Consider the following 72,089-nt stretch of genomic DNA (forward strand, 5'->3'; position numbering starts at 1 on the left):
CATGAGCTATTCACTAATTCACTGCCAGACGATAGCTAGATAATGTGTCCACTCCAGTGCCAGAGTTTTTGTCTGTATCAATTCGGGCCGTCGGGACTCCAATGTAGCGTCCCAGAAAATGCACAAGATGGCGCACAAGCTCCATTGGAAATGGGCTGATTTGTCTGCTGGGAATTTGTGTCAACTAGTATCAAATAGTACTCTTGGTACAACACACGATTCACCATCGTGTTATTGATGTATTTTCCTTCTAATTTCGCCATCAACACGGATCAACACGAAGTTTTCAGACCAAACAAAGTACCCAAAATGCATTGTGTGTTGTTTTCTCGGTCAGGGGCGTTCCTGTAGTGACGTCACGTACGTTGTTTTTTCATTGTATAGTGTCCTTGGGTGTGATGAAAGGCGCTTGGAAATTAAATGTATTATTATTATTATTATTATTATTATTATTATTATTATTATTATTATTATTATTATTATTGCAATATTATTTAACAGTCACATCATCTAGCTTCTATTGCAGTTCTGGCCCATTTTTATCTAGTTCTATCTATCTCGTTATTATATTGGATTGGATGTACTTTTATTCGTCTCGCTGTGGAGAAATTTACATTTCACAGCAGTAAAGTTATGAAGGAAGAGGAAAGGAAAGAAAGAAGCAGAAAAACAAAATACAGGAGCTGCTGGAAAGGCATCCACTCTCGCGACATCATTTTCAAGTAAAAAAAAACAAAAAGAAAACTAGCTGGCTATCTAGTTATCTAGCTACCTAGCCAGCTAGCTGGATATCTGACTAGCGAGCTGGCTATCTATCTAGCTATCTGGCCATCTAGCTAGCTACCAATTAGCTACCTATCTATCTATCTATCTATCTATCTAGTTATCTAGCTACCTAGCCAGCTAGCTGGATATCTGACTAGCGAGCTGGCTATCTATCTAGCTATCTGGCCATCTAGCTAGCTACCAATTAGCTACCTACCTATCTATCTAGTTATCTAGCTACCTAGCCAGCTAGCTGGATATCTGACTAGCGAGCTGGCTATCTATCTATCTATCTATCTATCTATCTATCTATCTATCTATCTATCTATCTATCTATCTATCTATCTATCTATCTATCTATCCATCCATATCTCTCTCTCTTGATCTATCTATCTATCTATCTATCTATCTATCATCTAGCTAGCTTTCTATCTATTTAAGTTATTTCGGGTTGAGTGAACGCTGGCGCTGCTCACCCACAGAAAAACTTATCCTGTGACTGTAAAGTGATTATTATTATTATTATTATTATTATTATTATAACTGGCCAATTTTGTCGGTTAAAGTCGGGGTACCCCATATTATTGTTTGTTTGTTTGTTCAGTAACCAAGTTTTCCTTGGTACGCACATGGCAAAACTAGTTGACACAAAACAGACACTTGCCGATTTGCATCCTGGAGTGCAATACAGTAATTTTACCAACAGAAGGTGGTGTTGTCCTGTGCCGAGTCTGCTTTTATGAATGATTGCACAATAAATCTAGGAAAGCTGGCTGCTGGCACCGATCTGCACTTCCCAACCCCCAAGTGTATTTTAACAGAAAATGAGCAAATGCAACGAAAAAAAAAAAAAAAGAATAAACACATTGTGGACACTTTGGGCTTATAAATTCAAACAGAAAACCATTGTAAAGTTCATGATGGTAAAATTAAATATAATAAAAAAAATGTACTTTATTATTTCTTTGTTTTCCCCACCGTTGCATGTGAAGACAGAAAAGTGTCCCGTTTGCTACGCAGTTAATTAGTAAGCAACTAACATTTTGTCTTGAGTGATACCAATGGGAAATACCTGTACTCTTCGATTAAGCTAACGTTCATGTCTTCATGAATTAAAAAGACAATGTTTAGTCTTAAACGACAACCGACGTCACTTTTTTGTTTCTTAACTGACATCAGAAAAACGTTTTATAGCATCTAAAATACCCAAAACACACAGGCGGATATTTTTATTCAAATGCAAAACACCAATAAAAATGACTTAAAGTGTCCAAAATCTGCAAAAAAATTTAGCTGCGAATTGGGCGTTTTCAGAAAGTCCTGCCCCCAGTTCATGACGTCACGCCAAGACGTCTTGCATTGCTCGAGAATCAAAACAATGGCTTCAGATTCGGAGAATATGCAAATTTCACCATTGCGGGACGAATAAAGGTATTCTGATTCTGATTCTGATTCTTGTTCCGCATCCAGTTAAGAATATAATTCAAATAGTTCTGAAGAGGAAAGTATAAATGTTTGCAATCGATTAAAGAAGGTCTTCCGGGTCATTTTGAGGGATCAAGACCGATGTGTAGTGTCACAGAAAATGCAGAAGATGGCGCCAGAGCTCCATTGGAAATTGGTTGACTTTTCACCTTGGAATTTTTGTCAGCGAATATCTAATAGTTGTCTCGGTGTAACATACAACGATTCACCATTGCGTTTTTTATGTGTTTTCCTTCTAATTTCACCATCAACACAAAGTTTTCAGACCAAACAAAGTACCGCAAAATGCAAGGTGATGCAAGTTATGTCCTTTCTCACTCAGGGGCGTTCCTGTGACGTGACGACTCGTCACCAACTCAAAAACAAGACTTCCGGAATATTCAGCGCGAGTCTTAAAATGTAAAATATAGGTGGAATCTTTTCAAAATACGCTCAGTAGAAGTCATTTTAAGCCATTTTACAAATTATGGACACAGCTTGTCCAGAGACGTTGGTTGTTCTTTAAATTCAACTTAAACATGGGCTCTATCAACATCATCTTCAATTTAACATAAATAAATGTTTTTTTTGTAAACATGCAACACACTTTTAATTCATCTCATGACTATGATTCAGGGAAACATGTTGTAAAAGGAAAGAAAACAACACATTTTCTAATAAGTTAACAAACCTGTGTTTTTGATCATTTGAGATGATTAAATCAGCCGTGAACTTAACCTACCTTAACATGTAGTCTGGTTTTCCAGTCTGCTGGAAGGGAATTTTTCTCGATGAGTAATTATTAATAATAAACATCATCATCATCATTAGAGCTATGTTATTGTTCCGTTTATTTACGCCATGTGAACTACTAGCAGTAGTGAATAACATGATGGCTAACCTGAGTCAAACTGTTACTTCGTTTGGGACATTGGGCGCTTCTAAGACGGTAAATGCGAAGCAAATGTACGAATTAGACCATGGTTCATATGTAGTTTATAAGATATAATAAAGACATCAAGTTGAAAATAAACATACCAATCATCGCGATTAAATTGAAGCTCCGTTTTCGTCTTTCAAATGTTGGCGGTGCTCACTCTAACTACCATGAATACTGAAATTAACATTTGATCTGACCAATGACAAACCTTTTGACACCGTGAGCTGACCAATGAAAAGCCTTCTAACATCGTTCTTGGGCGAAAACCCCGCCCACATAATTGACAATGATTCGCGACCATAACTCACGAGTTAAATAAATAAAATAAACATTTAAAAATTGCAACCACAATTTAGGATATGAAAAAAATCTTTACAGTTTCATGAGAACATGTTGTTTCAGCACTTTTTTAATCGGAAATGACCACGTAGTTTGACGATCCATGTTTTTACATTTCGAATCCACTCCATTTTTTTGCAAATCGATTTTATTTATTGCAAAAATATGTTACGTTAAATAAAAAAAAACATATATATTTTTTTTATAAAACACAAAAATGTCCTTTCTTTGTTTTCATAATTATTTTCAGTCAAACGAGTGTGACAATACACATGGCTGTCTGGAAATATACTTAAACGTACAGTTTGGCTAACTTTGTGAAGCCATACATAAAGACCATGAAACGCAATTCCGCAGAGGAGTGCTAATGCAGCTTTGTGAACAGGAAATATTGAATCCATCCAGAGTCAGAGGTCAAAAACCAAACTGCTGACTGTGTGACAAGAGGCCATTGGAGGAAATTACTGCAGATCGCCTGTCAGTCAAACCCATCATTATTTCCGCCTTGACATTATTTGGTGTCATTTTTCTTTTGATGGTGTTGCATGAGATTAAACGGTTCAGTTTGGGGAAGAGTGCGTGAGTCAGTTGTATATTACGATCACCTTGTTCAACAGAAGGTGGGCGAATAGTCGGGGGAGTATACACGGCGTCAAAGTGAACGTGGAAGAGGGAAGAGGCCAGAGGAGTCTCTCTCTCTCCTCTTTCCTCTTTCTATCTCTCTCTTTGTCTCGCTCTCTCTCTCACTATTTTCTCTTTCTGTCTCGCTCTCGCTCTCTCTCTCTCTCTCTCTCTCGCTATTTTCTCTCTCTCTCTCTTTGTCTCGTTCTCTCTCTCACTGTTTTCTCTTTCTGTCTCTCTCTTTGTCTCGCTCTCTCACTATTTTCTCTCTCTGTCTCTCTCTCCGTCTGTCTATCTCTTCTACCCCTTCCGACCTCCTTCCAAAGTTTCTCTCTCTCTCTCTCTCTCTCTCTCTCTCTCTCTCTCTCTCTCTCTCTCTCTCTCTCTCTCTCTCTCTCTCTCTCTCTCTCTCTCTTCTACCCCTTCCTCTCTCCTCCCACCCTTACTCTCTCTATCTGTTCTGTCTATCTCTCCCTCTGTTTGTGTCTCCCCCCCTCTCTCCCTCTCTTGCTCTCTCTCCCTGGCTGTTGTTGCCTCTCCATATTATAAAGCTTTGCGCCCTTCCTGCGCGGGAGCCTTCTGGATGTACGCGCGTAGCAGTCGGACTCGCTTTGCACGCCCCCTTTCAAAACAAAAAAAAAACGCACGCATTCCCTCACCTCAAGTCGTCCTAACATTTCCTCTACAACGGGCTCCAATAGCTCCTTCATTTTTGGGTGATATTTTTGTTTTGTTTTGGGGTCTCCTCCTTTTTTGGATACTAATTTTGACGCGTTGGAGATGTGCACACAAGATGATGACAACCCTTTTCCTGCCCGTAGAAGTAAAATAAAATAGGCTTTCGCGCATTCAAGCTTGTCCCCTGTCGTTCCATATGAAGAAGCCAAAAGTAAGTGTGGATTTTTATTTTTTGTTATTAGTATTATTATTGCATGCATGCATGGGTGCAGCTTGTTATGACCTGGATTTATTGTTGTTGCGTGTGGCATTTCTTTTGCACGTACGGCTGACTTTTAATGGCGTCCCGCGAGGACCGACCTGTGCGTTAACTAATTGAGCATTGAGCAGCATTTTTATATTAAAATGCCGCTTTTAGGAAGTTATCTTGGATGGTTTGTGTGTCGTTGGGTCCATTGAAAAGTGTCAGAATACTCTGGGTTATTATTTATTTATTATTTTATTTTATTTATTTATTATAATTAACACGTCTTCCATGTTTTTGTCAACAAATCAGCACGGTTCATGAACCTAATATATGTAATCTTGTAAAATTATTTGGTCATTGAACGCACCATTGTTAATCGTCATCTTGAAAGGCGCTTTATAAAACAAATCTAAAAATATTTTTATGAACACTGTATAATTTTTAACAAATTATTGTCAGCTATTAACATCCTGGGGATATTTTATTTGAGACGGTGTGGTGCTTTAAGGATCATTTGGCACGCAATAAAAAAAAAAAAGAATCAGGAACATGGCAGCTTTTTTTTGTAAACGTGAAAGACATCTCAGAGTTGATAAACCTGATGGTTGAATTTATGCAATGATGTAATCATTGAGAAAGCAACGCTGCTTAATGGAAGCGGTGTTGGCTCCCTTGAAAGCAATGCTGTACTGACTGAACACAATTTAAGGATAGATAGCTAGATAGCTAGATAGATAGATAGATAGATAGATAGATAGATAGATAGATAGATAGATGGATGGATGGATGGATGGATGGATGGATGGATGGATGGATGGATGGATGGATGGATGGATGGATGGATGGATGGATGGATGGATGGATGGATGGATGGATAGATAGATAGATAGATAGATAGATAGATAGGTCCGTCGGTCGGTCCGTCGATCGATAGATAGATAGATAGATAGATAGATAGATAGATAGATAGATAGATAGATAGATAGATAGATAGATAGATAGATAGATAGATAGATAGATAGATAGATAGATAGATAGATAGATAGATATACATTGTTTTTTTCATAATTGTTCATAATTTATGGTCATGTGCAAGTGACACCAAATGTGGGCAAATTCTGACGCGGTCTGTGAATGCACCATTGCTTCCGTTCTCGAGCATCACTGGATAGGTAAAAGTAAAACCAAACCAAGTACATTTGAAATGTGAGATGGCCCCCATCAGTTGCCTTATACAAAATCTGCCACTTCAAAGAACAAGAACCCCATATTGACCGTGTGAACTTTTGAAACAAATGCGCCCTGAAATCAATTACGATTGTCAAATACATAACAGCACCAGTCTTCAATGTTTCATGTGTTTTAAGTAGTTATTTTTCACATGATTTTAAATTAGGACCAACAAACTGCGGTCTGATTCCCCGCACTTTGATGTGGATGTGGTACGGAAACCGAGACTAATAAGGGCAAATCCAAATCCAAAATCTTATTGGCGCAGAGAACAATTACCTTGACACATTGTCATTCTGGTGTCTGACGCTGCAGATGTTCAAAGGCAACGTTAGATATACACAATTCTCTTCGCTTCACAATACGTATGGGGGTGTGTGTGTTTCAACTTGTGTGAAACGGCGCATCAGTGAATGGTGGCAACTCGTGTGTATGTGCGTCATTTCTTGATCAGAGTTTCACGAAATAAAATCCAATGGCTGTTGCACTTACAAATCCAGAGTTGCTAGCTCGCTAATTGCTAACGTGTGTTTCACGTCCCTTACAAATCACTCACTGATGTGCGACTCTGTATAATCAAGTCTCGGTGAAAGAAAAAATAAATGCTTTGCTGGACGAAACTTACTCAATCATGCCATATTCTTTGCTGTTGCTTTTCTCATAGTCTTACCACAATCTCACACATTGATTCGCTCGCTAACGGCCAATTTTGAATGTCTCACACATTCACAAGATTGATGGATAGATAGAGAGAAAAAGAGGGGGAGAGACAGACAGACAGACAGATAGACAGACAGACGGATCGCTTAGCTTGGTAGCATGCTAGCTTGATAGATAGATAGATAGATAGATAGATAGATAGATAGATAGATAGATAGATAGATAGATAGATAGATAGATAGATAGATAGATAGATAGATAGATAGATAGATAGATAGATAGGTAGGTATCTATAGATAGATAGATAGATAGATAGATAGATAGATAGATAGATAGATAGATAGATAGATAGATAGATAGATAGATAGATAGATAGATAGATAGATAGATAGATAGATAGATAGATAGATCCGTCGGTCGGTCGGTCGGTCCGTCGATAGATAGATAGATAGATAGATAGATAGATAGATAGATAGATAGATAGATAGATAGATAGATAGATAGATAGATAGATAGATAGATAGATAGATAGATAGATAGATAGATCAAGAGAGAGAGAGATATGGATGGATGGATAGATAGATAGATAGATAGATAGATAGATAGATAGATAGATAGATAGATAGATAGATAGATAGATAGATAGATAGATAGATAGATAGATAGATAGATAGATAGATAGATAGATAGATAGATAGATAGATAGCGGTTCACGAAAAATCCTAAATCAACATTGTTGCTTCAAAAACCTGTCCGATGGGTCATATGTAACCAAGTCGAAAATAAGTGTGCAAATCCATATTTGAACACTCGCTAAAATCTGTGTTTACAGTCAGCCCTAAAATTTGCATTTGAAAAGAAACCTCAATCATTTGAATCCAATACCCCTTCAGCCTGAATGCATCCAAATACTTTGTGTTTTTAACTGTTGTGATTGGAGCAAGCCTTCCGCTGGGTGGTTTGTCAAGATCAAATGCTTTTTATGAGAAAATTACCATGACTAGAAGGAATTTTGACTCCACGATTGGAGCAGTCAGACTGAAGTTGGGGGGGGTGAACATTTTCTAACGTTGCTCCAAGCCACGGGCGAGGTAATCTTAGACTTACAAATACAGTCATACCTCGGCTTGTGAACTTAACTGGTTCCCAGACAGAGTGTGTAAGGTGAAAAGTGTGTATCCCAAAAATTAATTTCCCATAGGAAACCATTAAAATGAGAATAATCCGTTCTCAGGTCCCCGTAAAACATATTTTTCTACTTTCTAATCTTCTAAGCCTTAAAACTACACAAAATATACCTTATTTTATGTATAATAAATATGCTATGGTATTATAATTAAAGAAATAAACTGTACTGTATAATAAAGTCTTTTTATTTACCTTTATGATGGTTGTTGATGGCTTGATGGAATGGACTGGCCGGTTTCCTCAGCATTAAACACTTGGTGAGGAACGTAGCCTTCTTCGTTCACCATCTTGAGGAATGATCCCTTGTAGGTACTTTCTCTGCGATAATTTTACCTAGTTCCTCATTAATTGTGTTCTGTTTCGCTGGGTTGATAGCTTTTTGCATCAAGTATCCAGATGGCTTGTGCGGGTTGTTTGTGGAGCCTGATTAATGGGATATTTTAACCTTGCAGTCTACAGCCTTTGAACTATCAAAGTTGAAACTCTCTCACTGTGGTCTGCCTGTCTCTTTAATGTTTAAAGCACCTCCCCTCACTGCTGCGTTCTTGACCATTCACATGGCTTTAACCGAAGACTGGGGGCGGGGAATCGAGGACAATAACAGTCGGCTACCATTTTGTTGTTTGGAGATCGGGCTCGTTCGCGAACGACAGATCACTCATTGTGGCAGCTCCGTGTGTATCCCGAAAAATAGATCGTATGCCAGGGTAAGATTTTCATAAATTTAACATTCGTAAACCGAACAATTCGTAAGCCAAGGGGTTTGTAAAGCGAGATATCACTGTCACCTGCAAAGTAGAACAGAGGAAAAAACGCATTGCCTTGTCTGTCAATGGGGACTTAGTGCTATACAAATACAGCAAAGCCTAAACTGTCAAGCGTGTAGTGACAGTTGGGAAATTCCTCCTGTGGCTTGACAGTGAATATGTACAGAATAAAATAAAAACGATCTGAGGCAATAAATACAACAATCTATAACATTAGGTACAATATACCCTCTTGTTCATTGCACACCGAAACAGAATGTCAAAAACCTATTATACTTGGAGGATTGTTAACGCAGGGCCTACCTACCCTTGAGGCACATTTTTAGTGGAAAAACCGGTGTAGGTTTTTACGAGCGTTCACACCAGGACACCGTTTGCCTGTAGGGAAACGTGTCAATCAACGGGCCCTTCCTCATCCAATGAACTGAAAAACTGCAGTGACAAGATGTCAAAAGGAATTGGAAGAGGTCCAATCTCATCTTGATGAGTGGGGCTCAACGGACGTAAGAAGCTGTAATGGCTTTCACTTAATGAACTCAATGGCCCGTAGTTGGACTAAATTGACTTAAAACAAATAGACGAGGGTTCCACGTCCTACAACGTGGAGTAGCATGCATTTCTCAATTTTGCACATACATCATTGCTGATATTAAAGGACAACCGAGGCCTCCGGACAAGTTGTGTCCATAATTTGTAAAATCACTTCAAATGACTGCTATTTGATACTAGTTGACACAAATTCCCAGGAGCTTGGGCGCCATCTTGTGCATTTTTTGGGACGCTACATTGCAGTCCAGACGCCTCAAAATGACATGGAAGGACTTCTTTAATCGATTGCAAACATTTATGCTTTCCTCTTCAGAACTATTTGAATCATATTCATAACTGGATGAGTAACAAGAATCTGAAGCCATTGTTTTGATTCTAGAGCAAGGCAAGACGTCTTCGCGTGACGTCACGAACAAGGGGGCGGTACCTTCTGAAACTAGGCATCTCCGAGGTCATTTTGAAGTAGTTTTGGGACACTAATTCATTTTTATTGGTGTTTTGCATTTGACTAAAAATATCACCCTTCGTGTTTTGGGTATTTTAGATGCTATAAAACGTTTTTCTGATGTCAGTTAGGAAACAAAAAAATGGTGTCGGTTGTCCTTTAAGGCAAGAGAAACAGGCAAAAACAAAAAAATTGATCAACACAAATGTTTCTGCCTCAGAACAATCATTCATTGTTTAAAAAAAAATCATATTTGACATATCCGGAATCCATATGTGGCCAGTTCTGTGATGACAATATGGATGTTTGTCGCTAACAGACACACTCTACACACACAACCAAGAAAAACAGGAAGACCCCAAGGCTTTGGCCCACTTTAAACTAAAAAAAAGATTTAAAAAAAAGTTCTATGTAATCACCGCAAAGCGGAGCAGCCGACTTTGGATATGACACGCGGGAATGTATACAATGAAGTCAGCCAGAAGCGATAACAAATCAGCTTTGGTGCTTTTTTTTCTGTAAACTAGCATAGAAGAAACTCAAGTCTTGTGATAGTACATCATCACTGTTTTAGGAAACTAAAGCATCTTCAATGAAATTGTCGTGACAGATCAAACTTGTCTCGGTGCACGTTAAAGCTTCTCTAGCTTAGGTAGCTACAGTAGCATAGCATAGCTAGCTATCAACACAATGTCTTCTTTTATTTACCTCAACTGCGCTAAAGCTTCTCCAGCTTAGGTAGCTAGCATAGCATCGTTATATTTCAACACAATTTCTTTCATTTATCGCAACTGTGTTAAAGCTTCTCTAGCTTAGGTAGCTAGCATAGCATCACTAGATATCAACACAATTTTTTCTTTCATTTACCTCGACTGCGTTAAAGCTTCTCTAGATGAGGTAGCTAGCATAGCATCGCTATAAATCAACACAATTTCTTCTGTCATTTACGTCAACTGCGTTAAAGCTTCTTGAGCTAAGGTAGCTACCATAGCATCGCTAGATAAACACAATTTGTTCTTTCATTTACCTTGACTGCGCTAAAGCTTCTCTAGCTTAGATAGCTAGCATAGCATCATTATATATCAACACAATTTCTTCTTTCATTTGTCTCAACTGCGTTAAAGCTTCTCTATCTGAGGTAGATAGCATAGCATCGGTAGATATCAACACAATTTGCTCTTTAATTTACCTCAACTGCGTTAAAGCCTTTCTAGCTTAGGTAGCTAGCATAGTATTCTAGATATCAATACAATTTCTTCTTTCATTTATCTCGAATGCGTTAAAGCTTCTCTAGCTTAGATAGATACCATAGCATCGCTAGATAAACACAATTTGTTCTTTCATTTACCTTGACTGCGCTAAAGCTTCTCTAGCTTAGATAGCTAGCATAGCATCATTATATATCAACACAATTTCTTCTTTCATTTGTCTCAACTGCGTTAAAGCTTCTCTATCTGAGGTAGATAGCATAGCATCGCTAGATATCAACACAATTTGCTCTTTAATTTACGTCAACTGCGTTAAAGCCTTTCTAGCTTAGGTAGCTAGCATAGTATTCTAGATATCAATACAATTTCTTCTTTCATTTATCTCGAATGCGTTAAAGCTTCTCGAGCTTAGATAGATACCATAGCATCGCTAGCTATCAACACAATTTCTTCTTTCATTTATATCAACTGCATTAAAGCTTCTCTAGCTTAGGTAGCTACGATAGCATCGCTATATATCAACACCATTTCTTCTTTAATTTACCTCAACTGACTTTTAGCAGTGTCTGAAAGTCATGACAAAAAGTTAGCGGACACCAGGGCAGACAACTCTGAAAAGTTGCCTGCCCAGCCATAAAGTTGCCTGCCCCATTTTTCGCAACTTGAAACACAATAATACAACTAATCGCAAAAAAAAAAAAAAAAACATTGTTGCAAAGTAAAAATGATGTTTTTTTTTTTAAATTAAGGAAGTACCTCCCACAAACGCTCCCTTGCTTAATTTATGGTAAATATCCGTTTGCTGAAGATTTTGCTCCAGTTGTCGTTTGTCATCATGATGCACAATGCAATGTTTACGTTGCGTTGTCTGCTAAAAGCCACGTGGACACCTCTTTCTAAGCACCAATGTTTGTTTGGCAATTTTGCATACTTGGCACGGCAGCCAATCAGAAGCCTGTTTCGTGCTTCGGCCTATACCGTGACTGTAAAGTGTACTTGAAAGTTTTGAAAGGCGCTTAGAAAGAGGAGTCCACGTGGCTTGTAGCAATTTGCTTGTAGCTTTTGCTTTATTGAATAAAATAAATGTTTGATTTGAAAAAAAAAAAAATCATTTATTTATTTTTTTATTTTTTATTTTTCGTAAAGAAGTTGTCGGCCACCCAGGCTGAGACGTTTTGAAACGCCCAACGCAAAAGTTGTACGCCCCGGGCCTCCAGGCAGAATTTATTTCAAACACTGCTTTTAGCAAGAGAAAACTTGTTACACCACAAACTGGTCGCGGGCCAATTGTCAACCATCGCAGATGTACATGAAGCAATGTTCACAGTTAAAGCTAACGTTTGGAGTGATTCCGACCCATAACTTTATATAACGTTATATATACTTTCTGTTCTTCTACTTCTCCTTTTTATAATATAACACTTCAAATGACTTCTACTGAGCACATTTTACAAAGATTCCACCGCATACAGCTATATTTTACGTTTTAAGACTCACGCTGAATATTCAGGAAGTCTTGTTTTTGAGTTGGTGACGAGTCCGTACATGATGTCACTAAAGGAACGCCCCTGACCGAAAAAGCGACGCACAATGCATTTTGGGTACTATGTATGGTCTGAAAACATCATGTTCAAATTAGAAGGAAAACACATAAATAACGCAATGGTGAATCGTGTGTTGCACCAAGACTACTATTTGATAGTAGTTGACACAAATTCCCCGCAGACAAATCAGCCCATTTCCAACAAAGCTTGGGCGCCATCTTGTGCATTTTCAGGGATGCTACATTGGAGGCCTGACGGCTCGAATTGATCCAGAAGGACTTCTTTAATCGATTGCAAAAATGTATGCTTTCCTCTTCAGAACTATGTGAATCATATTCATAACTGGATAAGTAACAATAAAGCATCTTCTCCGAATCTGAAGCCATTGTTTTGATCCTAGAGCAAGGCAAGACGTCCTGGCGTGACGTCACGAACAAGGGGGCGGGAACTTCTGAAACTCGCCATTTCCGGTGTCATTTTGAAGTAGTTTGGGACACTTGAACTCATTTTTATTGGTGTTTTGCATTTGACAAAAAATATCAGCCTGCGTGTTTTGGGTATTTTAGATGCTATAAAATGTTTTTCTGATCTCTGTTAAGAAACAAAAAATGTTGTCCTTTAACGATGAGCTCAAAACACGATCACTGATATTTTATCTTTAAAGAAGAAAAACTGCAATAACACAACATTTCTGTTAATTCGTCTCCCCTTTTGTGCTGCGTTCAAGCTGTTTTAATGTATAATTGATGGCCTCAAACAAAAAAATCCTCCAGTCGACAATTGAAAAGTTGTGTGCTTTATTCTTGGAAGAGGCAAACTAACACAACTTCCTTATAAGTGATAACAGAGCACTTCAACCATTTGAAGGAAGACAGCAACCACATGAAAGCCACGTTTTGTTTCATCAATCCATCTATTTTCTAATCCGTTTAACCTCACGAGGATTGCGGTTGTGCTGGAGTCTCTCCCGCATTAGAAGGTAGACACCCCCAACTCGTTGCCAGCCAATCGCAGGGCTCCACAGGAAGTTTGGAATTGGAATGTTGTTTTGTGTCATTTAAAGGACAACCAACGTCTCTGGACAAGTTGTGTCCATAATGTGTAAAATGACTTCAAATGACTTCTACTGAGCGTATTTTACAAAGATTCCACCGCATATGGCTATATTTTACGTTTTAAGTCTCGCGCTGAATATTCAGGAAGTCTTGTTTTTGAGTTGGTGACGAGTCCGTACGTGACGTCACTAAAGGAATGCCCCCTGACTGAAAAAAAGACACATTGTAGCAGTCCTTCCATCACGTCAATGTATTTTGCTGTACTTGTTTGGTCTGGCGACCTCGTGTTGCACCCAAAAGCCGCCAGAAGAGGGCGTCCAAGCTCCATATAAGGAATTTATCAGCCTGTGGAAACGGAGGTGGCGACAGGAGGTCACCATTTTGTGCCTCTTTTCAGTGAGACATTTCCCCTCAATGTTGCCTCAAAATGGCACAGAATATATTCTTTAATCGATTGCAAACATGTATGCTTTCCTCTTCAGAACTATTTGAATCATATTCATAACTGGATGTGTAACAAGAAAGCATATTCTCCCAATCTGAAGCCATTGTTTTGATTCTCAAGCAATGCAAGACGTCTTGACGTGATGTCACGAACTGGGGCGGGACTTTCTGAAAATGCCCAATTCACAGTTCATTTTTTTGCAGATTTTGGACACTTTAAGTCAATTTTATTGGTGTTTTGCATTTGAATAAAAATATCATACTGCGTGTTTTGGGTATTTTAGATGCGATAAAACGTTTTTATGATGTCAGTTAAGAAACAAATAAGTGACGTCGGTTGTCCTTTAACTCCCAATTGCTCAAAATACCACCAAAAAGCACAATGCAATACCAGCAGCATGTTCTACTACACATGAGACCTTCATGGTAAAAAAAAAGTGGGCTGAGATCCAAATTTATAACCTCAAACCAAGCACAAAAGTCCATTAACACATTCACTGCCATTCACAAATTTATTTAGGAATTGAAAATATGACATTTAAACAACTCGACTACTGAACTGCTGATCACACATTGACACATTGATCAAGTTGAAATCAGAGGGAAAAGCACCCAAAAAGAAAACAAACGGTGTCTGTTTCTGCAGGCTATACAATACGAAGTCAGCGATTAGTGGGCCATCGTGCTTAGAACGACCCTTGTGACGTTCGACTAAATGAAATATTTTTAAAGGACAACCGACATCATTTTTTTGTTTCCTAACTGACATCAGAAAAACGTTTTATAGCAGGAGTGTCAAAGTCATTTTTTGCCGCGGGCCACATTGTAGTTATGGTTTCCTCTCGAGGGCCGTTATGAATTTGGGAAACCCATTAGAATATTTAAATCCCTTCAAATATTACATATAGAGCACACAGCAAATTAATGAATAACTCGTTTTCAAATCTCAAGTCAAGAATAATGACTTTTATTGTGGTTGACATCCAAAAATATGAAATTTTGGCTCAGATTTTAGCAATCATCATGGAATTTAACAAGTTTGATTTGCTTTCGTGGGCCGAAAAAAATGATGTGGCGGGCCGGATCTGGCCCGCGGGCCTTGACTTTGACACCTCTGTTTTATAGCATCTAAAATACCCAAAACACGCAGTCTGATATTTTTAGTCAAATGCAAAACACCAATCAAAATCTGTTAAAGTGTCCCAAAACTACTTCAAAATGACCCCGGAAATGACAATTTTCAGAAGGTCCCGCCCCCTTGTTCGTGACATCACACCAGGACGTCTTGCCTTGCTCAAGAATCAAAACAATGGCTTCAGATTCAGAGAAGATGCTTTCTTGTTACCCATCCAGTTATGAATATGATTCAAATAGTTCTGAAGAGGAAAGCATACATGTTTGCAATCCATTACATCTAGCACGCTTGTTCCTAAAACACGGCAGGCCCATTGGGAAAACTGACCGTTTCAGTCAGCTTGTGATGACGAACGTGTTTTTCAAGTAACTACAAAGAGTCTCTGAACAATGAGAAAAGATGACAAAGGTTATTTATATTTAGAGCCCCTGATATTTATCCGAAAGAGAAACTTCCTGTATTTCACAGCGTAGCGGTCAGGTTTCTATGCCTCAGTGATTAGCGCGTAAACATTGCCGGGGTTCTCTTGTTAGAATTGTCAAGTAGTACAATGTTTTTGTTAGCATTGAATGATAAAGGTTATCCCTCAAATAGCGATTAGCCGTCGAGTGTGTTATCGGCTTACATTTGCCTTAAATAGACACGTCCTTTTTATGTCGCTAACAAACAACCGCTTGTCTTTTTTTTCTTATTTTGGTCAATATAATGCTAACATGTCACAAAGAGCTAGCTACACTTAACATTAGCGTAAATTGTTTTTGTGTTTTTGTCTAAGGATTCTTTTGTTTGTTTTTGTCAATTTAATGCTAACCTGTCACAAAGAGTAAGCTACACTTAAAGGACAACCGACATCACTTTTTTGTGTCCTAACTGACATCAGAAAAACGTTTTATAGCATCTAAAATACCCAATGTATGATATTTTTATTCGAATGCAAAACACCAATAAAAATGACTTAAAGTGTCCAAAATCGAAAAAAATTGAGCTGCGAATTGGGCATTTTCAGCAAGTCCCGCCCCCAGTTCGTGACATCACGCTAAGACGTCTTGCATTGCTGGAATCAAAACAATGGCTTCAGATTCGGACAATATGCTTTCTTGTTATACATCCAGTTATGAATATGATTCAAATAGTTCTGAAGAGGAAAGCATACATGTTTGCAATCAATTAAATAAGTCCTTCCGTGTCATTTTGAGGCAATGGGCGGGGGAAATGTCGCACCCAACAAAACTGGCAGAAGATGGCGACAAAGCTCCGTGTGTAATAATAATACATGGGCTCAATTTGTCACAACACACAAGGATTCACCATCGCGTTATTTCTGTGTCTTCCTTCTAATTTCACCATCAACACGGATCAACACGAAGTTTTCAGACCAAACAAAGTACCGCAAAATGCATTGAGGTGATGCAAGGAATGTCCTTTCTCAGTCAGGGGCGTTCCTTCAGTGACGTAGGGTGAGGACTTGTCACCAACTCTTTTGAGTTGAGTTGGTGGTGGTCTAGTTGCCACGGTGTAGTTGCTATCTAGCTAGCTGGCTGGCTATCTAGCTAGCTATCTATTAGCAGGCTATCTATCTAACTTGCTGCTATCTATTAGCCAGCTAGCTGTCTTTCTATCTATTTGAGTTTTTCCGGGTTGAACACGCTGGCGCGTGTGGCTCCCGATGCTCACCCAGAGAAAAAAAACTAAAGTGTGACTGTAAAGTGACCTTGAGAGTTTTGAAAGGTGCTTATAAATGAAATAGATGATGATAATGATGATGATGAAATGATTATTATTATCTATTCGCTAGCTATTAGCTAGCTAGCTTGCTATCTATTTGAGCTACTCGCTCGCGCATGTGTCTGCCACTGTTCACCCACAGAAAAAAAACAGAAAAATTGTGACTGGAAAGTGACCTTGAGAGTTTTGAAAGACGCTTAGAAATTAAATGGATTATTATTATAAAAGTTTTCTTCAGCCGTCATCTGTACTTATTTGAAGGTGTCGGACGTTGCTCTCCTCATCCGAAAAGCTTCATCAGCGAACTTGCTAAGCTACCAGCACAATTTTAGTTCGCTGACGAAGCTTTTTGGATGAGGAGCGAAACATCCGACACCTTCAAAGAAGTACAGATGACGGCTGAAGAAACATTTTCACCGACACTCAAAAACGCTTCAAATAATAAAGAAGATGTCATCCAGGTTCCTGTCAAATTAGTAAGAAGACTCCCACCGGCCTCCTGTCTGTCTTTCTGGCGTCTGTTCTGATTCATCCGTATTAGATCGAACGCTTTAAGTGCTGGTCAGCAGACGGGCAGAGCTTACAGGCTAAATCGATTAGCACATGAAGGACAGCTAGCGAGAGTCCATCGATGGAGGCGATGGGTGGGGGGAGCATGCTTCCTGTTTTTCTGCCTGCTTCGGTATTTCGTCTTTTTATTTTACCGCTCAGTGGTTTGATTTTTATCATGTTTGGTGATAATGATGTGCAGATCATAAAAAGACTTAAAAGGTGGTCAGGAGGTTTCTTATCTTTACAATTTGAGTGCTAACTGCGAGCGGGAGAACTGATTTAATGGCATTTTACAGAGTTTAAAGGACAACCGACGCCTCCGGACAAGTTCTGTCCATAATTTGTAAAATCATTTCAAATGACTTCTACTGAGCGTATTTTACAAATATCCAACAGCATATAGCTATATTTTACGTTTTAAGACACGTGCAGAATATTCCGGAAGTCTTGTTTTTGAGTTGGTGATGAGTCCAGTGCAGGCATGTCGACCTAAAATTTTTTTTGTAGGTCTTCCTACGATAATCATGCCGACCAAAATTGATGAAAAAAATCTATTAACTATCTATTAGCTAGCTAGCTAGCTAGCTAGCTTTCCATCTGTTTCCTGTGACTGTAAAAGTGACCTTGAGAGTTTTGAAAGGCACTTAGAAATGAAATGGATTATTATTATTATTATTATTATTATTAATATTATTATTATTATTAGCTAGCTTTCTATCTATTTGAGTTATCAATTTTTAATCAATTATTTTTATCAATTATTAATTTAGGAATTAACTAGCAAGCTATTTATCTAGCGATCTAGCTGGCTACCTAGCTAGCTATCTAGCTGGCTATCTAGCTATCTATCTATTTGCTATCTAGCTAGGTGGCTGGCTATCTATTAGCCCGCTAGCTATCTAGCTGTCTTTTTATCTGAGGTATTCCGGGTTGAGTGAACGCTGGCACGTGTGGCTGCCGCTGCTCACCCACAGAAAAGAAATTAACCTGTGACTGTAAAGTGACCTTGTGAGTTTTGAAAGGCGCTTAGAAATGAAATGTATTATTATTATTATTATTATTATTATTATTATTATTATTATTATTATTATTATTATTATTATTATTATTACAGTAAAGTCTCGTTATATCGATATCGGATATATCGATAGTCCCGGTTATATCGATACTATTTCTATGCACGCACGGAGAAAACTACATGCAAACAGGGTCGGATATATCGATAGTCCCGGTTATATCGATATTTTTTCGGACTCCCTTGAATATCGATATAACGAGACTTTACTGTATTATTATTATTATTATTATTATTATTATGAAACATATTTACCATATTTTTGCCCCCCAAAACATATTAACCGAAGGCAAATGATCAAACTTGACCAGCCACGTTCATCCCACAAGCAATTGACGATCACACAACTCTTCTAAAAATTGAAAACATGATGTGTGCACGTGGGTTGCTATTTTAGCGTGCATGCCGGGAAAATGCATAGATGATGGATAGAGATGACGGTGAAAAAAAAAAACCAACAAAAAGATGTACATTATAAGTAACCGCATTGAAGAAACGTGGCCCGTGGTATACAGCCAGATTTTGTGGTATGCTCTATTCATGATGCCATATGAAAACAATAAAAGTGTCAAACTCCATATTTTGCCTCATTCATTTTCTTGAATCAACACAGCTGCTGATATAATGCTTGTTGTTGATGCTTATTTTTCAAACATTTACCCTTTGGAATATGATACAGTGATATCTTGGCTTACGAACCTAATTGGTTCCCAGACAGAGTGTGTTAGGCGAAAAGTGTGTATCCCAAAAAATTATTTCCCATAGGAAACCATTAAAATGAAAATAATCCGTTCCCAGGTCCCCATAAAACATAATTTTCAAATTTTCTAAGCCTTAAAACCACACAAAATATACCTTATTTTATGTATAATAAATGTGCGATGGTATTAAAGTGTATTATAATTGAATACATAAACTGTACTGTATAATAAAGTTGTTTATTTTACCCTTGTGATGTTCGTTGATGGCTTAATGGAATGGAGTGGCTGGTTTTATCAGCATTAAACACTTAATGAGGAATGTAGCCTTCTTCTTTCACAATCTTGAGGAATGATCCCTTGTAGGTGCTTTCTCTGCAATAATTTTACCTAGTTCCTCGTCAATTGTGTTCTGTTTAGCTGGGGTGATAGCTTTTTGCATCAAGTGTACAGATGGCTTGTGCGGGTTATTTGTAGAGCCTGATTTATGGGATATTTTACCCTTGCAGTCTACACTCTGCCTTTGCCCTATCAAAGTTGAAACGACTCCAAATGTCACTGTTTTCTATCCATTTTCTCACTCTCTCTGTCGTCTGCCTGTCTCTCTAATGTTTAACACCCCCCCCCCCCTTACTGCTGAATTCTTGACCAATCACGTGGCTTTAACGAAGACTGGGGGCAGGGAATAGAGGACAAAAAAAAGGCGGCTGCCATTTCCTTGTTAGGAGAACGGGCTCATTCGCGAACGACACATCACTCATTGTGGCACTCCGTGTGTATCCCGAAAAATAGTTCGTAAGCCAAGGTAAAGTTTTCTGAATTTTGACGTTCGTAACCCAAAAAGTTCATAAGCCAAGGGGTTCGTAAACTGAGGTATCACTGTACTTTGGAATATCAGAATTCTTGATTAATGTGTTTTGGTTTTGTTTTTTATTGCGAGAGGGGGTGCAGATCAAGCTCCGGTATTGTGAAAGCGCTATATAAAACAATATGTATGTATTCCATTTTGTACAGCCGCCCTCATTTCAAGCTCAGATAACTCCAGACTCATATAATTTAGGAATTAACAGTTTTTTTTCTGATGAGTCTCAGGTTTCTTATGCTGCATTGAATGTTTATGTAGTCTTAAAACTCAATATTTTGTGTGTCCTGCAATTTGAGTGAAAATGACAAAAACCCTGGCATTGGAGTGGACACATTTTTGCACATTGTTTGGCAGTGAATGAGTTATTAATATTAGTAAAAAAAAAACAAGTGATCATTTATTGAACCGACAAAATATAATAATAATAATGATAATTATTGGTGTGTCTCCCCATTGGGTAATCCAAAGGAACAAAAAAAAACGTTTTCTGTTCATTTCTGAAATCCATCACTTGTAATAGCGCTTTTGTACCTCCAGTACGAACTGATGACGCAGCATCAGGAGCAACTGAGTCATGCCCCCCCCCCCCCCCCATGACCCCCCCCCCCCCTCGAAATGGAAAACAGATGACACACCATCGGGCTCAATGTGTGAAGAATTATGACCAAACGTGTTATGATTCCCACTGATGAGCAGTAAAAAAAAAAAAAAAAAAAAAAAAAAAAGTTTTATTGCTAAAAGCGTTGTCACATGTCGGGAGTCGGAACCGGCAGTAACGTGCCTTTCCTCTGCTTTTTATTTTCGGTATGATTTTTTTTGTAACTATTGATGCTAGGCGAGTGTGGCAAATGTCTTATTGTTGAGTCAAATAACCTCAGGGGGGGTTGAGTGTATCGCTGGAACAATGACAAGTCAACAAAAACTTTGAAAAAAATATCCTGAGTTCCTTCTGTGCCACTGGCAACATTTCTTGACTCATCGAGACAACTTGCGACATGTTGGAGAAAGTGATTGCCCAAGGCAGATGGCAACTATTAGTGGCTAATTGGAATGCTATTGTGAAGATTAGCATCTATTTACCACACGTATGGGAAGCTTTGGGATGGCAAAACGAGCTTTTCATTGGGGTGCGGTCAGGCATGTAAAATGTTGCGAGGACCTTTCCCACGGATTCATAATAATAATAATAATAATAATAATAATAATAATAATAATAATAATAATAATAATAATAATAATAATAATACATTTCATTTCTAAGCGCCTTTCAAAAGTCTCAAGGTCACTTTCCAGTCACAGGATAAGTTTTGCAGTGGGTGAGCAGCGGCAACCAGCGTTCACTCAACCCGGAATAACTCAAATAGATCGAAAGTTAGCTAGCTAGCTAATAGATAACTAATAGATAGCTAGCTAGTTAGCTGAATAATTCAAATAGATAGAAAGTTTAGCTAGCTAATAGATAACTAATAGATAGCTAGCTAGATAGCTAGCCAGCCACATAGCGAAATAGATAGCAAATAGCTACCTAGCTAGGTAGCTAATAATAATAATAATAATAATAATAATAATACATTTCATTTCCAAGCACTTTTCGAAACTCTCTAGGTCACTTTACAGTCACAGGATAAGCTTTTCTGTGGGTGAGCAGCGGCAGCCACACGCGCCAGCGTTCACTCAACCCGGAAGTCACTCAAATAGATAAAAAGCTAGCTGGCTAGCCAATAGATCACTCATGGATAGTTAGCTAGATAGTTGAGTAACTCAAATCGGTAGAAAGTTAGCTAGCTAGCTAATAGATAACTAAGAACGAGCTAGCTGCCGCTTCTCGCTCGCACAAAAATTTATCCTGTGACTGTAAAGTGTCCTTGAGAGATTTGAAAGGCGCTTACAAATGAAATGTATTATTATTATTATTAGCGAGACAGCTAATAGATAACTCATAGATAGTTAGCTAGATAGGTGAATAACTCAAATAGGTAGAAAGAAAAATAGGTAGAAAGTTAGCTAGCTAGCTAATACATAACTAATAGATAACTAGGTAGATAGCTAATAGATAACTAATAGCCAGCTAGATAGCTATCCAGAAATCTAGAAAGATAGGCAGCCAACTAGAAGAGCAAATAAAGAGCTAGCTAGCTTTTCTCCCCGTCGCCATTAACTCTCAACAGTAACCAAATATAACTGTATAGCGCCTCTGCATTTTTTTTATGATGATACTAGTGCAGCGTGTTCTACCGAAGCCAAACCCCTTGTGTGTTCTTGACCAATAAAAATGATTCTGATTCTGATGTTTGCAAGCTTTTTACAGATCTTTACAAAACCCAATAGTCATTTCGTTGGCAAGCATTAGCCGCTCAGGATTTCAACTGGCTTCGAGGGTTGAATTTCCTGTCAAAACCAAGAACGCTTTTTACGTCAGTCGTTGCTCGACCAAATAAAACAAAACGCCTCCGACTCAAAAAACAATCACATGAGATCAACATCTGGATGGCTCAGGCATTTGTAATCATTTGCAGTACTAATCCTCGCCGTTTAAACATATCACAAAACAATGACAGCGGGCCAGAGATTGGAAGAGATTAGAACCCGTGTCATGCGAGGCCCTGCTTGTTCCGCTTGATGGGATTATTCCCAAATAATGATACATCGTAGCGGGGACAATGTGGTCAGATCAGTCACGTAATATATTTGCTTGCCATATAATGGACATAATTCACTGAGAGTGCCTAAAGCATTTAATCAGATGTAGTGTTGCCACGGTTACATTGAAAATGGAACGGAGTTAGTTTACAGCAGGGGTTTCAAACTAATATTTTGACGTGGGCCACATTTTCTTTAGGCTTTCCCCTCAGACACAAAAGTTCAACAAGAAGCAGACTCAAGTCCAATCAAGAAGAAAAATAAACAAACACACAAACAAACAAATAAACAAATAATAAATAGATAGCTAGAGAGCTAGATGGGATATACAGTTAACTAGCTAGACAGCTAGATAGCTAGATAGCTCAATAGCTCGATAGCTAGATAGATAGACAGCTAGCTAGATAGGTAGACAGCTAACTAGCCAGATAGATAGCTAGCTAGCTAAATAGCTAACAAATAATACATATATAATAACAAATAATACATAGATAGCTAGATAGCTAAACAGCTAGAAAGCTAGACAGCTAGATAGCTAGACAGATAGCTAGATAGCTAGCTAGCTGGCTGGATAGATAGATAGATAGATAGATAGATAGATAGATAGATAGATAGATAGATAGATAGATAGATAGATAGATAGATAGATAGATAGATAGATAGATAGATAGATAGATAGATAGATAGATAGATAGATAGATAGATAGATAGATGGGTAGGTGGGTGGGTTTAGGTAGGTAGGTAGATAGATAGATAGATAGATAGATAGATAGATAGATAGATAGATAGATAGATAGATAGATAGATAGATAGATAGATAGATAGATAGATGGGTAGGTGGGTAGGTGGGTGGGTGGGTTTAGATAGATAGATAGATAGATAGATAGATAGATAGATAGATAGATAGATAGATAGATAGATAGATAGATAGATAGACAGCTAGTGAGATAGCAGGATAGATAGATAGACAGCTAGCTAGAGAGCGAGACAGCTAACTAGCTATATGGATAGCTAGATAGATCGACTTCTCTTTTCTCAAGTATCAAAATACATATTTTTATACTGTATTTAAAATAATATAAAAATAAATAATATATATATACATATATAATATATATAAATATAAATAATAATAGTATACAAATAAATATTTAAAAATATATATTACATATTTTAAAATAAATAAATAAATGAATATATAAATAAATACATACATAAATAAATACATAAATAAATAAAATACAAAACAGACTTCCTGTGTCTACGCTTTAAAAAACTGTCGTTGAATTTCTCTTTACTCAAATAAGAAATCTGAGAAGAAGAACAAAAACTTCAATCCGGCTCCAAAAATTGCCACGTTTTCTTTGTAGCTGCTCAAAATGGTCGCCAATGATTATTTTTAATGCAAGATCGACATCACTGCCAACAATGAGGGATCGGGTTGTGGGGGAGAGGAATAATAGAAACAAAAACAAGAAAACAACAAACAAACATGAAACAGCTCTTTTTTTTACCCGCGGACAACGTATTGAAACTACAGTTATTCATTCAAAACAATCATGATTGATTTATGTTGTAAAATAACCACGAGAAGGCCACTTTCCATCACTTTAAAATACTCGCGAGGGCTCGCTGTGCTGTGTGTCTGTCTCTATTCTGTCTTTTGGCAGTCAAGCGAGTGCATTGACCGAACTCGTGCTATGGTTGCGCACTTGGAATAAAAAAGCCATCAAATCTATCTTGCTATCTGGCTAGCTAACTATTAGCTATATAGCTAGCGAGCTAGCTATCTGGTGAGCTAACTATTGGCTATATAGCTATATAACCAGCTAACGGTATATTAGCTAGCTAGCTTTTTATCTGAAGTACTTCCAGGTTGAGTGAACGCTGGTGCGTGTGGCTGCCGCTGCTCACCCACAGACAAACTTATTCTGTGACTGTAAAGTGACCTTGAGAGTTTTGAAAGGTGCTTAGAAATGAAATGCATTATTATTATGATAAATATTAGTCAGGAAACGTATTAGCTAGCGAGCTAGCTATCTATTAGCTGTAACTATCTATTAGCTAGCTAGCTAGCAGTCTATCTCTTTGAGTTATTCCGGGTTGAGTGAAAGCTGGCGTGTATGGCTGCCGCTGCTCACCCACAGAAAAACTTATGTGACTGTAAAGTAACCATGAGAGTTTTGAAAAGCACTTATAAATGAAATGTATTATTATTATTATTATAAATATTAGTCGGGAAACGTATTAGCTAGCGAGCTAGCTATCTATTAGCTGTAACTGTCTATTAGCTAGCTAGCAGTCTATCTTTTTGAGTTATTCCGGGTTGAATGAAAGCTGGCGTGTGTCACCCACAGAAAAACTTATCATGTGACTGTAAAGTGACCTTGAGGCAAATGTATTAATGTATTATTATTATTATTATTATTATTATTATTATTATTATTATAAATGCCTTCTGGATTTGGTGTGCATGGATCGGTAAAATTATATTTTATGGGGACATGGGAACGGATTATTCTCATTTTAATGGTTTCCTATGGGAAATTAATTTTTGGGATCCACACTTTTCGCCTCACACACTCTGTCTGGGAACCAATTAAGTTTATAAGCCGAGGTATCACTGTATGTGTTATCAATTCTTCAATAGAAGGCCAAATGTTTTTGTTGGCAAATAAATAAAGCCAATAAAAAGAAAATAATATTTCAACTAATTATAGCGGAACAAAAGAACTTGACGTCTCATTCTTATGACATTCTTTTCAGTTTAACATGTTCATTATGGTCAATAAATTAAATAAATGATATAATAAATTATATAATGTCTTAATAACATAAATGTTTAATTCAACGACATAACGTTTACAGATTGTACCAGTTTCTTTGGAATGAAAATCATGTCTCTGAATGTAGCGGAGTAAAAGTGTGTTGAGTCAGTTAGGATGAACAATGCCAAAGGCATGTTGCCCATAATTACATTGGCCAAACTGTCATTTTTCCCACATTGTCAAAAAAAAATGTTTTTTAATTTTTATGTTTTTATTTTTATTTTTTTATTATTAAATATTGTCTTCCAAACCACAAACATTTTATTGCGGTTGCATTGGCTATCCTGTATTACTAAAAATGCAAGTAGCCAAACCACGCTAGTTTGATCCTTCATTTTGTGATATGAAATTGATTATATAAATGTTAGCATGCATGTTTTGACAAAGAAAGGCCATTTTTCAAATTTGGTGGGCGGGGGCAACGTCGCGTTAGCCAGCTACAATCATAACATGATACATGTTTTTTTTTTAATCTTCTTTGCTCTTTTTTCCATCTTATTATCTTCTGCTTTCTCAACTTTTTCGTTCTCTCTTTTGGGAATTTAAGCCTATGCGACACAAATTATTCGATAGGCGCCTGAAGGGAGTAAGAAACCATTCTCTTTGATGTGGCAAGATATCTTAAAGATTTTGTTTTTCCTCCCGAGCGATATTCTGATGATATCAAGATTGTTTAAAGGACAACCGACGTCACTTTTTTGTTTCTTAACTGACATCAGAAAAATGTTTTATAGCATCTAAAATACCCAAAACACGCAGTATGATATTTTTATTCAAATGCAAAACACCAATAAAAATGACTTAATGTGTGTCCAAAATCTGCAAAAAAATTGAGCTACAAATTGGGCATTTTCAGAAAGTCCCGCCCCCAGTTCGTGACGTCACGCCAAGACGTCTTGCATTGCTGGAGAATCAAAACAATGGCTTCAGATTCGGAGAATATGCTTTCTTGTTACACATCCAGTTATGAATATGATTCAAATAGTTCTGAAGAGGAAAGCATACATGTTTGCAATCGATTAAAGAATATATTCCGTGCCATTTTGAGGCAACATTGAGGGCAAATGTCTCACTGAAAAGAGGCACAAAATGGCGACCTCCTGTCGCCACCTCCGTTTCCACAGGCTGATAAAGTCCTTATATGGAGCTTGGAAGCCCTCTTCTGGCGGCTTTTGGGTGCAACATGAGGTTTTCAGACCAAACAAGTACAGCAAAATACATTGACGTGATGGAAGGACTGCTACAATGCGTCATTTTTTTTTTTTTTCGGTCAGGGGCGTTCCTTTAGTGACGTCACGTACGGACTCGTCACCAACTCAAAAACAAGACTTCCTGAATATTCAGCGCGAGTCTTAAAACGTAAAATATAGCTATACGCGGTGGAATCTTTGTAAACTATGCTCAGTAGAAGTCATTTGAAGTGATTTTACAAATTATGGACACAACTTGTCCGGAGGCGTCGGTTGTCCTTTAAGATAAGAACTCTGATATTGTACAGCAGCAGTAAATTTGGACATACTGATACCTTGGCTTATGAACTTAATTGGTTCCCAGACAGAGTGTATAAGGCGAAAAGTGTGTATTCTAAAAATTAATTTCCCATAGGAAACCATTAAAATGAGAATAATCTGTTGCCAGGTCCCCATAAAACATAATTTTCTACTTTCTAATTTGCTAAGCCTTAAAACTACACAAAATATACCTTATTTTATGTATAATAAATGTGCTATAATCAAAGAAATAAACTGCACTGTATAATAAAGTCATTTTATTTACCTTTGTGATGGTTGTTGATGGCTTGATGGTATGGAGTGGCCGGTTTCATTAGCATTAAACACTTGATGAGGAATGTAGCCTTCTTCTTTCACCATCTTGAGGAATGATCCCTTGTAGGTGCTTTCTCTGCGATAATTTTATCTAGTTCCTCATCAATTGTGTTCTGTTTAGCTGGGTTGATAGCTTTTTGCATCAAGTGTACAAATGGCTTTTGCGGCTTATTTGTGGAGCCTGATTGATGGGATATTTTAACCTTGTAGTCTACACTCTGCCTTTGAACTATCAAAGTTGAAACGAATCCAAATTTCACTGTTTTCTGTATCCATTTTCTCACTCTGTCGCCTGCCTGTCTCTTTAGTAATTAACCCCCCCCCCCTCCAACTCACTGCTGCGTTGTCGACCAATCACGTGGCTTTAACCGACGACTGGGGGCGGGCAATAGAAGACAAAAAAAACGGCTGCCATTTTCTTGTTAGGAGAACGGGCTCATTCGCGAACGACACATCACTCATTGAGGCAGCTCCGTGTACGAAAAAAGTTCGTATGCCAAGGTAAAATTGTCATCAATGTAACTTTCGTAAACCGAAATGTTCGTATACCAAGGGGTTCGTAAACCGAGGTATCACTGTACTGTAACCTCCAAAAATGTGATTGATTCCACGTCTGTGTTGCAAAAGTGAGTCGAAATTAATTCAATAATTGATTTGATTAAAACAGATCATATGCGCGACTTGAACCTCTTTGAGTGACTTGAACTTGTGACTGGTTCGCTAATTAAAGGCCTGCGCATCTCTCATCTTGGCTCCGATCGTACATTCCAATTAAGCATCTTCCGAGAAATCCAACTGGCGAAAATAGCTTTGCACGCAGTCCCGCATACCAGCGTGACACAATAAAAGTTGTACTTTCGTGCTTGTTTGGTGTTTGGCCATTTTGCACTGTAGCGAAAACAACAACAACCCCAAATTCTTCACAAATCCAAAAATTGGCCAGATACTTACAAGCTGTTGATTTTCATCATCACAATTTGGTCTTTGATGATGCTCAGAAATTGATCACATCAAAATCAAAATGGATCCAACCAGAAATCGATAATTGCTTTAATCACCAATATAAAGTCCAGTGATACCTCAGTTTACGAACCCTTTGGCTTACGAACTTTTCGGTTTACGAACGTTATATTTATGAAAATTTTACCTTGGCATACAAACTTTTTTCGTGCACGGAGCTGCCTCAATGAGTGATGGGTCGTTCGCGAACGAGCCCGTTCTTCTCACAACAAAATGGTAGCCGACTGTTTTTGTCTTCGATTCCCCGCCCCCAGTCGTCGGTTAAAGCCACGTGATTGGTCAAGAACGCAGCAGTGAGAGGGGGGGTGGTTTAAACATTAAAGAGAGAGGCAGACGACAGTGAGAGAGTTTCAACTTTAATAGTTTAAAGGCAGAGTGTCGACTGCAAGGTTAAATTATCCCATCAGGCTGCCTTTCCAGCAGCTCATGTATTTTGTTTTTCTACTTTCATTCCTTTCATCACTTTGCTGCTGTGAAATGTAAATTTCTCCACTGTGAGACTAATAAAGGCAAATCCAATCCAAACATCATGCAATCAACCCAGCTAAACAGAACACATTTCATGAGGAACAAGGTAAAATTATCGCAGAGAAAGCACCTACAAGGGATCATTCCTTAAGATGGTGAAAGAAGAAGGTTACGTTCCTCATCAAGTGTTTAATGCTGATGAAACGGTCACTCCATTCCATCAAGCCATCAACGACCATCACAAAGGTAAATAAAATGACTTTATTATACAGTACAGTTTATTTCTTTGATTATAGCACATTTATTATACATAAAATAAGGTATATTTTGTGTAGTTTTAAGGCTTAGAAAATTAGAAAGTAGAAAATTATGTTTTATGGGAACCTGGGAATGGATTATTCTAATTTTAATGATTTGCTATGGAAAATTATTTTTTGGGATACACACTTTTCGCCTTACATACTCTGTTTGGGAACAAATTAAGTTCGTAAGCCAAGGTATCACTGTATGTTTTATCAATTATTCAATAGATGTGATTAGAATAGAATTAGAATAGATTATGGCCAAATGTTTTTGTTGGCAAATAAATAAAGCCAATAAAAAGACAATAATATAAATTAATTCTTATGAAATTCATAAAGCTAAAAATGTTCATTATGGTCATCTCCGAGGTCATTTTGAAGTACAGTAAAGTCTCGTTATATCGATATTCAAGGGAGTCCGAAAAAATATCGATATAACCGGGACTATCGATATATCCGATATCGATATAACGAGACTTTACTGTAGTTTTGGGACACTTTAACTCATTTTTAATGGTGTTTTTCATTGACTAAAAATATCAGTCTGCGTGTTTTGGGTATTTTAGATGCTCTAAAACGTTTTTTTTTCTGGTGTCAGTTTAGAAACAAAAAAAATGGTGTCGGTTGTCCTTTAAATGGGGAAAAATAGTCAAGGCAAAATACAAATGAACAATGAATAAAAATGCCTTGGATTGAATATGGCCTAAGGGTAAAAATCTTTTGCTTCAACACCTTTTGTGAAATGATAGACACCGCATACTTGCCTTACTGTTACATCGTTGCATGACACAAGAGCGCGAAAGAGCGACAAGTGTTACACACATGCAGGGATGTCAGATTTATGTGATCTACAATCCGATTAGCGCTTCTAAGTGAACCCAAGAAGGTTCAGGCACGGGCAACTGCTTTGTTGTTTTTATTGTCCTTTTATGTTGGCTGTATATAAATGATATATATATAGATTTTAATTGCGCCCATATTATTTAATGCAAAACTATTTTACAAACCACCATCGAGGGCTTACGAGAGAAACCTCGACGCTACGGCCCCTTGTAACCCGTCAAAAAAAAAAAAAAAAAAAGACAACGTGGCATTCTACTGATGAAGCGTGACAAACCTGAGGCTAAGGCTAAGCTAAGCACTTTCACAATCGTTTATTTTGATAGTCAGATGACTCCTTGCGATTGGTCCGACAATAAGATCACATGTAAATTCCTGCTCCGAATACATCTTGTTTATCAACTTTCCTTCCTTTCATAACTTTGTTGTTGTGAAATGTAAATTTCTCCACTGCGAGACTAATAAAGGCAAATCCAATCCAATCCAAATGCAATATTTCATGTTCCCATAAACTGCTTTATGTGCTAATGCAAATGAAATCATCATCGCTAGCCTTAAAATAATCGGTCAGTACTGCTATAAGCAAGTAGCGTGCTAACACTGATGTTAATGAAAGCAGCTAACTAGCCGTATCGCTTTTTTTCGATGCTTGTGCCTGTCCTTGCTGTCACGAAAGGCAAATACCGTCAAAGGTTTTCCGTCACGTTTCTCTTCACCTGTTTGCATTTCATAAAACAGAAGAAGTCACGGCTTCCTGTGTGTATTCGCTTCGTGCTTAGGCTTAGTTATGCTGATGAGGTAACTCAAATACATAGAAAACTCGCTAACTAGCTAATAGATAGCTAGCTAGATAGCCATATAATAATAATAATAATAATAATAATAATAATAATAATAATAATAATAATAATAATAATAATAATAATAGCAGCACATAGAAAGCTAGCTAATATATAGCTAGCCAGCTAGATAGCTAATATATAGCCAGCTAAATAGCCAGCAAGACAGCTGATAGATAGCCTATATATAGCTAGCTAGGTAGCTAGCTAGATAGCAAATAGATAGCCAGCTAGGTAGCTAGCTAGACAGCAAATAGATAGCCAGCTAGGTAGCTAGCTAGATATCTACCTACCTACCTATCAATGATTATTTATTTATTTATTTATTTATTTATTTATAATAATAATAATAATAATAATAATAATAATAATAATAATAATAATAATAATACATTTCATTTCTAAGCGCCTTTTAAAACTTTCAAGGTCACTTTACAGTCACCGGATCCGAAAGATAGCTAATAGCTATCCAGCTAGATAGCTAGCCAGCCAGATAGATAGCCAGCCAGGTAGCTAGATAGCAAATAACTAGCTAGCTAGATAGCTAGATAAACACTAAATACTGATTTCATACCATTATTATGATATTAAATCACTATCTAAATCAATATGTATTGTATTTTGGGTAATAATACATTTCATTTCTAAGCGCCTTTCAAAAGTGACTTTGAAAGCTTTGAAAGGCTCTTATAAATGACATTTTTTATTATTATTATTCTTATTATTCTTATTATTCTTATTATTATTATTATTATTATCGCATTGGCCCCCCGTTTTTATTCTAGAATCAAGAAATCGTCACGTCATCCTCGTCTGTACCAGTCTTGACGGACGTTATGAAAGGAGGTTTACGTGAATTTTGTATTGTTCTAGAAGCTTCCACGTGTTTTGGATGCTTTCCAAACATTAAAGCAAGACTTGCAGTTTTTTTCCCCCTTTTCACGACATCCCTAAAACAACGCTTCGAAATGGAGTAACATCCCGCCTGCTCTGTTTTTTTTTTGTTTTGTTTTGTTTTTACGGCTTTGTTTTCGCCTTTCCTGCCACCTCGGACAGGGGGACCGCCTCTCGCCGTTCTTCCTGTTGTGAGCGACGCAAAGTGTGAACCTAAGCGCTTTTCGTGCAAATTGCAACAAGTCGCTGCGAAACCAGTTGTGGCAATCCAAAAAGAACATCATTCCCGGCAGGGCTGAACTTGTTGATAGCCATTTGGGAATTGTTGTTTTGTTAGCTTTCACTTTAGCGTCAGCCGTCACCTAACCTGCAGTGCATGTTGGGAAACCATGGCTGAAATGGTCGATCATCGTAGGTTAACTTGTGATGTTGATGTGAAAAGTCGACACTTTCAGATCAAACCTTGCAGGCGTTCTGATTGGCTGATTAGTGCCGTTAAGGGGGCGGGGACAGGTGGGGGGGGGGGGACCCTTTCCCCCCCCGATTTTCTGATTTGTTACCTGCATTATGTTAGCTAGCCAGTTGGTTGTTTTCATCCAAGAAATGTATTACAGAAATGTGATATTTGAGGATTTTGACATTGAAAAATCGACTGTGTAATTTTTTGGGAACAACAACTAGCAAAGTTCAGTAAATAAGCAAAGTTGTTGATCATGATTTTCCAAAGTCAGCTGATCTCCACCACTGTCTTGTTTTGCTGAAAACAGGAGTTTTGAGGTCACCAAAGGAATCAAAAAGGCTTTTATATTTCAGAGGCAGAAAAGACGACTGAAAAACAACAATAATAATCATAAAATAATCATAAAAATAATCGTAATGTAATCATAATAATAAAATAATCCTAATAATAATAATGATGATAATCGGAATATAATCATAATAATAAAATAATCCTAATAATAATGATGATAATCGGAATATAATCATAATAATAGTATAATAATAATAATAATAATAATAATAATGATAATCGGAATATAATCATAATAATAGTATAATAATAATCATAATATAATCATAATAATAAAATAATCATAATAATAATGATGATAATCGGAATATAATCATAATAATAGTATAATAATAATCGTAATATAATCATAATAATAAAATAATCATAATAATAATGATGATAATCGGAATATAATCATAATAATAGTATAATAATAATCGTAATATAATCGTAATAATAAAATAATCATAATAATAATAATGATAGTAATCATAATATAATCATAATAATAGTATAATACAATAACAATGATAAAAGTAATGGTAATAATAATGATAATAATAATAATAATAACAATGATAAAAGTAACAATAACAATGATAACAGTAATAATAATATTAATAATAATCATAATCATAAAAGCAATAATAATAATCATCATCATACTAATAATTAATAACTAAATAAAAAATAACTAAAAATTAATAATTCAATAATAATAATGATTAAAATTATTATTATTATTATTATTATTATTATTATTATTATTATTATTAATAATAATAATAATCATCATCATCATACTAATAATAATAATGATTAAAATTATTATTATAATTATTATTATTATTAATAATAATAATAATCATCATCGTCATCATACTAATAATAACAATAATAATAATCATTAAAAAACAATAATAATAATAATAATAATAATAATAATAATAATAATAATAATAATAATAATAATAATAAAACGTCTTCATTGGAAATTTCATTGGAAATGTCATTTTCTGGCTACTTCTGGTTTACCGTTATTGCGTTGTACTTGAAGCAAGAGTTTTACAGCAGTTCACTTCACTGCCAACTTCTCAAAAGACGGTTTGGCTCTGGCAAAATTGAAGCTAACGTGTTCTATTGGCCTTGGCAGGTATTTACTCTTTAATCAAAATTACCGACAGTGTTTATGCGATCAGTTTAGAGTCTAATGAACCGTAAAGTGACTTGTAAAGTGAATTTCATGCCGCTCGTTTTCACCTCATGAAAGACAAAGTGGCTAAATATAAAATACATTGATAGGTAGGTAGGTATCTAGCTAGCTACCTAGCTGGCTATATATTAGCTATCTAGCTGGCTATTAGCTATCTAGCTGACTCGCTATCTAGCTGGCTAGCTATTAGCTATATATTAGCTATATATCACCCACAGCAAAACTTATGTGACTGTAAAGTGACCTTGAAAGTTTTAAAAAGCGCTAGGTAGGTGGGTATCTAGCTAGCTACCTAGCTGGCTATCTATTTGCTATCTAGCTAGCTACCTAGCTAGCTATATATAGGCTATCTATCAGCTGTCTTGCTGGCTATTTAGCTGGCTATATATTAGCTATCTAGCTGGCTATTAGCTATCTAGCTGGCTAGCTATTAGCTATATATTAGCTAGCTTTCTATCTGCTGCTGCTGCTCACCCACAGCAAAACTTATGTGACTGTAAAGTGACCTTGAAAGTTTTAAAAAGCGCTTAGAAATGTATTATTTTTATTATTATTATAATTAAATAGATAAATTAATTAAAATGCCAACATTAGTATACCCAATACAGTAACAAAGAATAATAATAAACAAATAAGCAAACACAAACATAAACAAACAAACAAATAAATAAATAAATAAACAAATACGCAACTAAATAAAAAATAGATTGATAGGTAGGTAGGTGGGTATCTAGCTAGTTACCTAGCTGGCTATCTATTTGCTATCTAGCTAGCTACCTAGATATATCCTATCTATCAGCTGTCTTGCTGGCTATTTAGCTGGCTATATATTAGCTATCTAGCTGGCTAGCTATTAGCTAAATATTAGCTAGCTTTCTATCTATTTCAGTTACATACGGGTTGAGTGAACGCTGGCACGTGTGGCTGCTGCTGCTCACCCACAGTCAGACTTATGTGACTTTCAAGTGACCTTGAAAGTTTTAAAAGGCGCTTAGAAATGAAATGTATTATTTTTATTATAATTATAAATGAATAAATACATAAATAAATAAATAAATAAATACAAATGCCAACATTAGAATACCCAATACAATCCTTCTGTAGGTGTTTTTATAGACACTAACAGTATTTTTTTTTTAAGTCTTTGCCAAGAAGATGACAATCCAACAGTCTTGCTTTTATCAAGCTAACGCGTGCGTTTGAAAACGTTAATGCCGGGCTGTCCTTGGACGAGACACTGATCTTTTCTTTTCTTTTCTTTTCTTTTTTTTTTTTTGCGAAACAAAGGCCAGACCGCGCAGTTACTCGCTTCATGTCGCAACCGATGGGATGCGAGCAGGCCTCAGGGAGGCGCCACCGCCGGTGGTCCGGAAATGCTTTCCAAAATGGAACTCGACCAAACAGCCGCTAGCTCTCAAGCTTCAATTTAGATTGATGTGAAAGAAGCCAGTTGAGTGGGTGAGGTTGCTTGGATGCTTATCGAGGGAATGTTGTTACAGTGTTACGACATTCCCTCATTCAAAATTGTTCAAAAAGTCAAAATAGAGAAATAAAAGCAAATAGCGTGAGCGATTAGCCGTTCTGTTTAGCGGTTCTCAGGTCAGCGTGGGAGACTTGCTGACATTAAAGGACAACCGACACCATTTTTTGGTTTCCTAACTGACATCAGAAAAACGTTTTCTAGCATCTAAAATACCCAAAACACGCAGTATGATATTTTTAGTCAAATGCAAAACACCAATAAAAATGAGTTAAAGTGTCCCAAAACTACTTCAAAATGACCTCAGAGATGCCGAGTTTCAGATTCGGAGAAGATGCTTTCTTGTTACTCATCCAGTTATGAATACGATTCAAATAGTTCTGAAGAAGAAAGCATACATGTTCGCAATTGATTAAAAAAGTCCTCCCGTATCAATGGTTGCAACAGATCCCGGGAACAACATCGGATATTTATCAATATCCGATGTTGATATATTTATCAAATATTTTTGTCACCAATGATATTGATGCCGTTTGACCATTTTGGGTTTTATAAAGTCGCTGAAATGGTTTGCTCGAAATCACAACAACTGATTTGATCTTGTCGTTTTGCTTGTACGACGAGCGAAGAATAAACTGGTGAATTCAGTAAAAAAAAATTAAAAATCCATTTGCAGGAGCGGTTTTTTTGGGAGAAAAAATAAATTATCTGCTCATTGTGTATTTTGTAGTTATTTTAATTGTTGTTTGAACAATATTTATTTATGCATTTGCATAATTATTTACAAATTCACATTTATTTAGTTATTTATTCATTCATTTGTCTATGTATTTGTGCATTTGCATATTTATTTACAAATTTACAAATTCAAATTTATTTATTTAGTAATTTATTTAGTAATATATTTTTAGCCACGTATTTGTGCATTTGCATATTTATTTACAAATTCAACAATTCACATTTATTTATTTATTCACTCGTTAATTTATCTATGTATTTATGCATTTGCATAATTATTTACAAATTCACATTTATTTATTTATTCATTCATTTGTCTATGTATTTGTGCATCTGCATATGTATTTACAAATTTACAAATTCAAATTTATTTATTTATTCACTCATTAATTTATCGATGTATTTATGCATTTGCATAAGTATTTACAAATTCACATGTATTTATTTATTTGTTTGTTTATTCACTCATTAATTTGTCTATGTATTTGTGCATTTGCATATTTATTTACAAATTCACATTTATGTATTTATTTGTTTATTTATTTATTTAGTAATTTATTTATTCATCCACGTATTTGTGCATTTGCATATTTATTTACAAATTTACAAATTCACATTTATTTATGTATTTATTTATCCTGTGACTGTAAAGTGACCTAGAGAGTTTTGAAAGGCGCTTATAAATGAACTGTATTATTATTATATTATTATTATTATTATTATTATTATTATTATTATTATTATTATTATTATTATTAATATTATTATTTGGATTTGCCTTTATTAGTCTCGCAGTGGAGAAATTTACATTTCACAGCAGCAAAGTGATAGCAAAGTGAGTGGTTATTATTAATAATAATAATACATGCAATTCGTTAGCGCCTTTCAAAACTCTCAAGGACATTTTACAGCATAAGACCAAAAATGTTTTTCTACGGGTGAGCAGCGGCAGCCAGACGCACTAGCGGTCACTCAACCCGGAAGTACCGCACACACATTTAACTCTGAATTCCGACTTTTAACTCTGAATTCCGACTTTTATTATTACTACATCATTTTCACCCCTAGTGGATGAGTTGTGTATTGCATTTTATTTAAAACAAAGGGGTGGGCTTACAAATGCCTGATTGGTTCTATGTAAAAGGCTGAGGTGGCTAAAATCGTCGATTTACTACGCCTTCAATGGAATTGAGGAAGAAAGTCAAGCGGGACAATTTCCAGAGACAGGACCATGCCTGTGTAAAGGGCAATTATACAATCCCGAAGGTGTGAAGGGAAATTGTCCAACCACGCCTCTTGCCGCATACTTGCTTTAAAAAGCAATTGTTCTTGTATGACAAGATTTTGACAAGATCATATTTTGTAATCCGCACGCGTGAAAAAAAAAGCAAAACTTCACTCACCAGGGTTCTGTGTATCATTTTTAGGAACTACATGAATTTGTTTTGCTTAAAGCGACGGATGTCTTGTGACATGTCTGTTGACATGGGATTGTGGTTTTGGAAATATCTGATTGGAACGATTTGCACTTTGCGGATTATCTAACTATTAAAGGACAACCGACACCATTTTTTTTGTTTCCCAACTGACATCCGAAAAACGTTTTATAGCTTCTAAAATACCCAAAACACGCAGGCTAATATTTTTAGTCAAATGCAAAACACCAATAAAAATGAGTTAAAGTGTCCCAAAACTACTTCAAAATGATCCCGGAAATGGCGAGTTTTATAAGGTCCCGCCCCCTTGTTCGTGACATCACGCCAGGACGTTTTGCCTTGTTCTAGATCCAAAACAATGGCTTCAGATTCGGAGAAGATGTTTTCTTGTTACTCATCCAGTTATGAATATGATTCAAATAGTTCTGAAGAGGAAAGCATAAATGTTTGCAATCAATTAAAGAAGTCCTTCTGTGTCATTTTGAGGCGTCTGGACTCAAATGTAGCGTCCCAGAAAATGCACAAGATGGCGCCCGAGCTCCGTTGGAAATGGGCTGATTTGTCTGCTGGGAATTTGTGTCAACTAGTATCAAATAGGAGTCTTGGTGCAACACGCAACGATTCACCATTGCGTTATTTATGTGTTTTCCTTCTAATTTCGCCATCAACACACATCAACATGAAGTTTTCAGACCAAACAAATTACCCAAAATGCATTGTGTGTCGCTTTCTCGGTCAGGGGCGTTCCTGACCTGCATCGTCATCTACTCGAAAACAAGACTTCTTGAATATTCAGCGCCAGTCTCAAAATGTAAAATATAGCTATATGCCGTGGAATCTTTGTAAAATGTGCTCAGTAGACGTGATTTGAAGAGATTTTACAAATTATGGACACAACTTGTCTGGAGATGTCGGTTGTCCTTTAATTGTCATCTGAGAAAAGTTGAACTCGAATGCGCAATGATACGCCGTCATGGCGCCACAACAAAATGTCAGCCTGATAAATGGGCCGTCTGGATTACCTGTCCAGCGATTAGTTTTGGATTTTAATGTTTGATATTTTGATCACTCTCATTCATCCTGTGACATCATGTTTTTCAACCCCAGTTTTGTTATACAGTGATACCTCTGTCTGTACTACATACAGTGATACCTTGGTTTACGAACCCCTTGGCTTACGAACTTTTTACGAACGTTAAATTTATGTAAATTTTACCTTGGCATACGAAGTATTTTTCGGGATACACACGGAGTTGCCACAATGAGTTTTGTATTGTTCGCGAACGAGCCCATTCTCCTGACAAGAAAATGGCAGCCGGCTTGTTTTGCTCCTCTATTCCCTGCCCCCAGTCGTGGGTTAAAGCCACGCGATTGGTCAAGAACGCAGCAGTGAGGGGAGGTGGTTTAAACATTAAAGGGACAGGCAGACGACAGTGAGAGAGTTTCAACTTTGATTGTTCAAAGGCAGAATGTAGACTGCAAGGTTAAAATAGCCCATCAATCAGGCTCCACAAACAAGTCGCAAGAACGCAGACGCAAAACAAAAGTAAAAAAAAAACAAAAGTGAAATGGTGAGAAAATGGATAGAAAACAGTGAAATTTGGACTTGTTTCAACTTTGGTAGTTCCAAAGCAGAGTGTAGACTGGAAGGTTAAAATATCCCATCAATCAGGCTCCACAAATAACCCGCACAAGCCATCCATACAATTGATACAAAAAGCTATCAACCCAGCTCAACAGAACACAATTGATGAGGAATTAGATAAAATTATGGCAGAGAAAGCACCTAGAAGGGATCATTTCTCAAGATGGTGAAAGAAGAAGGTTACGTTCCTCGTCAAGTATTTAATGCTGATGAAACCGGCCACTCCATTCCATCAAGACATCAACCATCACAAAGGTAAATAAGTTTATTTATAAAGTTTATTATACAGTACAATTTATTTCTTTAATTATAATACCATAGCAAATTTATTATACATAAAATAAGGTATAATTTGTGTAGTTTTAAGGCTTAGGATCTTAGAAAGTAGAAGAAAATTATGTTTTATGAGGACCTGGGAACGGATTATTCTCATTGTAATGGTTTCCTATGGGAAATTAATTTTTGGGATACACACTTTGCCTTACACACTCTGTTTGGGAACCAATTAAGTTCGTGAGCCAAGGTATCATTGTACGTGAAATCGGGACTTTGAAATGGGGAGGTTATCGGTATACAAATGTTAAACGGGGATCGACTTGATTTTCTTGTGTCATTGAAAGCCTATTTTTTCCTTCATAATAATCTTTTTTTTTGTGTCACTTTGTCAGGACTTCTTTTACCGAATCTTATGACTTTACTGTTATACAATTATTTTACATGTATGTGAGTGTGTGTGTGTGTGTGTGTGTGTGTGTGTGTGTGTGTGTGTGTGTGTGTGTGTGTGTGTGTGTGTGTGTGTGTGTGTGTGTGTGAACCATCTCAGTGAGGCCTGCTGCATATTTTCCTCAATTGTCTCTATTCTTAGAACAGCAGCCTCTTTTAAGCATAATTGGAACAGGATGGACTCCCGGCTCATGTGACCTGACAAGTTGAAATACTGACACAAGTGCTCTTGGTTTGTTTCTCCGTCAGATTCGGATACGCGTCTGTGTCCATTTACTGCTGCTGATCACGTTCGGGGTGCATTCAAGTAAATTTGACGTCAACCCAGTGACAGATGACGTGTCGAGACTCTCGATTTTGGTAAGCTACTTTCATCCAAAACAAAAAAAATAACAGACTTCTAGTTTTATGATCATCCCGCTTTCAAACTTTTGCAGTCCAGAATTTCGTTCCAGTCAGTTAAATTTGTCACATTTTGCATTCACAACAATGTTACTTTTGTCGCCATTTTTTCCACCCCTAACGGTGTTAGACTTAAAGGACAACCGACACCATTTTTTTTGTTTCCTACCTGACATCAGAAAAACGTTTTATAGCATCTAAAATACCCAAAACACGCAGTATGATATTTTTAGTCAAATGCAAAACACCAATAAAAATGACTTAAAGTGTCCAAAATCTGCAAAAAAATTGAGCTGCGAATTGGGCATTTTCAGAAAGTCCCGCCCCCAGTTCGTGACATCACGCCAAGACGTCTTGCATTGCTTGTTCATCAAAACAATGGCTTCAGATTCGGAGAATATGCTTTCCTGGTACACATCCAGTTATGAATATGATTCAAATAGTTCTGAAGAGGAAAGCATACATGTTTGCAATCGATTAAAGAATTATATGTGCCATTTTGAGGCAACATTGAGGGAAACTCTCTCACCCATGAAAAAGAGGCACAAAATGGTGACCTCCAGTGGCCACCTCCGTTTCCACAGGCTGATAAATTCCTTATATGGAGCTTTGATGCCCTCTTCTGGAGGCTTTTGGGTACAACACGGTTCTCAGACCAAACATGTACAGCAAAATACATTGACCTGATGGAAGGACTGCTACAATGTGTCTTTTTCGGTCAGGGGGCGGTCCTTTCGTGACGTCACGTACAGACTCGTCACCAACTCAAAAACAAGACTTCCTGAATATTCAGAGGGAGTCTTAAAACGTAAAATATAGCTATATGCGGTGGAATCTTATTAAAATACGCTCAGTAGAAGTCATTTGAAGCCATTTTACAAATTATGGACACAACTTGTCCGGAGACGTCGGTTGTCCTTTAATGTGGTCATTTGATGTCAAGGCCTTCTATGTCATGTAACTTTTTCAAAGTTCGATGACAATTGCAAATTTTTATGAAAAAAAAATCACAAGAAACAAATATTTTCTTTTTTTTTTGATTTAGGTATTATTTTTTTGACTTGGTGGTAGAGATTAGACATAATAAGAAGTTATCATATTTAAAAGTGTCAGGCTGTTATATGCTTAGCCAACATGTGAGACTGAATACACAATTGAAGCACAGACAACCTAGGGTCAATCAGTTCAACAGACACAGCAAGTTAAACTGTCAGCTTCATCTAGGACAGGGGTGTCAAAGTCATTTTTTTGCCGCGGGCCACATTGTAGTTATGGTTTCCTCTCGAGGGCCGTTATGAATTTGGGCAACCCATTAAAATGTTTAAATCCCTTCAAATATTACATATAGAGCACACAGCAAATTAATGAATAACTCGTTTTCAAATCTGAAGTCAAGAATAATGACTTTTATTGTGGTTGACATCCAAAAATATGAAATTTTGGCTCACATTTTAGCAATCATCATGGAATTTAACAAGTTTGATTTGCTTTCGCCGGCCGAATAAAATGATGTGGCGGGCCGGATTTGGCCCGCGGGCCTTGACTTTGACACCTGTGATCTAGCACATCTGGCCTTGGGTTCCACAACGATGAGACTGTTGACATTGGTCTACGGTCCTTTAACCAATCAGGATTCAGAAAACGATACATTGCATCAAAATAAAATAAAAAAAAAATGAGGGAAATACCAACTTTAAAATGGCCTCCTTTTAACCCAAATAAAATACAAGAATTAATTGCTGTCCACGAAGCGGTGAGAACAATGCCTTGTGACTCACAAAGAACATCTGCTTCTAATTGTGCGCCGTTGCTTTAAGAAGTCACTGAGCTTCAACGTAATTAGTACGATAATTAGATACACAAAGACCTTGACAATGGTTGCTTCAAAGAAACTTACTTGACAGCCTTGTAATCTGTTTCGGCATTTATGTCCATTTTTGTTTGCATTCCAATGTTCACATTGCTTGCGTGCCTTGTTTCTTCCACAGAAACATAATATTCCCAAAGACTACAAAATTCCTGTACATTACGTTCCGAAAGAAGAGGTATGTTTCTATTTTAGTATGTTATATTTATTTATTTTTGTCCCTTTTCCACCACTGAAATCACTTGGAATGATGTTGCAACATTGGCGAGCAGATTTGTATGAAGAAAATCACATCATATTCAGAGGAGTCATAATCTCTCTAAAAGGTTATATGAAGTGATATGAAATTAACTCATTCATTGCCAGACGATGTGCATAAATGTGTGCATACCAGTGGCAGGGTTTTTGTCATTTTCACTCAAATTGCAGGACCCACAGAATACTGAGTTTTAGGACTACATAAACATTCAATTCTGCGTTAAGAAACCTTAGACTTTCTTTTTTCATCAGAAAAAAAAGTTAATTCCTAAGTTATATGGGTCGGGAGTTATCTGAACTTGAAATGGGGGTGGTTGTACAAAATATAATTGATTTACATAGCAAAGTGCTAACATGGACAAAAGGAAAATACTGCCCCCTCGTGGGAGGGTAAAACATTGCTAGAGGGCTGACCAGCACTGTATCGGCCCCCTCCAAGAAAAAAACAAAACAAAACCCAAACAAATTCGGGAATGGCGCTTCACGTCATGGTTTTCAAGTCCAGAATAAAGTCGGGAAAGGAAGGGAATGAGTTAAAGATGCAAGGTCAAAAATTGCATTGATACATTTTCATGCTAACAAAGTAAATTCGCAAATGTTTTTTTTTTATATGCTGGAGTTCATTTCGCTGGCTATCTATTTGCGATGTAATTGCTATCTATTAGCTATCTATTAGCTATCTATTAGGTATCTATTAGCTATTTGGCTGGCTAGCTAGCTATCAGGCTGGTTATCTATTAGTTATATAGTTAGCTGGCTAGCTGTCGATGTACTGGCTATCTATTAGCTAGCTTTCTATTTTAGTTGACTGAACGCTGGCATGTGTGGTTGCCACTGCTCATCCACAGAAAAACCTATCCTGTGACTGAAAAGTGACCTTTAGAGTTTTGAAAGGCGCTTATAAATGAAATGTGTTATTAATATTATCATCATTATTATTATTATTATTTGCTAGCTATTAGCGATCTGGCTATCTAGCTGGCTATCTATTACCTATCCATCCAGCCAGCTAGCTAGCTATTCGCTAGTTAGCTGGCTATCTATTAGCTATCTATTAGTTAGCTAGCTAGATAACTAGTTGGCTTCATATAATAATAATACATTTAATTTCTAAGCGCCTTTCCAAACTCTCAAGGTCACTTTACAGTCACAATATCAGTTTTTCTGTGAGTGAGCAGCGGCAGCCACATGCACCAGCATTAAATAGACAAACGTTCAGAAAAGAAATAAAAAGATGAAAAAAAATAGCTATTGATCCATTGAAAAGTTATGTTTGTCGCCGTTCGCATGTTTCTGCGTCAATTGTTTTTTTGTTGTTGTTTGTTTCTTTTTTAGGGTGGAATGTGCTGGGTCAAGCTCAACGTTTTCTACCTGGAGGAGAGTTTACAAGACTTAGCGCACAAGTTTGGCAACATTTCGTCCAACAGAAAAGACATTAGCATATTTATACAAATGCTCCAAGAGCTACGGCTCAACATGGGCTCCGTGGTAAGACTTGTTCATTTCAATTATTATTATTATTATTTTTCTCTCCCCATGATTTCTTTTTGCAAATCACCAATTCCGATAAAGTTGAAAGGCTGTGAATATAAGAAAATAAAGAATAATACAATACAATACAAATACAATAAATTAAATAAATAATGGTTTACATTTTTTTGCTAATTCATGAAACATAAATGAGGGAATCATATAACAATAAACAACTAAATAAATAAACAAATAAATAAATAAATTATGTTTTACATTTATTCCCTAATTTATTAAACCCAAATGAAACAAACAAATAAATAAATAAATAAATAAATAAATATAAATAAATAAATAAATAAATGTTTACATTTTTCTAATTTATTAAACATAAATGAGGGAATCAGATAACAGTAAACAAACAAATAAATAAATAATGTTTTACATTTTGTTGCTAATTTATTAAACATAAATGAGGGAATGCTACAACAATAAATAAGTAAATAAATAAATAAATAAATAAAACAATTAAACTAAATAAACTAAATAAAATAAATAATGGTATGCATTTTTCTAATTTATTAAACACAAATGAGGGAATCATATAACAGTAAACAAACAAATAAATAATGTTTTACATTTTTTTTTTTGCTAATTTATTAAACATAAATGAGGGAATCCCGTAAAAATAAATCAAATAAATAAATAATGGTTTACTTTTTTTTTTTTTTGCTAATTTATTAAACATAAATGAGGGAATCCCGTAAAAATAAATCAAATAAATAAATAATGGTTTACATTTTTTTTTTGCCAATTTATTAAACATAAATGAGGGAATCCCGTAAAAATAAATAAAATAAATAAAGGTTTACATTTTTTTGTGCTAATTTATTAAACATAAATGAGGGAATCCCGTAAAAATAAATCAAATAAATAAATAATGGTTTACATTTTTTTTTTGCTAATTTATTAAACATAAATGAGGGAATCTCTTATAATATAAATAAAATAAATAAGTAATGGTTTACATTTTTCGAATTTACTAAACATAAATGAGGGAATCATATAACAATAAACAAGCACAAATAAATAAATAAATGTACTTTTTTTTTGCGAATTTATTTATACATAAATGAAGGAATCCCGTAAAAATAAATAAATAAATAATGGTTTACATTTTTCTAATGTACTAAACATAAATGAGGGAATCATATAACAGTAAACAAACAATTAAATAAATACATGAATAAATAAATAACGTTTTACATTTTTTTGCTAATTTATTAAACATGAATGAGGGAATCATATAAAAATAAATAAATAAGTAAGGAAATAAATAAATAGATAGATAAATAAATGCATAAGTAAATAATTAAATAAACAAACATCAATAAAACAATGTTTTTCAAATCCTATTTGGCCTATACGGTTATCAATTGAACACGCCTCAAAGTCAAGTCACTTGACGTCTCCGTTCAAGAACAACTTTTCTCCGCATTCAAATTTCAAGGAATTCATCATCTACGGTCCACAACCTCATCAAAAGATTTACACAACCCCGACAAACCTCCTGCACGCAATGCAGCGAGGCCGAACACCGACACGGAATGAGCGTGACAGGGCAAACCTTCAGGCTTCACTGCAGCCACACCAGCGTCATTGTTGAAAGCCCATTGCTATGTGCGCTAACAAAAGAAAGCCATCTTCTATTCACGGTACGACTGAGAGCTTACACAGACGTATCTTCTGTTCACATAACTCGTCACTACATGGACAAATGTTAAAATTCTTCAAAATCACGCAAAGCCAAAGTCATACATCCAGAACCGTCGCCAACTATTACTAAATATGTGAGCTGTGGTCTGACGAGCCCACATTTCAAATTGTCTTTGAAAATAATGCATAATGAAGACACATTGGGCCAAAGAGGAGAAGAACCATCTGGGATGTGATGAACGTAAAGTACAAATGTTAGCATCTGTGATGGTACGAGGATGTTTTCTTGGCACAGGCTAGGGTAGCTAGCACATCTGGGAATGCTAAAAGGGGGCATGGATTGGATTGGATTAGCCATTAATAGCTGGCTAGCTTTCTATCTATTTGAGTTACTTCCGGGTTGTTGAGTGAACGCTGCCGCTTCTCACCCGCAGGAAAACGGATTATGTGACTGTAAAGTGACCTTGAGAGTTTTGAAAGGCGCTTAGAAATGAAATGAATTAATAATGAATAGTCTCGCAGTGGAGAAATTGACATTTCACAGCAGGAAAGTGATGGAAAGGAAAGGAAGAAGTAGAAAAACAAAATACATTCTGATGAGGTGATACCAGAGCGAATGGGGCAATCAGGGCCAGCTCTTGGATAAGAAGCGAAACGTCCGACACCTTCAAAGAAGTACAGATGACGGCTGAAGAAGCCTTTTCATCAATAATAATAATAATAATAATAATAATAATAATAATAATAATAATAATAATAATAATAATAATAATACATTTTATTTCAAAGCACCTTTGAAAATATTGGAGATCCCTCGAAACAAAATGAAACGAAAAGTATTTGTGATGTATTTAAAGGACAACCGACCTAACTTTTTTGTTTCCTAACTGACATCAGAAAAACGTTTTCTAGCATCTAAAATACCCAAAACACGCAGGCTGATGTTTTTAGTCAAATGCAAAACACCAATAAAAATGACTTAAAGTGTTCTGAGACTGCAAAAAATTGAAACCGGAAGTGGCCAGTTTCAGAAGGTCCCGCCCCCTTGTTCGTGACGTCACGCCAAGACGTCTTGCCTTGCTCTAGAATCAAAACAATGGCTTCAGATTCGGAGAATATGCTTTCTTGTTACACATTCAGTTATGAATATGATTCAAATAGTTCTGAAGAGGAAAACATACATGTTTGCAATTGATTAAAGAATTATATGTGCCATTTTGAGGCAACATTGGAGGGAAATGGATCACCAAAAAAGAGGCAGAAAATGGCGACCAAGCTCCATGTGAGGAATTAATCAGCCCGTTTCCATAGGCTGATAAATTCCTTATATGGAACTTGGTCACCCTCTTCTGCCGGCTTTTGGGTGCAACATGAGGTTTTCAGACCAAACAAGTACAGCAAAATATATTGACGTGATGGAAGGACTGCTACAATGTGTCCTTTTTTTGGTCAGGGGCGTTCCTTCAGTGACGTCACGTACGGACTCGTCACCAACTCAAAAACAAGACTTCCTGAATATTCAGCACGAGTCTTAAACGTAAAATATAGCTATATGTGATGGAATCTTTGTAAAATACACTCAGTAGAAGTCATTTGAAGCCATTTTACAAATTACGGACACAACTTGTCCGGAGACGTCGGTTGTCCTTTAAATGTGAGTTTGCTAAACTGATTGTTTCTTGCAGGAGGTGGTCATGTACGACTTTGAGTGCCACTACCGTGAGGAGCGGTGGCCCACCGAGCAATACTTTGAGTTTGTGTCCGACTTTCTGGCCAGCGCGCAACACAGAGACGACTCGGACGACTGCGAGCCTCCTCCCTGCCCCACGACGCCCTACACGCAAACAGAACAATATTTAAAAGGTTTGTGAACGCTCATCCATGCTTGGAAAAAGTACCATGGCTGTGGTGCAATCATATTTCGTTATTCTTGTTACGTAATGTTTTCCCCGTACTGTTAGCACCCCCCCCAAAACAAAAAAAAAAAAAATCAAAAATAGGCTTATAACTTCTCATATTACTAGCACACGATACACAATCGATACTAGCTAGCTGCCTGTCATAATATTCCAAGACTCTAGCAAGCTAGCTAGAAGGCTAGCGAGCTAGAGGGCTAGCGGGTGAGAGGGCTAGTGAGCGAGAGGGCTAGCAAGCTAGAGCGCTAGCAAGCTAGAGCTAGCAAGTGAGAGGGCTAGTGAGCGACAGGGCTAGCGAGCAAGAGAGCTAGAGAGCTAAACAGCTAGTGAGCTACAGAGCTAGTGAGCTAAAGATCTAGCCAGCTAATGAGTGAGAGAGCTAGTGAGCTAGCGAGCTAAAGATCTCACGAGCTAGCAAGCTAAAGAGCTAGCGAGCAAAAGAACTAGTGAGCTAATGAGCTAGCTAATGATTGGTCAAGAACGCAGGCGCAAAACAAAAGTAAAAAAAAAAACAAAAGTGAAATGGTGAGAAAATGGATAGAAAACAATTTGGACTCGGTTCAACTTTGGTAGTTCAAAAGCAGAGTGTAGACTGGAAGGTTAAAATATCCCATCAATCAGGCTCCACAAACAACCCGCACAAGCCATCTGTACATTTGATGCAAAAACCTATGAACCCAGCTAAACAGAACACAATTGATGAGGAACTAGGTAAAATTATCGCAGAGAAAGCATCGACAAGGGATCATTCCTCAAGATGGTGAAAGAAGAAGGCTACGTTCCTCATCAAGTGTTTAATGCTGATGAAACCGACCACTCCATTCCATCAAGCCATCAACCACCATCACAAAGGTAAATAAAATGACTTTTAAATACAGTACAGTTTATTTATTTAATTATAATACCATAGCACATTTATTATACAAACAATAAGGTATATTTTGTGTAGTTAGAAAATTAGAAAGTCAAAAATTATGTTTTATGGCGACCTGGGAACGGATTATTCTCATTTTAATGGTTTCCTATGGGAAATTATTTTTTGGGATACACACTTTTCGCCTTACACACTCTGGAAACCAATTGAGTTTGTAAGCAAAGGTATCACATCACTGTAATGTTTTTAACATGATTTATTTTTTTTAACCTTAACTTTCATGTTATCATCCGACTGCTGTCATGAAAAAAAAAGCCAAGCTAATGTACGAGCTGTTGACAGCGCTGACATCAGTTCAAATTTCCCATCAGCCTCCTTGATTTGACTTTTCTAGGCATATTTTTCCACAACGTTGTTTGTTGAACTCTGAACGACTGCGTTTTGAGCCATGTGGGAAAGTTATTTTGGGAACGGAGAACTTTTGTCTCCGCCAAATCAAATGTTGATGTTTTACTTGTCGACAAAACAATTTTGCTGGCACCACGGCGTCAAAAAAAACGCCAACGTTACAAATGCGTCACACGCCTAGCTTGCTTTGGGTGATGCTTAGAGAACACATCTTGGCGGACATGTTTTTTTTTTTCGTTTCAGCCATTTTGATTGTTTATAATAATAATAATAATAATAATAATAATAATAATAATAATACATTTAATTTGTAAGCGTCTTTCAAAACTCCCAAGCACACTTTACAGTCAAGAATTTTTTGTGCTGGTGAGCATTGGCAGCCATTCGCGCCAGCGTTCACTCGATAATAATAATAATAATAATAATAATAATAATAATAATAATAATAATAATACATTTCATTTATAAGCGCCTTTCAAAACTCTCAAGGACACTTTACAGTCACTGTATGCCCTCTGCCCGTCTCACCACGATGAGGTGCAGAGCTTTCAGCCGCTCTGCTCCCAAACTCTGGAACTCACTTTCACACAACATCCGTAAAATTGACTCCCTTCCTACTTTCAAATCTCACCTCAAAACCCACCTCAAACTTGCTTTGATGGTCTAGTTTAATCTGCTATTTTATTATTTTATTCATGGTTTTATTGTTTTATGTATTGTTGTTTTTATTGTAGAGTGTCCTTGGGTAAATTAAATTAAATGTATTATTAATTATTATTGGATTGGATTGGATTTGCCTTTTGGAGAAATTTACATTTCACAGCAGCAAAGGAATGAAAGGAAAAGGAAAGGAATGTATTATTATTATTATTTGAGTGACAATGACAAAAACCCTGGCACTGGAATGCACACATTTTTGCACGTCTGGCAGTAAATGAGTTAAGTACAAATGTTTTTGTGTCATTTTTTTTTTAACTTGGGAGACATCAGAAAAAAAATCTAGCGGAGGCTGGAACCGATTAATTCGATTTACATTGGTTTTAATAGGAAAAGATGATTTGAAAGATGATCGGATGAATCTCGCATTTTTTTTGTAAATCTAATGACAAGTGTCTCTCCTCTGTGCTTGTTTTATAGGCTTACCGTCGCCCAGCAGTAAAATTTCAGACTGTGCCGCATCCATAGACTGCCAAACAGGTACCTTGCTCTCATTGTCTTGTATGTTCAACTCTTTCAAGTGTGTGTGCGTTTGTATGATTAGTCTTGTGAGGACCACTAACATTTTAGACCATACGTAGTGAGGACATTTTTGACAAGTGAGGACCTTTTGGCCGGTCCTCAAAAGTTTTTCATTCTAGAGGCTTCTAGAGGGTCTTTATATGCATCTGTTAAAGTTTCAGAGAGGTCCTCACAAATTCACCCAAAATGTTTTGGTGTGTATTTTCATTTCACTTGGATACAGACACTTTTTATTCACTGTGTGTGTGTGTGTGTGTGTGTGTGTGTGTGTGTGTGTGTGTGTGTGTGTGTGTGTGTGTGTGTGTGTGTGTGTGTGTGTGTGTGTGTGTGTGCGTGCGCATGGTTAATGAGAAGAAAAAGTTCATACCACAAAAAGAAAAACGATATTTTAACCAAAATCACTACATGGGTGAGGACTTTGAATGTACCCATTCAGAAAACTCACTCCTACTGTTATTTCAGTTTCAAGTCCACCTTTTATTGCTTTGTTTTTAAAGAAGTTAAAATGAGAAATGCGGTGACATTTAGTGCTCAAATGGAACACTGGTTCTTCTCTAAACTTATCAGCAACGGTGGTCCTCGCTCCTTATCTGGAGTTATCCGGACCTCACAAAACAGCTGAAACAGGAATGTGTGTGTGTGTGTGTGTGTGTGTGTGTGTGTGTGTGTGTGTGTGATGTGTTAGCACCGAGCTGCGAAACCAGTCCAGCTGGTATGTGTGAAAGATTATGATGGAACATTTGGTGCCTTAAAAAATCCGTCCTCCGAAATGATTTTACTGTCCCAGGAATTTTAGTTTCTTTTAAAAACCTTTGAACTTCTCACATAACATAAGATCAAATGAATGGAATTAACTAAACTTGCATAAAAATATCATTAGTAAACTAGAACGCCACGTTGCTTCTCACAACCTCACAGGAACTGTTTTAAACCTCAAAGTGAGCTGTGATGAAAATGTTAAACATGCAAAATGTTCGTGATTTGTGAGTTCAAACAGAAATAAATATTGGTTTAGGACATTTTCTAGTCAATACAAATCAAAACATTAGGGGAAGAGGATTTCTTCATCCCATAAAAATATCAATAGGGAAACTAATGACTTTTAGTCAGGCACAGCCAGGCAGCTATTTTTGTTTTTTTTGATCTGGCACATATTGGGCTTCACAGAATTACAAACACATTTCATACAACAAAATGTAATCATTGTTTAAAAGCCAAATGATAAAATAAACAAACAGTTTTAAAATGAGGATTTCTTTCGAGCTAATAATAATAATAATAATAATAACAATAATAATAATAATACATTTAATTTATAAGCGCCTTTCAAAACTCTCAAGGTCACTTTACAGTCACTGGATGAGTTATTCTGTGGGTGAGCAGTGGCAGCCACATGCGCCATCGTGCACTCAACCCAGAATAACAGATTCATAGAACCAAATTGATTAACTGCGATTGTACGTATTTTACAGTCCATAAATACATAAACAAATACAATATGTATGTAAACAAACATACAAACTAATTAATTAAATGACTAAATACATGAATACTAAATGAATACATAAATATACATAAATAATGAATAAATGAATAAATACATAAACAAATACATGAATATAGATGTAAACAAATGCCTAAATTAATTAATTAAATGATGAATAAATAGGTAAATAAATGTTGCAGTTTTCAAATGTGGGTATCAATGCTGGGGTTGTTTTTTTATTTATTGTAATCATTTTTATTCAATGAACTAATTCAGTGCTTCAAGGTGTGAGAATCATCCATTCATCTTTTGAATCAGCTTTTCCTATTAAAACAAATGGAAATGGAATTAATCGGTTCCGGCCTACGCTAGAAAATGACAACAAATTTTCTGATGTGTCTCCCAATAAGAAAAAAAAACGACACAAAAACATTTGTACTTCACTCATTCACTGCCAGATAATGTGCAAAAATGTGGCCACTCCAGTGCCAGGGTTTTTGTCATTTTCACTCAAATAATATAATAATACATTTCATTTATATTGCAGAACCCACAGAATATTGAGTTTTAGGACGGCATAAACATTCAACGCAGCGTTAGAAACCTGAGATGCTCTTCTTTCATCAGCAAAAAAAAAAAAAAAAGTTCATTCCTAAGTTATATGGGTCGGGAGTTATACAAGCTTGAAATGAGGGCGGCTGTCCAAAATACAATGCATATTGAGTTATATAGCGCTTTAACAACAGCTGAAATTGTAACAAGGCACTAAACATGGAGTAAAGGCAAATGCTGCCCCATGGTGGAAGGGGAAAAAAAAAAAAAACATTGCCAGAGGTCTGACCAGCGCTTTATCAGCACCCCACGCAAGAAAAAAAACAAAACAAAACTCGCACAAATTCGGGAATGGATCTCAACGTCACACTTTTCAATTCCCGAATTAATTCGGGGATGGCAGCGAGTCAGTTCATTACTTTTTAATTTTCTATTTAATGAATTAAATAAATTGGATTGGCATTCATTAATTTAAAAATAAGTAATTAATGAGCTAAAAATGTAATTAATTTATTCATTATATGCTGCAGTCAGATATAATCAAATTGAAACTAATGCATTTAAAAGCTGTGTGGTTAATTAATCTAAATTAATCGCTATGATTTGGCCCCTCTAAATAGAATTCTTATTGTTATTTATTATTCAGAACAGCGGATATGATTTTTTTTTTTTTTTATGACTTCAAGATGGTTCTTCTACTCTCTTCCTTTCATAAATTTGCCGTTGCAATTTGGACATTTCTCCTTTGCCAGACAATTAAAATAAATGTCGAAATAAATAAATAAAGTTATATAATTACATATTTGATGATCCCTTTTTTTTTTTTTTAATGTGTTAGCTTCTTGTGTCGACGTGACTAAAATATCACTGTTTTTTTTTTACAGAGCAAGAAGCACGTATGCTTCCCGAGGTCGTGGAACGAAGTCTTCTGTCTTTACTCTTCATTCCCTTCCTGGCTCTCATCCTGCTGCTCATATGGAAGGTGAGTCATGCTTTTTCTTAGCCACCTACACGTCTGTGTAAGCTCTGTCGTACAGGAAATTGTCCATCGATGAAAAGGTTTCTTCAGCCGTCATCTGTACTTCTTTGAAGGTGTCGGATGTTTCAATCGTCATCCGAGAAGCTTTGTCAGCGAACTAAAATTGTGCTGCAAATTGAAAAACCCCTTCACTAAATTGCCATGGTGGTTTCAGGTTCAATTTGGATCGTGCTTATAACAGACGTCTTAGATCGTGACCACTAAGGCTTAGTCATGCTGATGATATGTTACTTCCGGGTTGAGTGGCTGCCGCTGCTCACCTGCAGAAAAAATATCCTGTGACTGTAAAGTGTCCTTGAGAGTTTTGAAAGGCGCTGAGAAATGAAATGTATTATTATTATTATTATTATTATTATTATTACTATTATTATTATTATTATTATTATTAATAGTATTAATAATAATAATATGATGATGATGATTAATAATAATAATAACAATAATAATATGATGATGATGATTATTATTATTAATAATAAATAATAATAATAATAATAATAATAATAATAATATGATGATGATGATGATGATGATGATTATTATTATTATTATTATTAGGTGATACCAGAGCAAATGGGGCAATCAGGGCCAGGCATAGAACATAATCAGTCAAAACAAAAGAAGTAATCAGATTAGCTTCGGGGAGTTGTCCACTGCTCCTCCCCAAGCGTAGAGCAGGGACTTATATTAATAATAATAATAATAATAATAATAATAATAAGAAGAAGAAGAAGAAGAAGAAGAAGAAGAAGAAGAAGAAGAAGAAGAAGAAAAAAGAAGAAGAAAAAAGAAAAAGAAGAAAAAGATGGCTATTATCTATCCATCTACTAGCTAGATGAAGAAGAAGAAGAAGAAGAAGAAGAAGAAGAAGAAAAAGAAGAAAAAGAAGAAGAAGAAGAAGAATACATTTAATTTCGAATCGCCTTTCAAAACTCTCAAGGACACTTTACAGCCATAGGATTTCTTTTGCGCGGGTGAGCAGCGGCAGTCATTCAGCCAGCGTTCACTCTGAGCAAATTTTAGTGAGCTGACGAAGCTTCTCGGATGACGAGCGAAACGTCCGACACCTTGAAAGATGAAGGCTAAAGAAACCTTTTCATCGATTATCCACCGACGCTCACTTTCATCGTTTTCAAGCTGCGTGTAGAATTTCTGATGTCAAATGATTTCCTTGCCTTCCCTCCCTCCTCCCCCACGAGCAGCTCAGATCGCGACGGAACAGGCTAGATCTTCTTCAGAGTCCCGGAGAAGGCGTTCTCTTCACGGGAACAGAAGGCCGCGCACCCCCGCTAGAGTCCCAAATCACAGAAACGTAAATTTCGTTTTCTTTCGTTTGTCATGAATCTGAATATTTAAGATGTTTTTTTATTTTTTTGCTATCTGACATTCTTTTTTTTCTTCTTCTTTGGCTTCCAGAAACAAGTTGAACATGGTTGAAATGGTGTGATGAACCGTAGAACAATTTTAGTCGGTAAGACATTTTTCGGTATTTTGTCATTCCACTGCTAGACACAGCGAGGTTCATCCGTTCATCTTTTGAATCATAGCAGCTCCACAGGCGGGAAAAGGTTAATAACCCTTACTGACATTATATACTCGATTTTAAAATAGTTAAATGCATATTTTTGTTTCCCCTTTAACTCATTCACTGCCATGACCAAATGTATTCGGGAATTGAAAATATGACGTGGAGCGCAATTCCCGAATTTGTTCGGGCTTTGTTTTTTTCTTGCTTGGGTGTCGTTAAAGCGCTGGCCATGGGAAAACAGCTATCTAGCTATTAGCTATCTGGCTAGCTATTATCTATCCAGCTAGCTTGCTATTATCTATCCAGCTAGCTAGCTATTATCTATCCAGCTAGCTATTATCTATCCAGCTAGCTATCTATTATCTATCTATATAGCTTGCTATTATCTAGCTAGCTAGTATCTATCTAGCTATCATCTATCTAGCTATTGTCTAGCTAGCTAGCTATTATCTATCCAGCTAGCTATCTATTATCTATCTATATAGCTTGCTATTATCTAGCTAGCTAGTATCTATCTAGCTATCATCTTTCTAGCTATTGTCTAGCTAGCTAGCTATTATCTAGCTAGCTATTAGCGATCTTCCTATCTATCTATCTATCTATCTATCTATCTATCTATCTATCTACCTACCCACCTACCTACCTACCTACCTACCTAGCCAGCTATTTGAGTCAGGAAACATATTATCTAGCTATCTATTAGCTATCTATTAGCTAGCTAGCTAGCTTTATTATCTATTTGAGTTACTTCCGCAAGAAAAACCAAAATCCGAACGTATTTTGGGAATGGCGTTCCACGTCATATTTTCAATTTTAATATACGTTTTTTTAATTTGAAATATCCTTATGATTATCATATTTGAATTTGTGGAATTTCGGAGAGATTTACGATCGTGTAGTTGAACGTGTACAACAACCTTTCAGCTATTTATCAGTCCAGTTATTTCCACTAGCGCTAAATTTCGCTTTAAGGTCATCTTCATTGAATCAGGGTTAAGTTTATGCCATTTACAGTTGACAATGTTATCATCGGTGCACATTTTGTGAGATTTATAGCTATGTCCTTTAACCTCATTTCATTGTGTGTGTGTGTGTGTGTGTGTGTGTGTGTGTGTGTGTGTGTGTGTGTGTGTGTGTGTGTGTGTGTGTGTGTGTGTGTGTTCCTCCCCAGGTGATGAAAGTCACGTTCCATAGTGGGGGGGTTAACTACAGAAGCAAAGAAACAAAGAAAAGGACTGCTTCCTCTCTCTACTGCGGCGCCCGCCCGCCATCATCCAACCATCCAACCACCTTTGACCCTTTTTAACTGTATGGATACGCTTTTCCTTTTTCGCTTAAGACTGGATTCATTTATTGAGGAGTACGAAAAATGAAAAAAAAAAAAAAAAAAAAAAAAAAATGGTCGTTTTAGTATTTCTTCTCTTGGACTTGATGGCATCCTCACAAACTTTAAGCAAAGAAGAAGAACATGCCGGATTGTGACAATGCTAATGATGTTGTTGTCCCTCGCCACTTACCCCCCCACCCGATACCTCCACTCACTGGATAATCCCGCACTCCCCCCTTCAACCATTCCACAAGCCCATCGTCTCCATTTTAGTCTCCTCGTGGGACTTGTGCGCTCCATTTATTTATTGTTACACTCTAAGCTACGTTAGCATGACACACACATTCGCCGGAGTGGTTAAGTTGGTAAACGTTACATATTGTAGAGAAGAAAAAAAAAAACACATTGGTACAGTGATACCTCGGTTTACGAACCCTTTGGCGTACGAACGTTAAATGTATGAAAATTTTACCTTGGCATACAAACTATTTTTCGGGATGCACACGGAACTGCCACAATGAGTGATGTGTTGTTCGCGAACGAGCCCGTTCTCGTAACAAGAAAATGGCAGCCGGCTTGGTTTGGTCCTCTATTCCCCGCCCCCAGTCAACACAAAGTTTTCAGACCAAACAAAGTACCCAAAATGCATTGTGTGTCGCCGTTCCAGACGTGACGTGACGTCAGGTATGGTCACCAACTCAAAAACAAGACTTCCTCAATATTCAGCGCGAGTCTTAAAACTTAAAATATAGCTCTATGCGGTGTATCTTTGTAAAATACGCTCAGTAGAAGTCATTTGAAGTGATTTTACAAATTATGGACATAACTTCTCCAGAGGCGTCGGTTGTCCTTTAAGGCTTAGAAATTTAGAACGTAGAAACATGTTTTATGGGAACCTGGCAACGGATTATGTTCATTTTTATGGTTTCCTATGGGAGATTAATTTTTGGGATACACACTTTTCGCCTGACACAATCTGTCTGGGAACCAATTAAGTTCGTAAAGCAAGGTATCACTGTATTCGGTTAGGACCTTCAAAACGCATTTGCCTGAAGGAAAGAATGCAAATAATCATGCAATAAAAGAAATATTTTCTAAAAAAAATGTTTTAACTGTTATACGACATGTTAACCGTGTTTTTTTTTTTTTAATGATCCATCATAGGAAAATAATGCAAATCATAATGTCGAGATTATTATTATTATTTTTTTGGACTGTCATACAAGTGTAAAAAAAAAAAAAAAAAAAGACAAAGGCTTTCCATGGTTAAAAAAAAAGCCCATAGGAAATAAGTGTAGCCATTGTTAAAGCTTTGCTAATTGTACAAGTGACATTATTAGCTGTTATCGCTCCGGTTTTATTTTGTCAAGTCGGAACAAAATGTAATCATCGGTATTTTGGAAGTAGATGTATGGTGTACTTCGTAAGAATCTGGATTCAGATGATTTGATTTTGTGCAACCACTTTATGAAATAACTCAACTTTTTATTTCAGTGTACCACTCTCCCGTTTTTTGTTTGTTTTGTTTTTTAAATCTCACACAACTCAGATTTTTAATTTCTTTTTCTCTTTGTTTGACATTTTCATGCTCACTGAACTGCAGTCTAAGCTTTGGTGGTTCCACTGTATTAAAAAAAAAAAAACATGCTAGCGATAATGCTAATTAAGTAAGGTGACGGAAGGGTACAAAACAGAGCCACGAATGATCATTAGCACTTTTAGCGCCTAGCGTTACTTAAAGACATGCCTGTAAAAGAAAAACAAAAAGAAAAAAGTGTGCTTTTCTCCTTTGTCTTTAGTGTCTCAAATCAAATCGGATTCACGTCATAGACAAAAAGCTATCCTAATTAGCATTGTGAAGGCTAACTCTGTAAAATGTCGACTCTGGGAGGTGGCTTGGCGATGAACAAAAAGCAGACGTCTTCATCCAGCCGTCTATTTTTCTTTCCGCTTCCATACATGTCTTTGTTGTGCCTAAAGCTAACTGCGCTAAAGCTACAAGCATGAGTCATCATAAGGATTATGTTGTGCATGTTTTGTTTCTTTTTATAGATGATTACTGGCCACCAAATGCAATTGATGTCACATCATGAAACAGAAAATATTAAAAATGTGAAATATATGCATTTAATTTTAAATATTCATTGCTGTCCTTAATTTAACTCTTTTACTGCCATTCACGAATTTGTTCAGGGTTGTAGTTTTTCTTGCGGGGGTTCCGATAAAGTGCCGGTCAGACCTCTGGCAATGTTTTTCCCTACCACGAGGGGGCAGCATTTGCCTTTTGTTTATGTTAGCCCTTTAATAATAATAAGAAGAAGAAGAATACATTTCATTTTTTCATTTATAAGCGCATTTCCACAGGATCTGTTTTTCTGTGGGTGGGCAGCGGCAGCCATACGCGCCAGTGTTCACTCAACCCGGAAGTGCTCAAATAGATAAAAAGCTAGCTAGCTAGTTAATAGACAGCTAAAAGATAACAAATAGATAGCTAGCTAGGTAGCTAATAGCTAGCTAGCCAGCCAGATAGCTAAATAAATACATAATTAGCTAGGTAGTCGGCTAGGTCACTGGCTAGCTAGGTATCTAGGGAGCTAGCTAGCTAGATACATAAACAAATAAATAAAATACATAGCTAAATAAATCAACACATAAACCAAGGTGAGGACGCCAGGTGAAATGTTTGACATGTATACATGAAACACTGCGTTGATAACAAATCATTTTCATCGTAATGATTCCACTCAAAATGTCCACGGTTGTCTCAGGGATTATCAAACGATCAAGATGCAGAGTAAATTAGTTAGTTTTTTTGCTAAAATATGTCAATTCACTTTCATCACAATCAACTTTCTGGCCGCTGGCAACATCATCCACACTGTCAACAAACGGATCAAGTTCCCTTTTAAGTAACTTTCAAAGAAAGTCACCTTGCGGCGTTTGTTGGGATTGATTGGGCAGATGCCGATCGTGTTCTCAATTTATTATTATTATTATTATTTTTGCTTATATAAAAAAAAAAGAACAATTGAGACTTTTTTGGTGGGCCCAAGGTTGAAAAAAGTTTAAAATGGCCGCCTGATGGCTGTTTCAACCTTTTTTGAGGTCGAAATGTAAACATCACAACGGGTCAATTTGACCCACAACACATTGACGTGACCATGAACAAAGCTAGCAAAAGAGGTTTTTTTTTTTTTTTTTGTTCTATCTTCTTGCATATTTCCATTTATTTTTACAATGGGTCAATTTGACCGTCAGCAAGTTCAGGATTAGCGACCATAACAATCGAGAAGGAGATATGTAATCTCTTATTTTTTTATATTTATTATTATTATTTAACAATTCATTTAGAGTCTTAAATTGGGTCAACCTGATTTATATATATATATATATTATTATTATTATTATTATTTTTTAACAATATTTTCTTTTTCAACCTGTTTTCTAAAGAATGGACTAAATAACAAGCCCTAAGTAGATTTCATGAATGGATGGATGAATGAGTCATGAGTCAACAATGGGTCATTTTGACCCGCAACATATGCATGATAACATGTAAAATAAAAAAAGGACGACAAGCATGGGCAAACCAAGAAGTCTTATACTGATGTTGATTCGTAAACTTGAATACGGGTCATTTTGACCCACAGCCTAACAAGAGGGCTAATAGCTAACTCATTCAATGCCATTCACAAATTTATTTGGGAACTGAAAATACGACGTAGAGCGCCATTCCCGAATTTGTTCGAGTTTTTTTTTTTTTTTTCATGCTTGGGTGCCGATAAAGCGCTGGCTATGGCCTCTGGACATGTTTTTTTCCTTTCCACTAGTGGGCAGAATTTGCCTTTTTTCATGTTAGTGCTATGTTCCAGTTTAAGTAAGCTGTTGTTAAAGCGCTACATAAACCAATATGTACGTAGTATTGCATTGTATTTTGGACAACAGCCCCCATTTGAAGCTCATATAACTACAGACCCATATCATTTAGGAATTAACTATTTTTTTTCTGATGAAAGAAGAGTCTAATGTTTTTTACGCTGCATTAAATGTTTATGTAGTCCTAAAACTCAATTTTCTGTGGGTCCTAAAATTTGAGTGACAATGACAAAAACCCTGGCACTGTAGTGGACACATTTTTGTACCCCCAACCCTAAAAAAAAAAGAGCTCATTTATCCCAAATGGTTCCCGACATGCTACTGCTAACAGTTCCGGTCATTTTTTTTCCCTCCCTTTCGCCTTTTTGGGACAGTAACCCCCCACCCCCCCCACCCAAACTCCTCACATGTTGACTCTTTTACGAAAGCTGTGAATGAATGAAAACAAGGTGGTGGTGCTTCCTGAATTATGATGTTCCTACTGGTCCTGAACGCCATTTAAAAAAAAGATATATATATATATATATGTATAGATAACAGTGTGACAATCAAAATGTCCAAATGGTAAAAAATAAGTTTGGTGCGACCACACACACACACACACAAAAAAAAAACATTGATATTATTGTTGTTATTATTAGTATTATGATGATAATTATTATTAGGGTGATGATGAATGCCCAGCTGCTACTCTGGGTGAGAACTGTACTGTATTCTGTATTTTTTTTTTGTATAAATGTAAACAAGCATACATACCATCTGAATAAAGTTCATGTATCCTAACGAATGTGCATCTCTTTCCCAAATGTGCGTTAACACACCCCATTCAGAAATGTGCTCCGGGCCAAAATACTTTGTGGACTATTTTTTTTTAGGCTCATTAGTTACATGCCAGTCAAAAAAAGGTGACAGATAAACTCAGCAAAACGATTCGGGGAGTGATGAGGGTAGGGCAATTATGGATTGATGAGGGGCTCTGAGGGGGGGGTAAGGTGTTGAGTGATATTGAAAAAGAAGAAGAAAAAAAAACATTTGGAAAAGGTTGTAAGGGATTCCCATAAATGTGATTAACAACAGGTGGTACCCAACCTTCGGGGCGCGGGCCGGTCATGGTCCGTGGGTTGTTTGTTACCGGGTGACACTGAAAGAATTTATTACTTCTATTTTGGATTCGATTAAAATAGATTAAATGTGACTTTATTTGTCTAACAATGGAGTAATTTACATTTCACAGCAGCAAAAAAAACAAAATACAGGAGCTGCTGTAAAGGCAGCTACTCACGCGGCGCCATCTTGACGTCAAAACAACAACAAAAAAATAACTAAATAACAAATAATGTGACACAACACAAAAGGACACAGACGGTCATTTCTATCTCTGATTTGCGTATTATTGTTATTATTATTAGCTATCTATTAGCTAGCTAGCTACTTTTCTACCTATTTGAGTTACTTCCGGGTTGAGTGAACCCTGGCGCGTGTGGCTGCCGCTGCTCACCCAAAGCAAAACTTATCCTGAGTTTTGAAAGGTGCTTATAAATTAAATATATTATTCAATCTTAAGCACTTTCTGCACCCTCTTTGTTGTATGAAGCAGTTCTATAATAATAATAATAATAATAATAATAATAATAATAATAATGATAATAATAGGTTATTAAATAGGTAGAACACTAGCTAGCTAGCTAATAGATAGCTTATATTAATAACAATAATACGCAACACAAATAGATAGAAAGTTAGCTAGCTAATAGATAGCTAATAATAATCACAATAATATGCAACTAAAATAGCTAGAAAGCTAGCTAGCTAATAGATAGCTAATAATAATAAAAATGATAACAAAAACAATAATAATAATAATAATAACAACACATACTCATGTAGATAGAAAGCTAGCTAGCTAACAACAATCCACACACAAAGACAATCCAACAATCCAAACACAAAGACAAAACAAAAAAACAAAAAAAGGGAAGCTCGTGAGAGCACTTGCCGACAGCTACCTACTCGGGCGCCATCTTGAACTTCTATTTGACGCTTTTATTAATATCAGAATCTGAATTTACATTCGTCAACGATATGTCACACTTGACGCAGGTCAAGGCGGGCTTTTCGGCTACGTGAGAGGTTATCGCTAAAATGTAACCTAGCTAGCAAAACGACAAAATAACAAAAGCTAACGTCTTTAAAGAGGTGCTTAGAGGAGCCTATGTGTCCTATTTTGATTTTCCTCCCCCACCTGATTCTCATCAACCATGTTTCTTGCGTCTACCAATAAAATCCATCGGAACTTTCGTGTCTTATCCAGGTGTGCCTCGTCGCCTGCTCAAATTTGTATCGACTTTGCTTTCTTTCAGCCTTTGACAGTTCAATAATGTCGCCGTCACGTGTTGCTATTGTTCCTCAAGATAATTGTTGTTTTCTTTTGTGACAAAAGCCACGCCCTGTTTTTAAAAAAAACCTCTGCTACGATCTTTTCCTTCATTCTGTCAGTTATTTCCCCTCACTAACTCTCTCTCTCTCGTCTAACAAAAAGTGTCATTATCCAGCGTGTGGGAATGAGCTCGGTAGCGCAGTCACAGGTTAGGCCTTCTCAGCTTGCCGCCGCGATGATGCGTCGTGGCCATTATGCCGCTCTTCCCCCGCAGCCACGGGAGAATACACGGGCCCTCGTACGGGCCCCCCCGTCCCATGAGGCCGTAACAGGAGGCTTATCGCAACGTCGGACTGTGCTGTAATACTCCTGTGAAAGGTCCGCCAGGCCACCTCCCAGTGGTGACTTTGCTGGGCATGAGGGGTAGGTAGTGAAGTGGGCTTGGTATTGAGCCTAAAATGGCTGTTTCCAAACAAAATGGCCGACTTTGTGTTTTGGAGCACGGCGTCATGGACGTGGTTCAAGTTTGACAGCGAAATGTCACATAGGAGTTGAAAATGAAGTGGGCTTGGCATTGAGCCTAAAATGGCTGTTTCCAAACAAAATGGCTGACTTTGTGTTTTGGAGCAAGGCGTTCAAACTGATTTTAAATCTAAACCGCGGCACGGAATGATACAATCGCGCAGGGTGGATTGTATCATGGACGTGATTCTAGTTTAACAGAGAAATCTTACGTAGAAGTTGAAAATGAAGTGGGCTTGGCATTGAGCCTAAAATGGCAGGTTACAAACAAAATGGCCGACTTTGTGTTTTGGAGCAAGGCATCCGAACCGATTTCAAATCCAAAGTGCGGCGCGGAAAGATACAATCGCGTAGGGTGGACGGTGTCATGGACGTGGTTCAAGTTTGACAGCAAAATGTCACGAAAGGAGTTGAAAATGAAGTGGGCTTGGTATTAAGCCTAAAATGGCTGGTTACAAACAAAATGGCCGACTGTGATTTGGAGGAAGGCGTCCGAACTGATTTCAAATCTAAAGCACAGCGCGGAAAGATACAATCGCGTAAGGTGGATTGTGTCATGGACGTGGTTCAAGTTTGATAGTAAAATGTCACGTAGAAGTTGAAAATGAAGTGGGCTTGGTATTGAGCCTAAAATGGCTTGTTACAAACAAAATGGCCGACTTTATGTTTAGGAGTTAACTGATTTCAAAATAAAATTCAAAACCTTTGAAAAATTCCACATTGCTCCACAGCAAAAAAAATATTTGAATTTGTGTTTTTACGATGTATAATGTTGATTAAAAAAATATGAATGATATTACGGCGAAAAAAAACATGGTAAAATGTTTCATTTAACTGATTTCAAAATAAAATTCCAAACCTTAGAAAAATTCCACATTCGTCCACAGCAAAAAAAATAACTTGAATTTGTGTTATGACGATGTATTATGTTGATTAAAAAATATGAATCATATTACAGTATAAAAAAATATGGTTAAATGTTTCAGTTAACTGATTTCAAAATAAATTCCAAACCTTAGAAAAATTCCACATTTGTCCCCAGCAAAAAAAGAATTTGAATTTTTGTTTTTACGATGTAAAATGTTGATAAAAAATATGAATGATGTGGTGAAAAAAACAGTAAAATGTTTCATTTAACTGATTTCAAAATAAAATTCCACTAAAGCGGAACTTTTCTTCTTGGACTTTTGTTTCTTCTCAAGACTGCGCACGGACTTGTTTTCTCGGTGGCCGACTTTGCTTTTTACGAGTAGCAATATTTGTTATCATGAACATGACTGCGAATATTTAATGACGAAAACGCAATCGAAAATATCTCAATATCATATTGAACAATTTTTACGTTTCCCATACAAACTTTCTACTCATGAAAAATGTGCAAAAATCGTTCAGAATACGGCAAAATATGGTCGGTCAAGAGGTATGGAATTTTTTTTAAACGGAAAATTCGTCTCAAAACTCACTTGTGATCTTTGACATGAATCCCACTTAATTTTAGTTTTACTCCGTGGTGCTTTCTACTATCTTTATGACTGCTTTACTTCCTGTATATGATATATGACCGTCTTAAGCGCTTTCAGATATGTTATGACATTCTCTGCTCTCTTTTTTAAACTTGCTGAGGTTCTTGTTACACATCCAGTTATGAATATGATTCAAATGGTTCTGAAGAGGAAAGCATACAGGTTTGCAATCGATTATATGTGCCAATTTGAAGCAACATTCTGTGAAATCTCTCACCCAAAAAAAAGAGGCACAAAATGGCCACCTCCAGTGGCCACCTCCGCTTCCACAGGCTGATAAATTCCTTATATGGAGCTTGGATGCCCTCTTCTGGCAGCTTTTGGGTGCAACACGGTTCTCAGACCAAACATGTACAGCAAAATACATTGACGTGATGGAAGGACTGCTACAATGTGTTTTTTTTTCGGTCAGGGGCGTTCCTTTAGTGACGTCACGTACGGACTCGTCACCAACTCAAAAACAAGACTTCCTGAATATTCAGAGCGAGTCTTAAAACGTAAAATATAGCTATATGCGGTAGAATCTTATTAAAATACGCTCAGTCGAAGTCATTTGACGGAGACGTCGGTTGTCCTTTAAGTCCTTTTTATTGGCGTTTTGCATTTCACTAAAAATATCATACATTTTGGGTATTTTAGATGCTATAAAACGTTTTTATGATGTCAGGAAACAAAAAAAGTGGTGTCTGTTGTCCTTTAAAACGGGAGCAGCAACACCCAGGCGGCCATGAAAGGCAGCGAGTCACAAGTGTGGGAGGAAAGAGGCCAAAAGGGTGATGACGGATGTGAGGAAAGAGGCGGAGGGGAGAAGATGGAGGGGCGGGGTGGCGATGTAAGGGGTGTCTGGTGACACTTGGATGAATCATTCCGACAAGCGCACGCGCGACAAGTCCGATCCCTGTCATCTGATCCTTGGCCTGCCGTGTTCACCGTGACTAAATGGACACCGCACCCCCCTTTCCCCTCCGCCCCTTCCCGACTATCTACCTCACCACTTTAGCTCCACTCATCGCGAGTGAGTCTATTCAAGCAATTTAGCAGCGTCAATGTCAGGTTACATACATACAAAAATATAAATAAATAAAAAGATCGACAATAGTCAATGTCGGGGCGTATCCAGACAAAAGCACGGATCAATGGCGAGAGAAGCTCCCCAACTTACAAACGAGATACGTTCCGAATGGTCGTTCGTAAGTTGCTTCAGTGCTGTATTTTGTGTGTAATACAGTGATACCTCAGTTTACAAAGACCTTGGCTTACGGAAGTTTTGGTTTTCAAACGTTACATTTATGAAAATTTTACCTTGGCATACAAACTATTTTTTCGGGATACACACGGAGCTGCCACAATGAGTGATGTGTCGTTCGCGATTGAGCCCGTTCTCCTAAGATGAAAATGGCAACCGGCTTGTTTTGGTCCTCTATTCCCCGCCCCCAGTCGTCGGTTAAAGCCACGAGATTGGTCAAGAACGCAGCAGTGAGGGGAGGTGGTTGAAACATTAAAGAGACAGACAGACAGAGAGAGAGTGACAAAATGGATAGAAAAGAGTGAACTTTGGACTTGTTTCAACTTTGATAGTTCAAAGGTAGAGTGTAGACTGCAAGGTTAAAATTCCCATCAATCAGGCTCCACAAATAAGCCATCTGTACACTTGATGCAAAAAGCTATCAACCCAGCTAAACAGAACACAAGTGATGAGGAACTAGGTAAAATTATCGCTGAGAAAGCTACAAGGGATCATTCCTCAAGATGGTGAAGGAAGAAGGCTACGTTCCTCATCAAGTGTTTCATGCTGATGAAACCGGCCACTCCATTCCATCAAGCCATCAACGACCATCACAAAGGTAAATAAAACGATGTTATTATACATACAGTTTTTTATTTATTTATAATACCATATCACATTTATTATACATAAAATAAGGTATATGTTGTGTAGTTTTAAGCCTTATTTGGTAGAAAATTATCTTTTATGGTGACCTGGGAACGGATTATTCTCATTTTAATGGTTTCCTATGGAAAATTATTTTTTGGGATACACACTTTTCGCCTCACACACTGTCTGGGTACCAATTAAGTTTCTAAGCCAAGGTATCACTGTATAAACCAATATGTATGTATTGCATTGTATTTTGTACATCCGTCCCCATTTCAAGCTCATATAACTCTAGATCCATATAATTGAGGAATTAACTCGTTTAATTAAGGAATTAACTAGTTTGAGGAATTACCGTTTTTTTTTATGAGGAAATAAGAGAGTCTAAGTATTGTTACGCTGCATTAAATGTCCTAAAACTCAATATGAGCATAAAACACTATTTTCTGTCGGTGTCGCACCCACCTAGCACTAGCGTCAATCGTTCAGGGTGAAGCTAACGCACAGTTAGTAGGCCGCGTCCCCAATGTCAACGGCTTTCCAAAGGATGCTTTTGTCTGGATGCTCTCTCTTTTCAACGCTATCGTCTTTCCTTCCTTTTTGTTTGACGCGAGAGTGAAAACGGAGGCGGGCTCTTTGTCATTCAAAGATGAGACAAAGTGAAAACACCCACGCCGACACCGCCGACTTTGTTTTTTGACGTCAAACTCGGCTGCGCTTTTATCTTGTCGCTCCCCCAACCTACACCACTCAGATGAAACTTCTTGGGTGCGCATTTGTAACTGGGGAAAGTAAACCTACTTACTAGGGCAATAAATCTGATTGGGATTCCGACAAAATCATGATAAGACTAAAGGATGGGACACATTTAACTCATTCACTGCCAGACGATGTGCAAAAATGTGTCCACTTCAGTGCCATGGTTTTTGTCATTGTCACTCAAATTCCAGGACCCACAGAATATTGAGTTGTAGGACTACATAAAGATTCAATGCAAAGTAAGAAACCTTACACTATTTACTTTCATCAGAAAAAAAGAGTTAATTTTTAAGTTATATGAGTCTGGAGTTATATGAACTTGAAATGAGGGCAACTGTCCAAAATAAAATGCAATACATAGTTGATATAGCGTTTTAACAACAGCTGAAGTTGGAGCAAAGCACTAACATGGAAAAAAAAAGGAAATGCTGCCCCCTTGTGGAAAAAAAAAACATTGACAGAGGTAATCCAGCGCTTTATCGGCACCTGTCAGAGATATGACAGTCAGACACCGTGGACAGAGACTCAGGAGACGCAGTCATCAAATGACATCCGTCTGAATTCTGCGCCTCTTCGCCAAGCTATCTATTGAGAGTATATGTACATTAAAGTGATATATTAGTAAAACAGTTTTCGTTATGAAAATGGGCGTTCTGAGCACAAACAGCTGCAAGCAGTAAAACATAGACATTTTAATTGGTTGTCTTTTGTCCATGAACTGAAAAATTTGTAATCTGGCGATTGTGCAGGATGTTTAAGCCGTAAATAACTTTGGTGAAAAAGGAGTATCTAAAGCCCTAAATTCTGTGCAAGGCCGGCCGAACCTTCTAGAATCTAGATGGAGACGACAGTTCACCTTGCCGTGTCTGTTTCACTCAGATTGACTGTGGCCATCTGCGCTTTGACTGTGGGTCCATTGTTTAGTTGGTCAGCAAAGCAAGGCACTTTTACACGTGATAAATTATTATTCTCCATCAGCACCCAAGCATGAAAAAAAAAATTCGGGAATGGCGCTCTACGTCATATTTTCAATTCCCGAATCATTTCTTATCCTGTGACTTTAAAGTGACCTTGAGAGTTTTGAAAGGTGCTAACAAATGAAATGTATTATTATTATTTGGTATTATTATTATTATCATTTTCTAGCTATTAGCTATCTGGTTATCTATTACCTATCTATCCAGCTAGCTAGCTAGCTATTAGCTAGTTAGCTGGCTATCTATTAGCTAGCTAGCTAGTTGGCTTTATATTAGCTATATTTCCAGCGAGCGAGCGATCTATTAGCTAGCTAGCTAGCTTTCTATCCATTTGAGTTCCAAGTTGAGTGAACGCTGGTGCGTGTGGCTGCCGCTGCTCAGCCACAGAAAAACGTATCCCGTGACTGTAAAGTGACCTTGAAAGTTTTGAAGGCTGCTTATAAATGGAATATATTATTATTATTATTATCATTTGCTAGCTATTAGCTATCTGGCTTTCTAGCTGGCTATCTATTACCTATCCATCCAGCTAGCTAGCTATTAGCTAGCTAGCTAGTTGGCTTTATATAAAAATAATAATAATACATTTAATTTCTAGGCGCCTTTCAAAACTCTCAAGGTCACTTTACAGTCACAAGATCAGTTTTTCCGTGGGTGAGCAGCGGTAGCCACATGCGCCAGCATTCACTCAACTTGGAATAATACAGATAGAATGTTAGCTAGCTAGTAGATAACTAATAAATAGCTAGCTAGCTAATAGATAGCTAGCTAGCTAGATAGTTTATAGATATAAAATACATAGCTTGCTGGGTAGCCAGCTAGCTAACTAATAGATAGCAAATAGATAGCCAGCTAGGTAGCCAGCAACTCTGTGAATTTGTGGCGTTTTCGTCTCGTTGACTGAGATCGCGGTTGAGCTGGAATAGGATTAGCTATCTTTCCAGCTAGCTAGCAATCTATTAGCTAGCCAGCTAGCTTTCTATCCATTTGAGTTTCTTCCGGGTTGAGTGAACGCTTATCCCGTGACTGTAAAGTGACCTTGAGAGTTTTGAAAGGTGCTTAGAAATGAAATGTATAATTATTATTTCGTGAATGACAGTGATGTTAATGTTCACTTGGATTCGTAACTGCTTATTTTGTGAGTGTGTTGTGATTAAAAAAAAGGGGAAAAAGCCATCTCGGCTACGTTCGCCGTGTGGTCTGGGCTGCGCTGACAAACTTTGAAGGTGTGCGTGCGTGAATGTGTAAAATTAGCGCCATCTTCATTCTTATTAAGTCATTGTGTCAACCTCGCCACACCATGAAAAAAACTGCCTTCAAGCATGAGAGATGAAGAAAGTGGAGGAGAAAAAGGCCAATGTGGAAACCAGAACCACCTGCAAAATGGAAGGAGAAAAACCACAACCAAGTACCAAAAAAAAAAAAAAAAAAAAGATTGTGAGTCAAGACATGTAAATGCTCTAATCCGTTCCATCTGCGGTTGACTGAACCACAAAATCACCTGCCGCAAATCAAACCCACATAAAATTCAATAAATAAAAAAAATCTGGACGGTACATGGTATCAAACACTCTGTGATGCACCATTTGACGGACGTTTGAGTGTGCACGTTTGTTTGCACTACAAATAGTGTTCGTACGGCCTATCCAAACATGTTGAATTGAGTGCCCTGAAGGCTGCTGCAATGTAAACGCAAAGGAGGTGTTTGTCTTCCGTTTTTGACAGCTTTGAACGTGGGACAAGCCAAGATCAACACAAACAAGGACGTCTGCCGAAACAACAACACGGACGTAATCTTGTCTTAGCTGTTAGCAAAACAGTCCCGATTTGGAGCAGCCTCGCAAAACTATCAGCAAACAGAACAAATCTCTCCCTAAAAACAGAATTAAGAGGACCAAAACCACCGAAAACAAAACAAAAAAATCTGTAAAAGACTATCATCACCTACTGTATAGCAGACCAAAACCTCTTGGAGCAAATCCAAGAAGTAAACACACACACACACACACACACACACACACACACACACACACACACACACACACACACACACACACACACACACACACACACACACACACACACACAATCTATAATAAACCAAAAGCACCTGCAAATAACGAACAACCAAAACTACCTGTAACAGACAAAGTGACTTCAACTGACCAATCACCAAAACCACCTCAAATAGCTTTAAAAAAAAAAACATTTGCAACAGATCTAAGACAAAACCACCGGACGAGTGACCAAAGACCACAACAACAACCAAAAAACAAAACAAAACAACAAAAACCAAAAACACACGAAATGGACAAATGCCCCAAACCATAAAACCATCTGCAAAACAAAAAAAAAAAGACAAACAAAACCTCTTGCAATTCAACCAGTGATCCAAACATGTGACACTGACCGAAAGCTTCTTCTGTGAACCGAGAACAAAAACCACAATAAATACATTATAGTAAATACATAAAAAAACATTTGCAATTGACCAAAAGCTCCTTCAACAGACCGAGACCACAAAAACCAGCATCTTTATTCATTTAGAGCATTTGATACTTCGATTAAGGAACCCCTTGGCTTATGAACTTTTCGGTTCACGAACGTTAAATTTATGAACATTTTACCTTGGTATACGAACTATTTTTCGGGATACAGAGCTGCCACAATGAATGGTGTGTCATTCGCGAACGAGCCGGTTCTCTGAACCAGAAAATGGCAGCCGGCTTGTTTTGGTCCTCTATTCCCCGCCCCCAGTCATCAGTTAAAGCCACGTGATTGGTCAAGAACGCAGCAGTGGGGGGTGGGTTACAGACAGAGAGAGAGAAAGTGAAGGTATTCTGCAAAAAAAGAAAATGGCTGTCGACATTTTTTTGTCCTCTATTCCCCGCCCCCAGTCTTCGGTTAAAGCCACGTGATTGATCAAGAACGCAGCAGTGAGGGGGGGGGGGGGGTTAAACATGAAAGAGACAGGCAGACGACAGATTGAGAGTGACAAAACGGATAGAAACAGTGAAATTTGGACTTGTTTCAACTTTGATAGTTCAAAGGCAGAGTGTAGACTGCAAGGTTAAAATATCCCATCAGTCAGGCTCCACAAACAACCCGCACAAGCCATCTGTACACTTGATGCAAAAAGCTATCAACCCAACTAAACAGAACAGAATTGATGAGGAACTAGGTAAAATTATCGCAGAGAAAGCACCTACAAGGGATCATTCCTCAAGATGGTGGAAGAAGGCTACGTTCCTCATCAAATGTTTAATGCTGATGAAACCGGCCACTCCATTCCATCAAGCCATCAACGACCATCACAAAGGTAAATAAAACAACTTTATTATAAAGTACAGTTTATGTCTTTAATTATAATACCGTACCACATTTATTATACATACAATAAGGTATATTTTGTGTAGTTTTAAGGCTTAGAAAATTAGAAAGTAGAAAATTATGTTTTTGAGTTTTGAAAGCCAGCTACCTAGCTAGATAGCTAGCTATCTATTTGCTGTCTATTTGTTATCTGACTAGCTAGCTGGCTACCTATTTACTGTTTAACTAGGTAGCGATCTATATGATAGTTATCTATTAGCTAGCTAACTTTCTATCGATTTAAGTTATTCTGGGTTGAGTGAACGCCGGCGTGTGTGGCTGCTACTGCTCACCCACAGAAAAACTTATCCTGTGGCTGTAAAGTGACCTTGAGAGTTTTGAAAGGCGCTCAGAAATGAAATGTATTATTTCCAAATTTTATGTTTGATATTGATGTTTTATGATCTAAAAACATCAAAACTTTTTCAAAAAGGTCCAACAACCAAACCCACAAGACCACCTTTGAACCAAAACCACCGGCAAAAAAAAAACGTCTCAAGACCTAAAATGACATCAAATGACAAATCAAATTGTGTGAATTTAAAAGCGAAGAAGGTGACTCGCTAGCGGAGCCGCGTTTCTTTGTTGTGTTAGCACATGACCATGTTTGCAACAGAGTTCTACGCTTGAATTAGTCAAAGTCGTCAGTGCGGAAAATCCTTCATGGGGACCTGCACAGGGTGACGTTTGTGCCAAGGCCTCAGGATCAGGCCTTTGTAAGACCGCATCAGAGGTGAAAAACCCCAATTTAGAAAATCCTTGGGGCACGGAGCTGATGTACAATCAGAATCAGAATCAGAATCATCTTTATTGCCAAGTATGTAGAACACACAAGGAATTTGTTTCCGG

The 72,089-nt window shown here is 37.0% G+C and overlaps 1 protein-coding gene across 1 annotated transcript; it reads left to right on the plus strand.

The window, feature by feature from the left end:
- Positions 1-4,600: 4,600 nt before the first annotated feature.
- On the plus strand, positions 4,601-58,103 carry kitlga (kit ligand a). The gene is made up of 10 exons (XM_088996682.1): positions 4,601-5,018; positions 40,129-40,239; positions 42,270-42,326; positions 43,742-43,894; positions 47,278-47,455; positions 49,928-49,987; positions 52,952-53,049; positions 54,309-54,418; positions 54,523-54,577; positions 55,806-58,103. Exons 1-9 carry the CDS (start codon positions 5,004-5,006, stop codon positions 54,551-54,553), a joined length of 813 nt encoding a protein of 270 aa, XP_088852808.1. The 5' UTR covers positions 4,601-5,003; the 3' UTR covers positions 54,554-54,577; positions 55,806-58,103.
- The last annotated feature ends 13,986 nt before the right edge of the window (positions 58,104-72,089 follow it).

The sequence above is a fragment of the Hippocampus bargibanti genome, linkage group LG05 (genome assembly GCF_051943395.1).
Source record: "Hippocampus bargibanti isolate YZ-2025 linkage group LG05, ASM5194339v1, whole genome shotgun sequence".
Taxonomy (NCBI): domain Eukaryota; kingdom Metazoa; phylum Chordata; class Actinopteri; order Syngnathiformes; family Syngnathidae; genus Hippocampus; species Hippocampus bargibanti.

Bases quoted from the DNA above. Each gene is read 5' to 3' on its own strand.
- kitlga (XM_088996682.1), top strand. The intron at 49,988-52,951 runs GTACCTTGCTCT...TTTTTTTTACAG, and splicing joins ATCCATAGACTGCCAAACAG to AGCAAGAAGCACGTATGCTT. The intron at 53,050-54,308 runs GTGAGTCATGCT...CCCCACGAGCAG, and splicing joins TCCTGCTGCTCATATGGAAG to CTCAGATCGCGACGGAACAG.